The sequence below is a fragment of the Chiloscyllium punctatum genome, chromosome 25 (assembly GCF_047496795.1).
Source record: "Chiloscyllium punctatum isolate Juve2018m chromosome 25, sChiPun1.3, whole genome shotgun sequence".
Taxonomy (NCBI): Eukaryota; Metazoa; Chordata; class Chondrichthyes; order Orectolobiformes; family Hemiscylliidae; genus Chiloscyllium; species Chiloscyllium punctatum.
Window position 1 is genome coordinate 18,880,791 of NC_092763.1, and position 72,089 is coordinate 18,952,879.

At 40.6% G+C, this 72,089-nt stretch overlaps 1 protein-coding gene and 1 long non-coding RNA gene across 8 annotated transcripts; one reads left to right on the forward strand and one right to left on the reverse strand.

The window, feature by feature from the left end:
• Positions 1–2,598: 2,598 nt before the first annotated feature.
• Positions 2,599–30,659, reverse strand: LOC140495726 (uncharacterized). 5 transcript variants are annotated; one of them, XR_011964083.1, is made up of 8 exons: positions 30,576–30,659; positions 29,301–29,384; positions 24,135–24,226; positions 19,777–19,836; positions 17,491–17,699; positions 9,259–9,430; positions 3,261–3,341; positions 2,599–2,740 (listed from the first exon to the last, which is right to left on the reverse strand). It is a non-coding gene; the product is annotated as an uncharacterized lncRNA (long non-coding RNA). The 5 variants fall into 5 exon arrangements; XR_011964086.1 differs by lacking the exon at positions 29,301–29,384 and having other exon boundaries at positions 30,576–30,644; XR_011964082.1 differs by lacking the exon at positions 30,576–30,659 and having other exon boundaries at positions 29,301–29,732.
• Positions 30,660–31,041: 382 nt separating this feature from the next.
• LOC140495725 (POU domain, class 3, transcription factor 4-like) lies at positions 31,042–50,383 on the forward strand. Of its 3 annotated transcripts, none has more exons than XM_072594755.1 (4): positions 31,042–33,965; positions 37,839–38,160; positions 40,875–41,035; positions 49,707–50,383. In XM_072594755.1, the coding sequence occupies exon 1, from the start codon at positions 31,045–31,047 to the stop codon at positions 32,266–32,268; it is 1,224 nt and encodes a 407-aa protein (XP_072450856.1). In that variant the 5' UTR covers positions 31,042–31,044; the 3' UTR covers positions 32,269–33,965; positions 37,839–38,160; positions 40,875–41,035; positions 49,707–50,383. The 3 variants fall into 3 exon arrangements, with proteins under 3 accessions (XP_072450856.1, XP_072450857.1, XP_072450858.1); XM_072594756.1 differs by lacking the exon at positions 49,707–50,383 and adding an exon at positions 43,385–43,694; XM_072594757.1 differs by lacking the exon at positions 49,707–50,383 and having other exon boundaries at positions 31,042–32,749; positions 40,875–41,431.
• Positions 50,384–72,089: the final 21,706 nt, after the last annotated feature.

Consider the following 72,089-nt stretch of genomic DNA (forward strand, 5'->3'; position numbering starts at 1 on the left):
CTGAATCTTACATTTTTGCCGAAGTGTAGATTGCATTGAGATTTTCAGAGGGCTTTTATGCTCTGAGGCCTAGCAAAATTTCTCACCTTACCTTACAATGCTCAGCTCATTAACTTCCTACCGGCCCCCTATAGCATCCCTCTTGTCTGATTCTTTCCCCATGTTATCAGGCACTATTATCAAAATAACTTGCCACTCAGCAGGTAGCCATCAAATGTCATTTGTGCCATCTTCAAAAGGCTGCTGTGCACACTGATATGCAAATCTGGCATCGACATTCACCATCAACATAATGGCATAGCATCCACGAAGCCACGTTGCCCATGGCACACAGCAAGGTGCCTGATGCTCTGTCGTACATACGACCCGTCTGTCACCCTAGCCACAGTTAACCACGAGGCCACACAGTTTACCTGTCCCGAGCTGCATCCTTATCTAAACACCTACTCTAGGCCTCCAGGTCCCCAATGCCTACTGGAGACCTATTGTCATTGTCCGATGGGGGAACATGACATACTGGCAAGCAATTGGACAAATCCAAATGTGAGCTTTTATTTACAGACAGCAAAAGGGAACACAAATGAAATGAGTAGAGGTTGTAGTTCAGCCCCACAATGCAAACCAAATGACCAACAAATATCTTACATTTCATGATGATCTGCTCCATCCAGTTCTCATCAATTGAAAACAGATGTTAAAAGGTCCTCACCAGTTTATAGTGCTCTGTCACACACAAGGAGACCTACCGCCTTCTCAATATGTTCCATGGAAGAGCATTCCCATTCTCCCAGTTCCTCAGCATTGAGAGCATCAATCCATTGCCTACTTCAATTGTGTGCAGCACAGCATGCAACGGTGATGAAACACACTTTGTCCAGATGATACTGAGGGGCCTGTCCCAGATGGGTCCAATCAGTGAAGACCACACATCTGCAGCTGTTCCATCATCTGCTCCACCACAGGCCTGGTCACAACCTGCTCACCAACTTGGGGTGAAGGTGCCATGTTGGCCTAGTGACCATAACACTACATTGAAATAGGAGGGCCTGATGCACTCTAACCCCTTTCCATCTCAGACCCAAGCTCATCTAAATTTTCAATAGAATACACCATTACACTTATTTGACCAATGATGAAGTGATGTTCTTATTATCGCACAGCACTCTTGGAGGTTTCACAACTGATGAGTTGTTTTCAGCCAGCATTTGCCTCTTTTTCAGTCATTGTTGTAACTTTCGCATCATTAGATTTACATGCTGCAAATCATCTTTGACCACCATTCAATGCTAAGTCACATTCATTCTGAACGTAGCCACCCTCCCACTCCAGAGCCTCCATGAACCTTTTACCTCGTATTACCCTGACAGCCAATTTCGACCCATTCCTGTGAGAAGCAGACCTATCATATTTGACTTTGTCTATAACTGTCCTTCTTGTCCCCTAAACCCCCAAACTACATAATGATGCCTACTCTGCTAGTCTATACCACCCATAGAGGTGGTCACTGCCTCCAACATCCCCATCGTAGTCTATCATACCCTCTGATGCTTTTCTGCTTAACCCTCCATACACTTTGGGATTGTCCCCATCACTGTCCTTGCCCCCACCTCTAAACATGCCTCTACTTTTCCAATCCCTAACCTCAACACTACCACCCCTTTTGCAGTGATGTCCCACACCTTCCTCGTCCCACCATACCACTCCACTGTACCCCCCCCCCCCAAAGCAAATCTTCTCAAAAATCAATACACAGCTCCCTAAGACCGTAGGGATTCAGACATTTGACTGACTTTGACAAACAGCCACTCAATATGACTGACCAAACAACTGACTGCTCTGTTTGCAGCTCCTCAATGGATGATATGCCATTCTTCTGACTGCTTCTGGCGGCCTTACAGCATTGACCATTGCCCAAATTGTAAGAAAGCACTCACCATCCAGAATAAAACAGTTCACCTGATTGATACCACATGCACAAACAACCATTCCCTCACCACCGACGCTCAATAGCAGCAGTGCATACCATCTACAATATGCACTGCAGCAATTCACCAAGGGTCCTTAGGCAGCACTGACCAAACCGACTATTACATCTCACCTAGAAGGACAAAGGCAGCAGATCCCTGGGAACACCAGCACCTACAAATTCTTCACTACGCCACTGACTTGGAAATATATCATTGTTCCTTCAGCGTCAGGTGGGTGAAAGTTCTGGGATTTCCTCCCTAACAATATTGTGGGTTTACCTACAACACATGGACTGCAGCAGTTCAATAAGACAGCTCAGCACCACTTTTTCAAGAGCAACTAGGGATTGGCAGTAAATTTCTGCCCAATTAGTAATATCCACATCCCATGAGTGAATAGGTAGAAAGAACCTCCAGATTGTGACTGACCTGTGTAAGTAACTGGACTATATGCTGACTGTGACAAAGTGAGGACTGCAGATGCTGGAGACCAGAGTTGAAAAGTGTGGTGCTGGAAAAGCGCAGCAGGCCAGGCAGCATCCGAGGAGCAGGAGAATTGACGCTTCGGGCATAAGCCCATAACTACTGGTACCAGGACCTACTGAGTAAAAGACTTTTCTTTGTGCTGATAGAAACTTTAAAAATGGTTTTCTTTATTTTAATGAATGTCAATAAATATAAGCGCTTGAATTTTTTAGCACAAGTAAGAAAATAAATTCTGAAACTTCTCAAAGTTTTCATCTCTCATTCATGAAAAAGTTGAAAAAGAATTTCTGAAAAAGAAAACAAGAAGGTAAAAGTTAAAATTCTTCATGAGAATAATAATAGCTTTTCATTGTAAAATTGTTACATCTATGATCCTTTTGACATTCCTACAAGTAAATCATGTGAGCAACAGAAACAGCAACAGTACAATACAATAACACCTCCAAGCAAATTTAAAATCACAAATACATCATTTGGGTGATTAAACAAGATTTGATGGAAGAAAAAACTCATGCAATGATAATTACTTTAGGATTACAAATGAAACCAAGAGAAAGAACAAATGATCACATTTCTCTATTCCATAGATCTGATAGAAAGTCATGCTGTGAGATGATAGAATGTAATAGACGGTACCCAAGACAATATTGTAAGAACATTTGACAAGAATATTATGTTGTAAGAATTATATAATAGAGACAGCAATATTTAATAGAAGGATATATGTTGACAATTTTATCAATTATGTTTTTACATTGTGAGAATGTTGTGATTTTAGCCATTTTTAACCAGAACTAATTTTATTACATTGTGATCCATTTCTTTCTGATGAGTTCCAATCCAAAGAAGATCATGCACTGGAAAGTCCTATCCAGATTGTGATAGAAGCTGAAATCCAAAAACAGCATGTGAGCAATGGGAACGTAAAGCGAATGAAGCTCAAGAAGTTCATCAAACTTTATCAACTTTCTGAGGTACAAAAACACCAAAGCATCACATAACAGATCAACATGGAACGTCTTTAAATCCTTTGATGCTAGAACTCACTGTTCCAGATGCAGAATTAATAATCCATACAGACTGAAATAATGTCTAGCCAAAACACACCAGTGCAACTTTCGTAAGTAAGTGGGAGATTTCCAGAGAATATATGTCATTCAACAACAAGTTGAAGCAGTGCTTATTTACTTCAGGAGGTCAACGCCTTACAACAAATATCTTTGGAAGCAAACCTGGAATACCAAAGTATATCTTTATTAGAAAACACGTTATGTGAGGATATGCACCCGCAAAAGATGTGTCAAGTTTCCCTTGGAATAATAATGACTCATTTGATACAAATATGACACAGATTAATAGTCATCCAACACATTTTAAACTTGACATTGGCGCAAATAGAGTCATAGAGTAAAATCCAAGGTTGAGGCAAGTGAACTTGCAACTTCCTGCACGTGGTGCATGGAACAGCCCGCAAAATTAAAGAGGAATTAACAGTGTATTTGAGGTATAATACACAAAAGACATTCATCATCTGTTGAGCAAGAAAGTATATTTCACTCTAAACCTCCTCTGCTGAATTCAATGTGTTACAGAGAAGAGTAATTAAAGTTATAGAGTCATGGAGACGTACAGCACGGAAACAGAACCTTCAGTCCAATTCGACCATGCCAAACAGATATCCCAGCCTAATCCAGTCCCATTTGCCAGCACTTGGCCCATATCCCTCCAAGCCCTTCCAATTTGCAAACCCATCCAGATGCCTTTTAAATATTGTAATTGCACCAGCTTCCACCACTTCCTCTGGCAGCTCATTCCATGCACGCACCACCCTCTGTGTGAAAAAGTTGGTCCTTAGGTCGCTTTTTTATCTTTCCCCTCTCACCCTAAACCTATGCCCTCTAGTTCTGGACTCTCCTACCCCATGCCCCTCATGATCTAATTAACCTCTATAAGTTCACCCCTCAGCCTTCAACGCTGCAGGGAAAACAGCTCCAGCCTATTCAGCCTCTCCCCATAACTCAAATCCTCCAACCCTGGCAACCCTGAATCCCTTCAAGTTTCACAATATCCTTCTGACAGGAAGGAGACCAGAATTGCATGCAATATTCCAAAAGTGGTCAGTACAGCCGCAACATCCGATACTCAATGCTCTGACCAATAAAGGAAAGCATACCAAATGCCTTTTTCACTATCCTATCTACCTGCAACTCTACTTCCAAAGAGCTATGAATCTCTCCTCCAAGGTCTCTTTGTTCAGTAACACTCCCTAGGACCTTACCATTAAGTGTATAAGTCGTGCTCTGATTTGCTTTCCCAAAATGCAGCACTTTGCATTTATCTAAATTAAACTCTATCTGCCAGTCCTCAGCCTATTGGCTCATCTGATCAAGATCCCATTGTAATCTGAGGTAACCTTCTTTGTTGTCCACTACCCTTCCAATTTTGGTGTCATCTGGAAACTTACTAACTATACCTGTTATCTTCATATCTAAATCATTTATATAAATGACAAAAAGTAGAAGACCTAGCACCAATCCTTGTGGCACTCTGTGGATCACAAGCCTCCAGTCTGAAAAACAACCCTCTACCACCACCCTCTGTCTCCAACCTTAGAGCCAGTTCTGTATCCAAATGGCTAGTTCTCTCTGTCTTCCATGAGATCTAACCTTGCTAACCAGTCTCTCATGGGGAACCTTGTCGAATGCCTTACTGAAATCATTGGACATGTCAATCCTCTTTGTTACTTTTTCAAAAAGCTCAATCAAGTTTGTGAGTCATGATTTCCCATGCACAAAGCCATGTTGACTCTCCCTAATGAGTCTTTGCCTTTCCAAATTTGTGTAAATCTGTACCTCAGGATCCCTTCCAACAACTTGCCCACCACTGATGTTAGGCTCATTGGTCTATAATTCCCTGGCTTGTCCTTACCACCCTTCTTAAATAATGATACAACCTTAACCAACCTCCAGACTTCTGGCATTTCACCTGTGACTATTGATGATATAAATATCTCATTAAGAGGCCCAACAATCACTTCCCTTGCTTCCCACTGTGTTCTGGGGTACACCTGATCAGGTCCTGGGGATTTATCTAACTTTATGCGTTTGAAGATATCCAGCACTTCCTCCTCTGTAATATGGACATTTTTCAAGATGTCACCATTTATTTCCTTATATTTTATATCTTTCATACCCTTCTCCACAGTAAACACTGATGCAAAATACTTGTTTAGTATCTCCCCCATCTCCTGCAGCTCCACACAAAGGCTGCCTCGCTGATGTTTGAGGGGCCCTATTCGCTCCCTAGTTACCCTTTTGTCCTTAATGTATTTGTAAAAACCCTTTGGATTATCCTTAAGCCTACTTGCCAAAGCTATCTCATGTGCCCTTTTTGTCATCCTGATTTCCCTCTTAAGTATACTCCTACTGCCTTTATACTCTTCTAAGGATTCATTCGATCTTTCCTGTCTATACCTGACAAATGCTTCCTTCTTTTTCTTAACCAAGCCCTCAATTTTTCTTGTCATACAGCATTCCCCATGGCTACCAGCCTTTCCTTTCACCCAGACAGGAACATACTGCCTCTGGAATCTTGTTATCTCATTTCTGAAGGCTTCCCATTTTCCAGCCGTCCCTTTATCTGCAAACATCTGCCCCCAATCAGCTTTTGAAAGTTTTAGCCTAATACCATCAAAATTGGTCTCCTCCAATTTTGAACTTCAGCTGTTAGATCTGGTCTATCCTTTTCCATCGCTATTTTAAATCTAATAGAATTGTGGTCGCTGGCCCCAAAGTGCTCCCCCACTGACACCTCAGTCACCTGCCCTGCCATATTTCCCAAGAGTAGGTCAAGTTTTGCATCTTCTCTAGTAGGTACATCCACAAACTGACTCAGAAAATTATCTTGTACACACTTAACAGATTCCTCTCCATCTAAATCCTTAACACTATGGCAGTCCTGGTCTTGGTTTGGAAAGCTAAAATCCCCTACCATAACTACCCTATTATTCTTACAGATAACTGAATTCTCCTTACCAATTTGTTTCTCAATTTCTGCTGACTATTCGTCCCATTACATCTATCGGGATCTACAATCCCAATAAGGTGATACTCCCTTTCTTATTTCTCAATTCCACCCAAATAACTTCCCTGGATGTAATTCTGGGAGTATCCTTCCTAAGTACAGCTTAATGCTATCTCTTATCAAAAACGCCATTCCCCCTCCTAACGAAATCGATAGCTTAGAACCCGATGTGCCCCTCATTGTATTAGAGCCGGTCTTGATACCAGAAACTTGGCTTTGATGCCACATTCCCCTGAAAGTCCATCACCCCTACAATTCCAAAATAGCATACTTGTTTGAAATGGGGATAGCCATAGAATACTCCTGTACTACCCGTCTACCTCTCTTACCTTTCTTGGAAGTAACCCATCTACCTGACTGTATCTGTGGTTTTTCTCCCTTCCTATAACTGCCATCCATCACACCCCCTAGCTCTTGTAAATTCCTCATTGCCTCTTACTGTCGCTCCAACTGATCCATTTGATCTGACAGGATTTGCAACCAACAGCATTTATTGCAGATATAATCCTCAGAAACCCGTAAACTCTCTCAAAACTCCCACATCCAACAAGAAGAACATATCACTCTACTAAAGGCCATTTTGCTCCTTCCAATCCACAGACCCAGAAAATAGCACCATCTTATTGCTCTACAAGACACTGCTCCAGGCGAACTTAATACTTATGACTTATATTTTTAAAATTTAATCAGGAGACAGATCACAATAAAAAGAACCCACTCTGCTCACTATTGTAGATTTACAGCAAGGCTATACTTAAAACTATTCATTTATCTGTTTCTGTGCTGTGACCTCTCCCAATCAGGTTCCTCCAAGATCAGTTGTGAATTTCACCGTTTGCTAATTTTATTAAAGACACTCTGATGTCCAGCGATACATGAAATCAACCAGCAAAGGCAGTAACTGTGCAGGTTCACTGCTGTGTCACTTAGCATTGTAGATTTCTTTCTTTCTCTCCCTTACAGACTATGTGCTCGCTGCCTTTGTCTGCCTTTCTCCCTTTTAAAAGTGCCGTTGCTTTGACATGTTTTTTCTGCTAAGTTCCAAACAATTGCAACAGCATATGAAACGATAATTGCTGCTCCTGAAATTCACGGAAACCACCTCCAACACTTAAAATACCTCAAAATGGAGCATCAGTTACCGTTACAAATTTTTGCCGTCCTCCATCTTGAATTACCCTTCAAGAAAGAATATCTAAAATTGATCACTGAGTTGGTTAAATCTTTCATGGAATATACCTTTGCATTAAGAAAAAAACACCAAACCATTGTGTGGGAACAAATTATTGCAGAGGCTGGAATCTGTACTGAAAACATCAAACACCAGCTTGCTCTCTTTTCATGGATGCAGTCTGATCCATTGGGATCTGCAGCATTTGCTGTTTTCAGTACTAAACCATTGTGCCTGCACACACTTAGGAAGATTCATCATCCTTAAATGGAGCAAGTGAGGAACAAATTACAGGGGATGGCCAACACTGACATCATCTCACAGCTGACAAAACCAAGATTAATGACCAGGTATGGTCACCCTACCAAAACTGAATGGTTCTATCATTTACACGACTTAATAAAATAGTGGCTAGAAAAATCCACCCATGACTGTAGATGACAGCTGATGAAAATTCTCCTAAAGTATGACCTTCACTAAGCTTGATACCAACAGTGGTTTCTGGCAGATTCCTTTAGTTAAACTATCAAATCTGCATTCCACGTTCATCACTTAGTTTGGGAGATACTTTTCAACAGATTACATTTTGTAATTACCTCAGCTCCAAATATCTTCCAATATTCCAATCTAGAATTGTCTACAAGGTTTGGAAGGTGTTATATGCCATGTGGCTGATATATTGGTCCTTGCAGAAGTGTATTGACAAAGATAACATAAAGTCCTCATATCATAGAACATAGAATATAGAACGTTATAGCACAGTATAGGCCCTTTGGCCCTCAATATTTCATCGACCTGTGAAATGAATCTGATGCCCATCTAACCTACACCGTTCCATTTTTACCCATATCTATGTCCAATGCCCATTTAAATACCCTTAATATCCATCAATACCAACTATTAATGGATGCAAGCAGGCTATTCCACGCCCTTACTACTCTCTGAAGAAAGAAACCACCCCGATATCTGTCCTAAATCTATCACTCCTCAATTTAAAGCTATGTCCCCTCATGTTAGCCTTCACCATCTGAGGAAAAAGGCTCTCACCCTCCACTCTATCTAACCCCCTGATTATCTTATACGTCTCAATTAAGTCATCTCTTAACCTTCTCTCCAAACAAAACAGCCTCAGTTCCCTCAGCCTTTCCTCGTAAGACCTTCCTTCCATACCAGGCAACATCCTAGTAAATCCCCTCTGAACCCTTTCCAAAGCTTCCACATCCTTTCTATAATATGGTGACCAGAACTGTACACAATACTCCAGGTGCAGCCTTACCAGTGTTTGTACAACTGGAGCATGACCTCGTGGTTCTGAAACTCAATCCCCCTACCAATAAACACCACACCATATGCCTCCTTAACAACCTTATCAAACTGGGTGGCAATTTTCAGGGATTTATGCACCTGGACGCCAAATATCCTTTATAAAAAAGCAGTAAAAGAGTTTCCTATTGCAAAGTGTATGATTTGAAGATATTTCTGGAATAGTAAACCAGTTTGAAACATTTTTACGTCATTTAGCAACCATCACTGAAGATTGGAAATGCTTACTCAAACAAGTCTGAAGAGTGGTTTTAGGACATTCATTCAGAAGAGGTTTTTCAGAAGATCAGAGACATTCTAACCTTCACAGATGTTTCTGCCAACTACAATATCCATCAATCCCAACTATTAATGGATGCCTTACCCACAGGTCACTGGATCAGTTGTCTTCCAAGAGCACCTGGAAGGATACAGGAAACCAATATGTTACGTATCTGGAGCATTATCTGATATGGCAATTCAAACGCAACCATTGAACTAGAATCTCCACTTTATATTGGCCTTTGTAAAGAAAAGTGGGTGATTTACATACAATACCACGTTTGTTTTAGACTTTCAGGTTTTATACTAACAGGTGTTGGTTTGCTTTTGAAAAGGGTTTAACAAATTAACTCAGTTTGACCTTCCAGAATCATGATTTAAAGCCAGCATGTGACAGAGAGAAGATGACAGCAAAGTTGGCTAGAGTGTTAATACAAGTTAATATGTAATGAGGGTATTTACAATAGGAGGGATAAGGCATTAAGCCATTAAATTTAGCAAAAGCTTGGATGAGGACGTTTTAAAATTTATTCACTTTTGGATTCAGTTTGAAAGAGAGTTAACTGAAGTCAAAAGCAAGTATAATCTCCTCTAAAAAAGATTATTCAGAGAAATTAAGGGAATAAATTACCTCAGTGAAAGAGTAAATTTTGTGAAATTTTGTTTGATTCAAGCTCTGCAGATTATTAAAAGACTAACACAGCATAGGCTTTCAGTTGTGTGAGTATTCCAGGGGAAAAGAATTCGCAGTACACAGGAAGGAACCCAAGAAGTACCATTTAAGTAAGACTTACAGATTGGACAGGGAAGGAAAGTTAAATATAAAGTGATGGATGGTGTTTGGAGAGTAGATAGAATTTTGTATTGCCGTGTGTTTTGAGACTTGGCAAGTCGTGTTTCATGTAGGTAGCTTGGTTTGTTTTATTTTACTTTTATTTCTTTTGTGTATTAATCATATGTCTTATTAATTAAACTGAATGTGCAGCTTTCTGCACTTACGTTTTAGTGAAAGACCATGTTAATTTTTTGAAAAAAATCAAGATATGATCTATCAAGCCAGATTTCATTCTGTGATCTAATTTATCCAGTACTAACACCAGCTGGAGTTGTAACACCTGAGAGAGATTTTCAGATTACTTACTTGGTCTCATGGATCTTATGTGGACTGGTCATACACCATTGACCCCATTGTTAGATCAAGCAGAATTGGCAAAGATGGGTCCATGGATACAATGATTTTCTCTTCATTTCATGTGATTTGTTTTTGAGACCAAATATGTGTTTGGTGAATTGCAGATATTAGCAGATGGCTTCTCCAATGAATGTTCACAATTTTACACCAGTGGATAAATAATTAGCTGACAACCTCAATACGTATTCTTAAGCAAAAAAAGAAGTACAGCCAGTGGCACAAACAAAGCCTGACTTCGTCAAAAAGGAACAGAAAAATGATCGCAAGTGTCTCACTATATGTCTACACTATATAGACAGCTGGCTGGAAAGGAAACCTAATGACAAAACCAAAATATGCAGGAGCAGAAAGCAGGCCATTCAGCCCATTGAGTCTGCTGTACCATTCATTGAGATCATGGCTGATCTGATAAGCCTCATAGAATCACAGTGGAAGCAGATCATTCAGCCTATCAAGTCCATGCTGATCAACTGAAGAGCATCCCACCTAGATCCACCCCAGCCCTGTAACCCTACATTTCCAATAGCTAATCCACCTAGCTTGCACAGCTTTGGACTGTGGAAGGAATCCAGAGCGCCCAGAGGAAACCCAAGCTGACATGGGGAAAATGTACAAACTCCACACAAGCAGTCGCACAAGGCTGGAATTGAACCCAGGTGCTTAGCGCTGTGAGGCAGCAGTGCTGGTCACTGAGTCAGCCCCACCATATCACTCCTCAACTCCATTTTCCTACCCTTTCTTCATAACTCTTGATTTCCTTACTAATTAAAATTCTATCTCAACTGCAAATATATTTAACTACCCACCTCAACAGAGAACTGTGGCAAAGAATTCCATGGATTCACTACCATCTGCAGGAATAAATCCATCTACATCTCTGTCTATACCTGCAACCCTTTATTCAGTGATTATGACCTTTTGTTTAGATTTTTTCACAAGGCAAACAGCTTTTATGCATCTAACCTGTCAAATCCCCTCGGAATCGTTCATGTTTCTATGAAGTCACCACTCATTCTTCTATATTCCACAGGGTACCAGCCCAATCTACTCAATCTCTGTTCATAAGACAGTCCCATCATATCTGGTATCAGCTTACTGGACCTTTTCTAGACTGCCTCCAATGCCAGTATGTCTTTCCTTAGAAAAGGCACTCAAAATTGTTCACAGAGTTCCAGTTCTGGTCTGATTATTGCCTTCTATAGATTTTGCAAAACCTCTCTACTTTTAAACTCAATTCCCTTTGAAATTGAGGCCAACAACAACTATTCTTTCCTTATTATCCTTTAAATTTGGATACTAGCCTTTTGTGATTCTTGCTCAAAGACTCTAAATGTTTCTGTTCAGTATTTTTCTGCAATGTTTGTCCATTTAACTAATATTCAGTTCCTCTATTCTTCTTGCCAAAGCACATCGCTTCACATTTTCCCACATCCTGTTCCATTTCTCAAATTTTTGTCCACTCACTCCCCCTGTCTATATGCCTTTGCAGACTCTTTGTGTCATCTTTCCCACTTGCCTTCCCACCTATTTTGTGCCATCTGCAAACTTGGTACATTCATCCAAGTCATTAATATATATTATAAACAATGGTGGCCCCAAAACTGATTCCTGTGACATAGCACGAGTTACACATGCCATCCTAAAAATGACCTATCATCCCATCTCTCCACCTTCTACTAAATATCCATGTTAATATATACTATCTTCAACTTAATTAAGAAAACCTATGTCAGACACAGACAACAATTCACTATTATTGATGACTTCTGGTTTTTGATGACAGACTTAGTATCCCTCCAACACTATGATCGATATCCTTGACAAGGTACATTAAGGATACTGAGACATCACCAAATGCAGGGCTAGATCTCAAGTTTCAGTACAGTGGCTGGAATCACTTACCAAATAGAAAGCAGATCTTATGACGGATTATTAGATATGTGTTATATATTGTTATGTAAGAAAATATTGGTTGGTTCCTCCTGCCTTTCCCATGAATAGGAACTGATCTGTCTGTCTTTGAAGGCCATGGTATCTAATAACGGTCAACAATTTCTCTCAACGGATCAAAAGAAATTAAAGAAAGTACACTCTACTACGGTGGATGCAGTCATCAATTCCTACATGAAATGTTTTCCATTCATACAATCCCGAATGTGGTTATGTCAGAACATGAACCATAATTTGCCAATGAAGCATTCGAAAATTTAGCGACTATTTCAGGATTCCAACACATCGCTCATCCACCAAGATTTCCTTGGTCAAATGGCAAAGCTGAACATAGAGTCCAAACATAAAAAATCTCTAATACAAGAATATTGACTTCTTGTTAGCTCTGCCCAATTCCACAGCATTACAATGTGGTTCCTACCGTTAGTACTATTAATGGGGAGAAAAGTAAAATTGTAACTCACTATGGTTCGAAAGTGATAAGCATCGCTCAATGAGCTCCAAAGTTTAAACAAAAACGCTGATAAAAGAATGACCAGAAATTTCATCAACAACAAATGGTTGACAGTAATGCATGGTTTCACCCCAATACCAAGTCTGGAACAAGGTCAAACAGTGTGGATCAAGGATCTCAACAGGAATAGTATTGTCATCCAACCCATATCAAATCAGCAACAGTTATACCTCACTGATACATCCAAAAGAATGATGCACTGCAATCACAACTGCAGCCATAAGGTGCATGGGTAAGCTACATTGCCTCATTTCAAGACAGCCATCCCTCACTTGGGAGGAAGTCCCACTCTCAGAAGCTGCTGGCAAGTCTCCAGCAGAACTAAAAATCACACAACACCAGTTAATAGTCCAACAGGTTTATTTGGAAGTACAAGCTTTTGGAGCGCTGCTCCTTTGTCAGGTAGCTAGTGAGGAAGCATCATGTGACACAGGAGTTATAGTAAAGAATTAAAGTGTCATACAACTGATGCAATATATTGAAGAAACCTAGATTGCTGTTAAGTCCTTAGCTCTTAGATTAGGGGGGAAAAAACTAGATAAAAACAAGGACTGCAGATGCTGGAAACCAGATTCTAGATTAGAGTGGTGCTGGAAAAGCACAGCAGTTCAGTCAGCATCCGAGGAGCAGGATGCTCCTTGGATGCTGCCTGAACTGCTGTGCTTTTCCAGGATTAGTGGTGCTGGAAGAGCACAGCAGTTCAGGCAGCATCCAAGGAGCAGCGAAATCTACGTTTCGGGCAAAGCTTTTGCCCGAAACATCGATTTCGCTGCTCCTTGGATGGCTGCCTGAACTGCTGTGCTCTTCCAGCACCACTAATCCAGAATCTGGCTTCCAGCATCTGTAGTCATTGTTTTTAACTTGCTGTGCTTTTCCAGCACCACTCTAACTTAGAATAGGGATGCAGGTTTTGATTGATCAGTAAGTAAATCCTAAACGTTCTTTCAAGTCACAGTCTCGAGATAGCTTAAGGTTTTATTTTAAAAAGATGACACCTCAGCTCTGACAATGCATTAAAGGTATGAGGTTCGAGTCTGTTTGTATCCCAACCTTGAGTCAGACTGGTTCTATTTCCAAAGTAGGAAATTATAAAATGTTGACATGGACTGACTGCCTACAAACTGAATGGTTTTTCAAATAAAATAGAACGTATATATAATTGTAAATCTGCAAATGCAAATTCACCCCGTAGACCTATATATGTATGTGAGTGTGTATGCACGATTGTGTGTGTATGTGTGTTTGTGTGTGCATGTTTGTGTGTGTCTGTCTAGGATTTACATATGAATCAATTAAAACCTGCACCCCCATTCTAAGTGATTGAGGACTTAACAACAACTGAGATTTGTTCAATGCATTGCATCAGTTGTATGACACTTTGATTCTTTACAAGAAATTCTGTGTCATATGATGCTTCCTCACTAGCTACCTGATGAAGGACTTTGTGCTTCCAAATAAATCTATTGGCCTATAACCTGATGCTGTGTGATCTTTAACTTTGTCGACCCCATTCCAACACCAGTACCTCCACATTGAACAGAACTGACAGCACCATAGCTCAGTTGTAGGTGCTTCCAGTATTGCAGGCTGAGCCAAGATGTATCATGATCAAAAGTAAATCCAGTGACTGGATCAGGGAGCATGTGGAAAGCTTAAGGAAGAGGGTGAAAGGAATCGGGGTGTGCATTTTGCAGAGCAGGAGGCTGATAAGGATGTGGGAGCTACACATTTCAGGCATGCATAGAAGGTATGGTCTAAGCACAGGACACCTCCTTCCCATAATTGTATGTACTTTATTTTTAAAAATCATAAATCCCACTTTAGCCTGCCTGCCCATGCCAACTGGAATTTTGCATTGGCAGTATATTATCAGGATCAGTTGAACTTTTAACAGGTTCAATTGACCCTTAATTATGCATTTACAAATGGTTGGTGAGCAGCCAATGATGCCTGTCCATCACCTGTATTATGGGGTAAATTCAAGTTTGGGCAGGAATATAGGCCCTCAGCTTATATACTGCATGCCTTCTACTGAAGACACATAATGAGACATGTAATATCCAACCCTGATCTACTAAAGAGGAATAACCCATTAGTGCTGCGGTGGGATGAACCTAGTGAATTATGTCAAGAGCCTGAACAGCTAGAACAAAATCCAGTGTGAGTTCAAATGTTGAATCATGTGTCCTCTGAAGATGGAAACATGTATCATCCAAGTCTAACACATATTTGATCAGATGGATAGTCAAGCCTCCAGATTGATTGAATTTATTAAGTTAGAGACTTGAGGGAAGATAGCTTGTGGTGAACATGCTTTGCTTATTTGAAACAATTCTAGAAATAATTTTAACAGTTGTGCAAGGAATTCTATAGCAAAAAAAGTTTGAGAGGAGAAGCTATATACCCGATTGTACTTGAAAGGATTAATTAATTTCATAAGGCAAACCCAGCCCATTAGGATATAAAGGGCTGACCCTGGGAGAAGCTAATCAACGTGCATGTTTATTTCACATTATCAGAATACCTCATTAGCATAATGTGTACTTACTCTTGAGTTGAACCTGATAACTTCACAGCAATAATCATGTATCCCAGATGAAATGTAACTAACTATTAAATACCATGTGATAAGCAAGATTGAGCCTATTTCTGCTGAAGACTTCATGTGGGCTTCCTTCCCCATGTGGTATCATTAGTCAAGAATAATACCAGCAAGAAGGACTAATAGCAAGTAATTTACTCAAAGCTGCTCAAGAATTAAAAGCACAATTACCCCATTAGCAATGTTAGAATTGTTCATTACTACCAATCAACCTCTCTGGCACTGAAAATTAGTTATTATGCAAGTGAAGTCTAATTCATTCAGGTTTTAACTACAATTTTTATTTTAATGTTAAATGCTTTTATTTCTCTTTCTGTCTCTTTTTACCATTTCCCTTCATTCAATCTTTTCTTTATTCCTGTCTATGCCCCTGATTTGGTATTGAATCTACCCACACTAATGCACACATCCTCCTCAGTCCTTTCACTGTTAATTTCACAATCTTTTAGTCTGATTGGCAAAGGAGATACATAATCATTTTCCCTGTGCACTCAAGTCACAGCTGCCTCATTATCGACTTACACCACACAACTTGTAACGCAAAGCTTTATAACAATATAAATGTGTGTGTGTGTGGGTCTGATGTTATTCGATGCTCTGCTACATCAAGATCAGGCCATTGCTTTTGTTAGGTTTGATAGTTAACCCATTTTGTACTTAATTTGATTTGTTATCCATTTTTCCCTTGCAACAATTACAAATAAGCTGTTAGATGGCAAGCAATAACTTATGAATTCATATTGCCATAAATATATTCAACTATATAAAGTTTCAACAGGACAAGCAGAGTGATTATGAATAACGCAATTCTAAAAGAAAAATGAAATTATTTTACTGCTGTTTTAATTATCATGATATGATATGATTCCTATTTTGTGTACTTATAGAAATTAAACACACATCATCATTATGTTAATTTAACATCTTTATTCATAGTACTGTATCAGAAGATTTGGACTTCAATCTGTTTCTTGGATACAATTCCCAATCACTGTTCTGCATATAAACAATCTGCAAAGTTACCTTGACTGGAATTCAAAAAGCTGGCTATTTCAGTGATCCCTCTAATCATTCCTCTTTCAAACATTGCATGATCCAGACATTTAAAAAAAAGCTTCTGAACCCAGTAGTAGCTAATGAGATCAAGTGTATTCCCTTCAGATAATATAATTCCTGAACCATGCAAAGGTTAAGTTTGTTAAAGCAAAAGCTAAGGAAAACATTTATAATTGATGATGTGAAACATCAAAAATCATGAAAAGAAGAGGAAGCTGATATAGTACTTGGTGTTCTTAATTGTAACAAGCTAGAATGCCAACAATAAAAGTGAAAAAGATAATTTCAAGAGTTATAGTATAATCAAAATATTCAGCAGAGTTTTAGAGCAATTATGATGTTCAAAATAATCAAAAGCATTTAATAATACTTAGATTCCTTACGATGACAAAATCAAAATGCCTTTGTATGCTTCTTTATTCAATTGCAACAGAGAAAAAATGAGCTCATTCAAGTTAAAATGCAACAAGTGTGCTTAAAAACCTATGCTAATTGTGTTCATAAATACAACAAAAAGTATTTTATAGATCTATCAACAATATCAGATACAACAGTATACAACATTTCAACAAAACATGTGTCTATACAGAGAAATGCTAGTAAACATAATTAAAGCCTGATAAATGCTCTTCACCATCTTGAGCACTATACTTGATCTCATAAGAAATGTTATTGAAAATTTTGATCAACTATAACTTGTGTTTTCTTTCTATTTGGGTTGAAAATTAACTTGCATTTGAAGACCCTAAAGCCACAGTGCACCATATGGATCAAGAAAATCTTGAACTTTAATCATTGCACTGGGTGGGCTTGGTTGGTCTCAGCTAAACGACAACATATTAAGGAAAAGAGAAAAGCAAAAATAATTCACTAAGGTTTTCAAACCTGATGTTTTCCAGTAACGATCCCCAACTTCCTGGATTAGTATGCTGATTGTAGGTGGGTAGATACAAATCTGTGATGAGCTCCAAGATAAGATTACATACCAACACTCATGCTATGGCCTCACACATGAAAAATGCCCACTTAGATGAAATACTGCAGTTATCACTGTCAATGAAGCTGCATTGTAGTTTGGCGAATTGGCCTCGGGACTAGAGACAATAAAAAGAGAGAAAAATTAAGGTTATGTTTTAAATTTGTGAAATTAACTTTGAGTGCAAGCATCTTTAAAGATTACTTTAAAAACAATTAGAGAATAATTTGCGAATCATGTCAAGTCTACACTGCAGTATAAATGATGTAGAAAATGTCTTCACTCCATAGTGATTTTTTTCTCTTTATTTTATATTTTAAAACTGACACATTTAAAATAGAATCAAATTAACTACCTCTGGTATTAGCTTGGTACAAAGTGCAATCTATTCAAATATGTCAGTTAGTCTGGTGAGCCATTTTCTTAATGTATTGAAACAATCTACTGCAATAATTATAAAGTTATCATATAATTGCTTATATTGTGCTTTTTATCTAAGAGGGATTGAAATTGCTAATTAAATATATTTTTATGATAAGAATCAACAGATTTTAATGTAGCCCTGAAGTCCAAGACATTGTTCGACAATTCTATCTATTTTGCAGCATTGTCTTGAGGCAGTATTGGAGTAATTGTGTTATAGTAATGACAGGACACTAGCTTTGTACAGCATTATTAATATACATTAACATCAAGCTAAATATAAATGTTAAAAAGAGGTACCTCCCAAGCAGCAAGAGAGAAAAAAAAGTTGAACAAAAAGATTGAAGCCAATAAAACAGTTAACTAAATGTAGATAGTGCTAAAACATTGTATCAGGTTTGTCAGTTTCAGTTGATTTTAAATCCACCTGAATTGTCATCAACTTGCCAAGCACGTTAGTTCTTTGTGATTTATCATAGATTTCCCTTCTAAATATTAAACATATTTCACCTTGCAAGTGTGCAAGTCTTTGTTGTTTTTCACATATGTGTGAATACATCTAATTACAATTTGTGAAGTTTGTGACACATATAATTGGTAATTTAGTGTTCAGAATGTGAATACAATAAGACAAAACCAAGAGATTCCAATATTTTTTGAGATAGATGTTCCAGCTGTGGTAAAAGGCATTGACTTTATTGTAAAAATCCTGGAGAAATTATTCAATAAAGGGTAAAGTTACTTAAACAACTCACTGACAGTGAAAAGATGGCATAAAGTCTTTCACAATCAATTTGGAATATTGGTAGTAAGTCAGTGCATGTTTTTCATCTGAATATTCAAATTAGTGCAGTAAACCAGGATTTGTTACAGTAATTTGATCATGTAAACAATGACTATTTTGACATTCTAACTTAAAGATGAAAATTATTAACTCCTCACACAAATGGCTATGTTATAGATAGATAGATAGATAGATAATGCATCGCACATCACAGCAGTTTTGAAAGATACACCTAAGTCCATGACATAATTCTCATGAGCTCTGTTCCCATGAGTATTATGCGTATTGGTTGTTTCCAGTCCCTGATGTCTAGCTAGTTTACATGTAAGGTGCTCCCGTTAGCTGATTCAGAATGAAGGTAAACTAGAACAAGCCTAGATTTCCAAGTGGCAAAAACAACAGGCGTTTTTGATATTGAAATAAATTGTAGAAGGGGCCGTCATTCTAACTCATCAATGATTAATTTGCTCCAGCTGGCTGTGTGACATCTTGTTTCGTGACGTTTTTTGGAAAAGAACACAGAATGCCTTTGTTTAACTCTGATATAGAATAAAGAATGTTATTGACTCTCTATGTATTAATAGAACACGATATGGTTGTGATATAACAAGTCATCAGACACCAAAAAGAAGCAACAGGAGCATCTGACCTAGCCCTTAATCCAATCAGGGTTTCTCACAGGGCTATTTATTGTAAAGCATTTAACGTACTTGCCGAGTATTCATGCGGTTTTACTGAGTAATTGCCAGATTTAAAACATCCATAATGACATCAGATAAATTTATTTTGTTAAAGAAGTAATGTTTTTCCATACACTTATGGCACTGTAACAACATGGAGAGCTACCCATTCGCAAACCCCACCTAATCGAAATTAACAAAAAGTTTGAGTTCAAACAGTTCCTGGTTCCATCTAAACGTAATATTTAAATTAATCGACATTCAAAGAGTTTAAGTTGAGAACTTGAAACAGAATACTTTTAACATACATGATCAAATAAAAGTCACTGAAATTCGATCTGAAGATGTAATCCCTGTGTTCAGCGAACCTGAAATTGGTAAAAACAAATGATTCTTCAGAATTCCTAATGTAATAGTTTGCTATTCGTCATAATATTCAAACTGTTGTTCAAATAAATCTCAAAATGTACTGATGTACCATTCCATTATTTGTTTTTAATGAAATGCAGGCACTCAATCTAATGTCGCCTCATGTAGGTTTGCAACATTTACAGGTACCTACGTAAATTTCATCTTGAAATTCCAATCCACTACCAGTAAAGTGACACAGAAGCTTTCATAAAAAGAGTTAAATAAGATGTTATTGTAAAGATTCCATTATTGTAAAGATGTTAATTACTGTTGTAGACATGTTTCATTACGAAACATTTAAGAGAAATTATGTTTAACGCCGAGCAATATTTAATTGATTTCTCCGAATTGGTTAAACCAATAAATAGACCAAAAATAAGAAATACCATTCTTAGAAAATCAAAGCACCTGCACATGCTGGAAATCAGAAACCAAACGGAAATTGCTGGAAAAATGCAGCAGGTCTGGCAGCATCTGTGGAGAGAAATCACAGTTTACATTTCGGGTCCGGTTCTGTTCTAAGGACCCAAAACGTTAACGCAGCTTTCTCTCCTCAGACCTGCTGAGTTTTTTCAGCAAGTTTTGCTTTGTTTCTAACACCACTCTTACTTTGAATAGCAAAAACCAAGCAGATGTTTCTCTAAAACGAACGCCATTAGCTGAAGGGGCGAACGTTATTCCTTCCAGGGCAATCTGAATTGGCCGGGTAAATGCTTTCAGCGCAGCCTGTATTCTGTCTGTCTGCCTGGATCGGGCTTAAAGAAAAGGTGTGGTGGCGGGAGGAGTGGGATGGTTGAGTTCACAAAAAAAACTCCCTGCTTGTGTAAAAGCGCGTTCATTTTCCCACTCTCCCTGGTTAGTTGCGTTATGTATCACTGTGCCTATCCGTGTGTTAACAGAATGGGGAGATAGCCGGGTCTCACTGCAGCAGCAGCGGTCTTGGCAGTTGCTCTAGGAACTGTGAGCGCTCACATCCTGGCGTCTGGTCCCAGCTCATGGGCTGGAACGCTCGCGTTCACTCACTGCGGTGAACGAAAAAAACACTGGCCTCTTCTGGCCACTCTGAGGACAGATATTCGGGTTAAGCAAGGGATGAGCGCTGGTTGCCCATTCCCGCTGATTCAGGTTGCAGTTTGTCTCACGCTCCTTTGCAGCATTGCCTGGTTTTGACTGACCGTGTTATTACAGTGAGGGATTGCAAGTACTAACACTTGTATAAAAAAAAAGAAATTATTCTCTGATTCCCTTGGATTGGGGTGGGGGGAGGAATTGTCCTGTGCGTAACGACGTGGTTAGCGCGATTCCTGTCCTCTCGTTTCGAATGTGCTGGTTTTGACAGCGATTGTGTGCTCTTCCTGGGCGCTCACCTGGTCGAGGACTAATCCAAAACCATAATACAGACTGCCGAGACTGTCAGAGATAGAGAGGGGGCAAAATCCCTCCCACTCGTATTGTTGGAGATTCAAGCAGCCGGACCTGGTTAAATTTGTCTTCCATCTCCTGCATTGTAAAAACAAAATGGGGAGTGAAGATATTTGGATAACTAGGTTATCCAAAGGGAACCACCAAAGCTGGGGAGGGAGGCTGATTCTTTCGAAACTAAACAGGCCAGTGTCCTAATAGTAGGAGCTCGTTAAGAAGCGGGGCACTGCTAAGTGCTGATACTGTTCCTGGGGTGTTCGCGCTACTCAGTCGATCATTACGTGCGACTGACATAGCCTTAAACAATTTAGACTCTCATTATAGCGTTCAGTGTGCTTCGTCTGAATTAATGTGACCCAGAGCTTGTTGGGTAGTGTTGGAGTTAGAAGATGGGGCAGAGGGACCTGGTCACCCAAGGACGGTGCTTCCCCCAGATTCCATGAAGTTTATTTCATTCAGACATGTTTTATTTTTAATGTGAAATATGGAGTTTCGCGTGTCATTTCTTAATGTAATATAACCCAGTCTATTAATTCAACCGAAACAACAAGATTAAGACTTATAGCGGTAGCGTATTGATATTAGAATGGCCAGCTATCAACAACATCTCCATTGTTCCACAAAACGCCAGCGAGCACGTAGCTGAAATCTTTGAATGGCTCCCATTAATGCACAGAGTGTTCTTCTTTGACTTTGTTTGAGGGCTGGTTGACAGGGCACAATGCGAGCTGCATCTGGCATTATTCGAGTATATGTGTATACTCAATGCCGTTGCACGCTTTATTGTATACAATTTCACAATTATTAACTTTGCGGTTTGTACGTGCCTTATAAATCACATCGGTATCAGTGCGGGGACACAGCAGGTCAGAGGGAATCAGATGGGCATCCAACGGGATTGACCTTGTCCTGGTGGGAAAGCCGAGTTCTCATCCCAGACTGCAAATAAATCCAGACAACACTAACAGCTATACATGACAAACTCTCTGCAGACGGAGCGTGCGTTTAACAGTGAAAACTTTCGAATTCAATCTGAAATGGAAGGCACGAAATCTCCTGGTTGGATATTTAAGATGCACAGACTTTTGATTAATCTAACTTTTATCATTTCTAATTAGATGGAAGGCACAAGCGTTTCATAAAGTAGGCAAAGCTGACTGAAACGATCATTATTTTTGTTTTCATTACTGTCCAATAACAAATTATGATATGAGCTCAGTAAATGTATCCGTAAGCTGGGGGCAGACTGCTTCTCAGTTATACACCCCCGATCATTCTGTAACACGCCTGGCTTTCTGAATGGCGATTTCCCTCTCTCACCCTGCCGTGTTAGCATTGGAAGCAGCCTCCTTCCTTGTGTTTATCTTGTACAGACATTGCGGCGAACAGCTGCAGCAAATCTGTAATGTGGGAGATGCTTAGGTTTAGTTAGCAAGCGAAGTAACATTAGCGCCGTGCCTAGATATCGGGGTAGAAAAGAAATTCTGGGATTACCCAACGAAAATTCATCCAGTGTGGAAGGGTAGATTATCTCTGTGATGGGCCTTACTGATTGCTGTCCTAATGGGCCAATACAAGTAATACTAACCCGTCACCCCGCTTCACGACTGCTAATTAACACTCCGTGCAATTCCTGTACTTGGTACATGTCTCTGATTTGAACGTCAAGTCCTGTCGGTTAACGAGGGATGTTACATAGATACTGTTCAAACACATCGAATATCCTGCTCAGCACACACACGCCACATTAATCACATCACACGGCTAACGTATAGGGTCACTAGACTCTACTCTTTCGCCACTGATGCTGCCAGACCTGCTGAGTTTCTCCAACAATGTATATATAGACACAGAGAGAGAGAGGTCATGGCGAACATGTAATTGTATATATTGCCCGCAATTCCCAGTTTCCCATGATTGTTTAAAGAAAGTTGTTCGGTTTTACTGAAGGGACAGATTTTTCTGCGCCCCCCCCCCTCCAACCACCCCCCCCCCCACCCCCAGTCTGAACAGCACAGAGATTCATCACGCCAGTTCCAGCTCCCTCACATTCATCTCTTGAAACAGTGAAATGTCAGTCTCACACAGGAGTGCTTTACATCATAACCTCGATATTTTTTTTTGTTGTCCCTAACACCTCGCCTCTCTAAAACGACTTGAAAGGAAAGTCCTCATTTGGCGATAATAACGATCAGATTTTAACCCATGGCATGAATTCTCTCCAGGTGTTTAAAAGGCAATTTCCTGGAAAGGAGAAGGGTTTTGAAATAACAAAAGTACGCCAAATGTTTGGATGTAAGAGCGCGGCAGTAAGAAAGAATCCTCCGAGATAATTGAGAGAGAAAAATAGATTCCTGACTGCAGATCAGATAAAGCCCCAGAAATCCTCGAGCATCTCACACGCAGATGTTATTGGGTACATGAGTGTCACCTTAAGGTCTACATTGACTGTCCTTCAATGGTGCCCTAATAACTCTACACATCGGGGGCTCCATCTGGTTTCTAGGGGGTAAGGAGGCGTGGAGGGAGGGAGGTGGTGAACAAAGATCCCTTTCAAATTAAATGAGGTTCAACATTAGAACGTAAGTACAAAATGTCGCCCTTTTTTTAAAAAAAAAGAATCTTACTTTAACGAGCAATCCACGACAGCTGAATCCAAACCCAAAACATAACGGGAAGGAAGTGGAGGAACAGCTCGGGGACAAAACTGCCTTCTTTTCTCCACGAATTCTCGACAATTTCTGAACCAAGCTGCAAACAGCATCTTTTAAAGATCGCACTTGTCCAGTCAAGAAGGCAAATAAGTAACTGGTGTCTCGGGAGCAGCACATACCTGTAAGTTTTACGGGCTGTAGTTTGAGCTCTGTAAGTGAAGATCAATCAAAACCAGCTCAGTGTCTTCCTTGGCTTTGATAACGTTGTGCTCTGTGGTTAAAAAAAAATTATTGAATCAAACAAATAAAATACGACTTGGATTTATTTCAGTTCAGAGTTGGGAGGAATGAAAATCTATTCACATCTCATCAAGGACGAACAGGAGCTCATTTCTAGATAGTACCACGATTGGTTATGAACTGTTTTTGAGGGGAAACATTAAGGTAGCTAGTATTCCCATTCTGTTCTACCTTGTTGTCTGAAACGATGGGAAACAGCCAGAATTGATCGATTTGACACTTTTATTTGAAGTAATCAGAAACTCGCCCGCATTTGTCAGCATCGGTGCCATTGCTCTGTCCGAAGCTCCGCAAAAAACCGAATCACAGGGGGGAGACCAAATCCCAGTTCAGAAAGTTGGAAACAGGGACGGTGACCATTCGAGAGAGCACCCTGCGCTAAAGTGGGGGCAAATATTCACCATTAAATGGTTACAAGTGGATAAAGCCACAGGCAAAGCATCCCGCCTTGGGACGCCTTAACTTCCTGGTTTGAAAATCAATAATAACTGCCTCAATAAACCAGGGTGATGGGTGACTGAAAGTGGTCGGAGGTGAGATTGCTACTAAACGTTTTGCTGCTCAACTCGTTTCCAACACCTGTACCAATGAGTTCAGTTACACCCAAGAATTGCTTTAGAACTATCCTCTTGTGGGTCGTGAAGCGTTTGCAATTCGATTTTTTCCCCCCAATTTCCTGCTTTGTGCGCAGAGGTTCCCATAATTGACCCTGAGTGCGGGTTGCTCATGAATGGCCGCAAGTCACAAGATAGGGAAAATGCAAAGAGTCTTTTTTTTAAGAAATACGTTGAACAACTAAGTGTGTCCGGAGCGTGGTTCTACAACGTAGAGGTTGATTGTTAGTTATGATTCATTCATTAATAGTTATCCAATAACACCGAATCAACGTTTAATTGCTTTCTCATCAATCTCTATGCCTTAAAAGTTGTTTTGTGTTGAAGTTTTATTGTTGGGCCGTCCGAGACATGCCAGTACAGGACTATTTTTTTAAAATCGTAGTTGGCTTATTTGCTTAAGCAAACGTTTCAACATTTTTTGTGTGGGGGGGGGGCGGGGAGTGTTTGGAGGTAGTCTTGTCTCTCTCACTCATGAACAGATCAGAGCACCGCTGGTACCAGGGCTGGCATCGCGTCAACGTTACAATCTGTATTTGTAAACAAGCTCGAAGGGGTGACCCTCCCCTTTTCTAATCGCGCTGAGATTCATGGACGGCTCATCCAGTCAGTATCCGTTTAACATTCGTTTCAGCCCCGCTCCCAGATTCCCTGGGATCCGTTAGGTCCGGCCACCGATCGGGTGGGGGTGGGGGGAAGGGGGGTGGTGGGGAGTGGGCGAGAGTGGGAGGGGGGTCATCTGCTGATTGTTGGAGCAGTTTCCCCGGACTGGGCTCTCCATATTTTTTTTCCCACTGCAAAAAGAGCCCAGCCACAAATCTTCCTCCCGTCAAAGCATGCACTGCACCGTCATCGCTTGTTTCAAATTAATAGCACGGGAGATTTAACAAACCGGTCTTTTATATATATATAAAATAGACCTTAACATTTATCTATTGCCCTGTTAAATAACCTGCGTATAATGTTTGTCTCTTCCCTTAGCGACACTACACAAACCGGTTACTTGAATTAAAATGAAATGACGGTGACAGGGTCTCTCCGAATTAGGCCAGAGAATTCCTGAGGAGATTTTCCAATGAAATGCTGGATAATTTCACACAGATTCTTTCCGTCCATACATCGTTTTCGATCAAAATCTGCAGCCAGGTAGCCCTGCACTGCACTGGATTTTGTTCCACTATTCAATGGGTCTATCTGGCTCCGTGCATCAATTTTTCGCAATCTTTCTGGTCTGCGACACAGTGTTTAATCCTGTGGGGTTTTATTTTTGCTTCCAGAGTTCTTGTCATCGAGATGGACCGTCAGCACTAATTCATTCCGGACATATCGCAGGAAGGCTACTGGTACTTTGCAATGTATACATAACATGCAACTCTCACTCACTCACTCGTATACACACACACACACTCCTTACGAAGGATAAAGATCTAAAATTAGAGAACTGAGCGTCAAAGAGATAAGACGGACAAGCTGCAAATCTTTGACAAGCGCCCGATTAAAGCTCACAAAATATGGAACAAACTTAATTGAAACAGACAGCCGTTTGGTAACATATTACAATGACAACTCATATTGACTGAATTTCAGAAAATGTGAGAAGGCAAACACGGTACGGCAAGTGTAGCCAAATAAGCATTTCTTTTCTAGAAACGATTCTAAACGCACAAAAAAAGAGACTATTTCTTTAACTAAACAAAGAACTGCCAATGGTTGCGGTCTGAAACAAAAACAGAAACCGCTGGAGAAACTTCAGTGCTGAAGAAGGATGACTGGAGTCGAAATGTTAACTCTGCATTCTCACCACAGAGGCTGCCAGACCCGCTGAGTTTCTCCGGCGATTTTTGCTGTTGTTCCTGTATCTTTAATATTTAATTACACATATTCGCGGTCAATTTACCACGCACTGGGAAATCCCAAATAATCTCAGCGAGTGTTCGGTGTTTAGACACACACACACACACACTGCATATTTATCTGAACTGTGTCACGTCCTTTTCTCTAACCTGTTCCAAAGCCTTGACAAAAGATGGAGCAGTGACATTATACAAATATCAAATCACCAGCACTTGCTAGAACATTTCACTTGCTTCGTGAATACCGCGCCGTTCATAAAGAAAATTTCAAAATTAAATGGAGCGTAGTTCTTCCAGACAAATTGCTGCAGGATTGTCAGCTCAAAACCAAACCTCCTGTGTTTTTAGTTTTATACATTGAAAGGGCTTAGTCATTGCGAATCGAGGTGGATAACTTCCACCTTCCTGCGATGAATTGACAGGGAAAGTTTGACAATTTGAAGAATTGCGATTGGATTTATTAGTTTTTGAAAAAAATAAACAATGCCATAATCTGATTTCTTAAGCTATATCAGTAGTGCGTTGATAACGAGGGGAGAGTGTTTATAGATGTATTGGTTGCTGAGGATGTGGACGCAAGACTGGACTGAATCCACAGAGAGAGAGAGAGAGAGAGAGAGATGGAATAAAAGTTTGACCGAATGAAGTGAAATTGCACCTTGCTAATATAAACCTGACGACGCTAACCTCCCAGCCTAATATCTTTCTGAGTGAGCTCCGTCTTCCATGCTCCTGCTACCTCTATAACGTCCTGGAAAATCATGAAAACGCCGGGACTGGGCTTAATTGACAACAAACGAGAGAAGGAATGGGACGTTTCACGTCTCCGATTTAACTACTTTCAATGGATGGACGCCCGATTTAGCTAGTGACCATCATTGCAATTTCCCACCTCCACCCAACCTCTCACACCTCCACCCCCCCGCCCCCCATCCCATCCCCTTCACTTTCTCTGAAGCATTCGACATTTAAAGCGAAACCAAATTCGCGCGGACGAAGGAGGAGAAAGCGCCTCTCGGGGGTGGATTTCAACACGATCTGGCGCGGCACAATGCAGTTTTTGTAACAGACGTTGCTCACACAGGGCAGGTGAAGCTCCAGTCTAAAAGGTCGTGGCACTGATTGACAGTCTGGAGTCCGGGGTTTTATGCCTTTTTTTTTCTCTCTCTCCCCCCCCCCCCCTCCTCCCTCCAGTCCCCCCAACTCCTTTAGAAATCCAACTACCAACAGTTTGTAAACCTGGGCCGAAAGTGTGCCCTTTGCTATCGATGGAATCCTTTAACACTACATATATTTTAAGAAATGATTCGACATTATATATATATATATATTCATGTTGCAGTTAGCAGTCTGTTACAGCACCCTGGTGCTCGCTCTGTCCCTCTCTCGTGTCCGGCCAGTTCTACTTGTTTGAATTGGTCTCTTTTTTTTATTCTGCTCCTTGGATATATGGTATAATGTGACCACTGTTCTCTCTTTTATTTCTCTCTCTATGGTAACCGAGATCATCGGCGCAAAAATGTGTCTATGAATAAGGAAATCAGGATAAAAGGGCGGCTGAGAGCCGCATCTGTTACACTTGGAAAGTTAGCGCCTCTTAGTCTAACATGAAAGAGCTCAGGAGGCAAGTTCCTCCATCGGGCCTTTTAGAAGGGGGGGGGGGGGGGGAGAGAAATAGCCTCAGCACTAAATAACGTGACAAATCGAACTAAAATAACCAGCCGTAAATCGACCTTCAGTAACTGATGTGATCTCCTCACCTCTGAGCGCGGCGTACTACTATAAATTAAAATCACGCCGTTCAAAGGTCAGATTTTTGACTGCTTTATCAAACTCAAAATACTCGCCACGATGCTTTACTGTCAAGTCCTGTCTCCCTCTTCCTCCTGCTTCTGTCAACCTGAGATATGATGCGTTTTGATAGCTCACCGAGTGCTTCAGTTGTTTTCGAAAAGTTACATGGTCAGATAGATTCGGGGTGGGGTGGGGGGGTCGCAGTGTTTGTTCGCCCTGTCCCCTTGACCTTGAGAATGCCGGGAGGAATCCGTTCACAGCAGCTTCCCCCAAAACACACACACACACACGGGGGCAAGAATACAGACCCCAACCCACCCTCCAAACGATGGAGGAGGGGATCGGGTCGGTGGCGGGGGGGGGGGGGGGGGGACGCCTTTAACATCACAAACTTCACTGAGACAACACACAGGGTTCAGGGAGAGAGCCCGGTGGTAATCCTGTGGAGAGTGGGTGGACAGTTCAAACAGGGAGGTGTACAGGAGAGAGACATTGCTGTCGGGTCTTTTTAAAAAAAAAACGATGCTGTTTCATTAAGCCGCTCCGGCCCTGCCAAATCTCACTGGCCAACACTGCAATTTAATTTGCTCCTGCTCCCAGAACTTCTCCGGACCGAGGCTGCTTTAAAGCGAAACGGGTTGCAGAATAATAAAAATAAAACGATTGAAATAACATCTCCGCGGCGGCGGCTTGAGAACGGACTGCAGAACTGAAACCGTGCGAAAGGGTTTCAAAACGGAATCGGATCGAAACGCGGTTAACAATGGAAATGGCAGATACTCACTTATCGCCGCTTGGAAATGTTAGACCTGCTGAATTCAGGGAAAGTGTCGCGGGCAATCCTACCAGTGCTTCCTTTATTTTCCCTCTAAATATATGAAAATGTATGCAAATTTAAATCAATCTTAACCTCGTATCTCTCGTTGCATTTAATGGAATTTCAAACCAATAGCTGGACTGTGGAGCTGTTATTCCGATGTCAAATGTAATTATTCCGCGGGCCCCTGTCTCAAAGTGCCTATAAAATGCCCTCATCAATTCTTATCAGGCTTCCGAGGAACGAGCTAACGAGGTAGCTGGCACTGGGAGACTCGTTTCTCGCTGGCCTTGCCTCTGTTTGTGAAAAGAGCCCCCTTCCTTTGAAAAGAGCGACTGATATAAATAATTTCTGTCATTAAAGGGAGTTACATATTCGCCGGAGTCCAGGGTCCAATGTTGGTCGCCTGACTTTTTGGCGCACACAGATACGCAAAGGATTATCATTTTTGTTTAAAATAAAATTGACAATTATTTGATAGCTGGCGGTGCCCTGTTCATATTAGGAATCTCACCGAGTGAGATTACCAGGGAACCTCCACAATGATTTTGAAAAGAATAAGTTGCGTGGCTGCTGGAATGGTTAACTTAACGGGAGCGAATCAGGGTCGCACGCCATTTGCCCGAATATGATCTAAAGGCCACTCTACTGGGAAATATAAACGGAGGTGATTAACTCCGAATACTGTACTGTGCAGGTCAGGTCTCCGCTGTTGGCTGCGGGGATCAATTTGGGAGGCGCGGTTTCTCAAAAGTGGTTTTGCTGAACGGGATAACAGCTCTTTGCCAAGGAAGTCTGTATCTTGTTTTATTGTTTCGTTGTGAAAGGTCAGGATGGGGACGGGGAAAGGAGAGGTCGGACGGAGCTGTGGGGGGGGGGGGGGGGGAGCGTGCTGGGGGAAGAGCAGGGGAGTCCTCTCGGGTCGATGCAAAGTTCTGAGCGAACTCGCCAGATGAAGGGGCAGGCGCCCCTCACTCCATCAGAAGGGGTGGCAGACAGCAAGACAATGTGAACCTGTCAGTTGTCCTGCAGGGGGATGACGGGGTGGGTGGCTGGGGGAATCCAATGGGATTTGTTGACTTTCTCATTGGATGGACACATTGGATGGGAGTCTGGAAGGAGAAGGGGGTGTAGGCGGGGGGGGGGGGCGTGGGGGGGGGGGGAGGGAAACACCACCAACCCCCCAACCCCTCCCCTGACAAAAAAAAACACACAACAATTTGGAATGGGAGATCCACTCACCGGAGAGGCGCGATTGGCCGTGAACGTGAGTTGTCACTCATACTTGAAATTTTGGCATCTTGTTTGTGTGTGTGTGTGTGTGTGTGTGTGTGTGTCGGCGTGGTTCGCTATTGGTGCAGGGGGCTGCTTGTCATTTGATCATCCTGAACTCAACCACACGCCCCTCCACACCCCTAATCCCCCGCCCCCCCAAAAAAATCCCAAAACAACTCAGTAGTTGCCCTTTTCCCTCCCCTCCTGTCCTCTGTGTGTGTGAGAGAGAGAGAGAGAGAGAGAAAGAGAAAGTGTCTGCGCTTTTGTTGTCAGAGGCTGTTGCTGCTGTTGGGAGGCAGGCTCTTATTACCGAAGGTGGGCGGGTGGGGGGGGGGGGGGGAAGGGAGGGAAGGGGGGGAGGGAAAGGGGGGGGAGGAGGAGGAGGGGAGGGAGGGGAGGTGGGGTGGGGGGGGGGGGGAAGCAGAGAGAGAGACCCATGGCCACCGCAGCCTCCAATCTGTACCTGGCGAGCAGCGCTAGCAGCACTAGTAGCAGGAGCGGGATGCTAACATCGCACTCCATCGTCCACAGCGAGTCGCCCTCCGGGATGCAAGCGGCGGCGGCTGCGGCGGCGGCAGCGGCAGCGGCAGCGGCAGCCGCCACCTTCCGGAGCCACCCTTCCAAGCTGCTGGCCGGGGACTACCTGCCGGCGCTGGCAGCGGGCAACGGGCACCCCCTGTCGCACCAGTGGGTGACGGCTCTGCCCGAGGGCAGCGGCCCGTGGACGGCGGCGGCCATCCCCGCCGCCCCGCTGCCTCAGCAGGACTCCAAACCGGGCAGGGATGAGTTAGCGTCCCACCACCACCACCCCCACCACCAGCAGCAGCAGCCGCACCATCACCATCACCCCCACCACCCCCACCACCAGCAGCACCAGCAGCAGCACCAGCAGCAGCAGCAGAGTCAGCACCACTCGCCGCACTGGAGCGGCGGAGGCAGCGGCGGAGGCGGGGCACCGCCGCATCTCTACCCGCAGACCGCCGCCTTTCAGGTCAACGGCTTGCTGGAGCACATGAGCCCGCCGCAGGGCCCGGGGCAAGGCCCGGGGCTGCACCCGGGGCTGAGGGAGGGCTCCGAGGCCGAGCTGAGCCAAGGCGCCCGCGGCTGCCTGGAGCCGCACTCGGACGAGGAGACGCCGACCTCGGACGAGCTGGAGCAGTTCGCCAAGCAGTTCAAGCAGCGGCGGATCAAGCTGGGCTTCACCCAGGCGGACGTGGGCCTGGCGCTGGGCACCCTGTACGGCAACGTGTTCTCGCAGACCACCATCTGCAGGTTCGAGGCGCTGCAGCTCAGCTTCAAGAACATGTGCAAGCTCAAGCCCCTGCTCAACAAGTGGCTGGAGGAGGCCGACTCGAGCACCGGCAGCCCCACCAGCATCGACAAAATCGCCGCCCAGGGCAGGAAGCGCAAGAAGCGGACCTCCATCGAGGTGAGCGTCAAGGGAGCCCTGGAGACCCACTTCCTCAAGTGCCCCAAGCCGGCCGCCCAGGAGATCTCCAGCCTGGCCGACAGCCTCCAGCTGGAGAAGGAGGTGGTCAGGGTCTGGTTCTGCAACCGGCGGCAGAAGGAGAAGAGGATGACACCGCCCGGACTCCATCAGCAAGACGAGATATTCGTCCACAGTATGGACTCAGAGACCCCGAGCCACCGCGACCTTTAACCGCCTTCCCTGCTCCGCTCAGCGCTGGCTGGGGGACTCACTTGAACCGAGAATGGGAGAAGGGAGATCTCTCACACCACCCAGCCCACCCCCAATACACAACTTTTATATCCCCTCTTCAACCCCCACCCCAACTTAAATTATATATTGGACCGCCGCAACCAGGGTGAAGGTAGGACGTTTGACCAAACAAAAGAACCCCCACCCCCGAAAAAAAAGTTGTACATCTTAAACAACGGAAGTCTGCAAGCGGGCCATGCCTCTCTCCAACTGATGTCGTCTTTGGACCATTCCCCACCGCCCCGTGCTGAAAGAAATAGAGAAAGCGTCGAGGGGTCTTTCCACAATTGTGGTTCATTGTTTTTGTTTTCCTGTTCTGCCCACCCCTCTCCCCCCACCCCCTCCCCCGGAAAAATAAAGGATTGCAGACCGACTGTGTGCCTAACACCTATCAGCGCCTTGGTTCTCTCGGCTATATCAGGTGAATCTGTTGCTATCGCTGGCGTGTTTGCCCCTTTCCCCCTCTCTCTCTCTCTCTACCTCCCTCCCCACAACTTTTCATTTCCATTACTGGTTATAAAACAGCGGGAACCTGATATAAAAACGTGCAGTATTGTATTATCTGTTGGAGTGGACTTGTGGAAAATGCAACATAACAACACACGGTTAGGCCCCAGAATAGAGTTTGGCGACAGAACCGATTTAAACAAAAACACACACAAATCGAAACATTCGGGAGCTTATTTCCAAATGGCCCTAAAACGGCTCACGAGCCTTAGAATTGCCCTGGATTTGATTTCGGGGGAATTTCCGTGGTACTTCCGAATTCACCACAAACAAGAGACACATCACGTTTACCACTGCCGTGAAAACCGCTGGTAAAGAGGTAGAACTCCGGCAAATAGCGTTTTATTTTGTTCACACGCGTACCTGACTCTAAACAGACCCAGACATTTTGTCAGTTCAAACGCGCATTTCAGAGGAGTTTCAGAGTGAGTTTTCAAATGCTGTTTGTTACGAGTGGGGACTGGGGAGGTGGGAGGTCATAAAACTAAACTTTTTAAATTTAAGAAAAAGACGGATCAGCTGCTGGTCTGAAATATAAGATATTTTCTTTAAATGTTTCTTTTTTCAACGATTATATTTGGATTACTTATGGAGGCTGCGAACAGTAATTTATTTTCCTCAAATTTTGTATTATGTTTTTAAAAGACAGAATCACGGTTAAGAAAACAAGTAAAAAATGTTTGTTGGTTAATAAATTATATATTTGATGTCAGATTTGACTGTGACACGATTTGAGTTTGTGATTTGGTGACAAGACTTTCATTTTGGTGTACAAAGGAATCAAATCTGTTCAAATAAATTTGTTATTAAAATGATACTGTGTTTGCAGTTGTGTCTAGTCGCCCTCCACCCCCAACTAGCATCTTGGAGTAGGTCTGATAGGATCATGCACTTGGGGAAAATGATCGGGATCTCTTGTTTTGTTGTTGTTGGTTTAGACAGCTCTTGGAACAAAATCAGGATGTTAAATATCAGAAAACAGCATCGCGAGAGTGTGGGCTCAAGACACGGGCCATCCACCCGTGACAACCCCCAATGTCCCAAATGAGAATTTGTGGTAAAATTAATCTCCGTTCCGTTTAAAAAAAAACAAAGATATCCGTCCAAATTCAATTGCGTATAAATTGGAGGTGAGATACTGAGCGTTAACTGTAGCATTAAGTCTAATGTTCCAACTAATTCCTTTCTAATCAAATGGGGATACTTCTGCTGATTTACACGTGTGTATGTCTTTTGCTTTCTCTCTTGTTTAATGCTTATATATTTAGCATTGTGATTTGATTTTGCAGGTTGTGTTGTATTTTCCATGTGTCTTTTTCGCCTTTGTGTGTTTTTTTTTATTTGACGGCTTATTTGCATTTTGGCCTCTGACAAGAAATTGGCCTCCAATAATAAATTGAACAGTTTAGCCGAGTTCCACGCCGACCCTGCAACAGCCCCAAACGAATCTGTAAAAATGTTCTTTTTTTTTGCAGAAATCTATTTCGTTGAAGGGCTTGAGCTGGGGGAGCGGGGATGAGGAGATGTTGAATCTAATCCCCTAGAAAGCTTTGCATCCGCCCCCCCCCCCTCCCCCGTTTACATCATCCCTGATTTCTCTTTGGCCGTTCGACTCTGCCGTGACTAAATCCATACATCTGTTCTTAAACGTTTTGGGTCAAGCCGTGGGTGAAATTGTGCAGAAAATATCGGCTGTCTTGTGAATATTTACTTGTTTTCTCATTGAAAATCCAAAAGAAGAACGTAGGGGGAAATAACTAATCAGAGAAATGGTTAACAAGAGGGCGACCTATCCCTTTCCACCAACGGGTGTAGCGCTGTTGTCGACCAAGCTCAATACACAATGGAATTTAATTCTTAGATGCGGCTTTCGGGTTGAATTCAAACTTTATTCGCTGTCTTTCATTGACAGATCTCCAGAACAGCCTAAAGGACTAGGCTTTTTTTTATTTTCCCGAAGTAATTAGATTACCTCGAATTCAGAAGGGATGAATATACTGTAATCATTAATACCATTATTATAAAGATCGCCTCTTGGGCAATGCAGGAACCGCACTCGTCAATATGTAGCAATGGCGAAATTAAAACAATAGATTTTTTAAAAAAACTAACGGGATGCCCCGGGATTTCAAACAAAACGCCCAGTTCAGAATCCGAATCCAGATTGATCGGTACGAAACATAAATTTCAAACGTAGGCTCGTGTTCGGAGATGGGCGAGAGTGCCCATTGTGCAAAGTGTCGGTGGAAAGAACAATAATTACTGTATTTTTGTTCACCTTCTCTTTGGAAACATGGCTTTGTGTGATTCACCTGAATTTACACCCATTTCAAAATACGAATTATCCCATTAGACAGAGAGAGAGAGAGAGACAAGCGCTCAATGCACGGCCGAGTTAACAAATTACAAGTAATTCCTGCCTTGCCCACCCTTATTGTAGGTTTCTGTATTAAACAAAATAATGACATATATTCGGGGTTGCAAGGGACTAAAAGTTTTGCACGTGTAAGGTGTGGGTACTCAGGTTGTAGTTGGGCACACTGGGAGTTGGCACATCAATTTGTCTATAGGCAGCTTTCTGTTTTAAAACACCCTGAGACCAGGATGGTGTATGTAGACAACACATTGCCTTCAATGCACTGATGTATGCAAATCGTTATCAGTCCCAGTTGCGTTGCTTATATAATCAGTATTGATGCCATCAATCCCCAATTTATGCCAATCTGGATTTACACAAGCATTTTGATTCATCCCGAGTTTTTTTTAAATTACCAGTTGTTTAATTCACGGATATGCAAAATAAGGGAGGGGGTAACTGCTGTTCAATTATTGTTTGTGGGTAGGTAGTATTTAAGTATCGAAAGAAGTGGGTGTCTTACTGGTGAAATCTAATCTAAAAAAACATTTGTGTTTAGTTGTATGCTCATCTGTCTGGTCCCTATGATATTGGTATCCCTCCTGTGTCAGACTGGCCAGTTTCTGGTTTGTGTTTTACTGTAAATCCAAACGCCTGGGCTAGTTTATCCAGCACGGACTGAAATATTGGCAGGGATTACCCGAATAATTCACATATGAGGGATTTTACCACCTCTTTTGCACAATAGGCACAGGCAACAGAATGAACATAAAAACGCGTGCAGACCTGAAAGAAATTTTGAAAAGACCAACATATTTCAATAAGGCAAAATCATCAGTTGGACTGCGATTTGTTTTGCTAGCAGATTGCTTACTGAATGATTTGTGAATTTGACAAGTCTGATTGGAGAAGAAATATGTTACAGCGTTAGCAGGGCTCTCCCTCCCCAGCACCCCTTCCGTGTTCATTGGTCCCTTTTAATTGTTTTCTTTTAAGAACGGGTTTTGTCCGTTCGATTACTCGTTAAGCTAAAAATTCACGAAATGTATTGCTCGAGCGCCTAGACTACCTCAATCTCCCCCACTTTTTTTCTGCCCTGCCCAACCTTTTATCCCAAAATATGGCTAAGTAGGTTACTGTATTGTTAATTGCAAAACGCCTTTACTTTTGCTACTTTCCACATTATTAGAGCTACATAATCAGTACAACCGTCTCTGTCTCGATTGTATGAAGATGGGGGGTGGGAGAAGATTAAAGGATCTGAGTTAATGTTTGAACTTCGGCTTCCAGAGGTTAACATAGCGAAATTCCTATTTAGTCATTGTGGGATTTCAACTTGATGCTGGAAAGTGTGGCTCGAAGCCCCCCGAGCTGACATTTGGATGGAGAAAAGTCAAAGACGTTTGGAATATGGAAAGTTGTTATTAAGCAGTAGATGCAGAGAAGTCCTAACGGATTTGAAAAGGAGTTTCAGTCTTTATAAACATGTGTGTGTGTGTGTGTGTGTGTGTGTGTACATGAAAGGGGCAAATTACAATAGTTTTGCTCCAAAGAAATGCACTGCAGTGCCAAGTTTTTTTGTAGCTGTTGGAAAAATCCAGCCTGAAGCTTTCCACTTTATGCGCCACCAGGGGATGGAACTTCTCCCGAGTATAGTGTATTCTGGGTATGACGACATCACTGAGGACTGCTTGTGCTCTGTAAAGTTGCTCCACAATTTTCCACAGGACTCTGGCTCCTAAATAAAGCAGACCTTTGCTGGGAGGCCGACATTCTGCTGAAAGTCGAGGAGCCCAGGTACACAGAAATGTATTCCAGAACGGAGCCACCAAAGGCTCCCCCTGCTGGGGAGATTGCAAGGTGATCAAACGTTGTCATTCACCACGAGTTTGGAACTCTTTGGGACTTAAACTCCTCCAGCCCATTATTTGATCCCGGGGAACATAAGTAGGAAATATGAATTTTTTTTTAAACTCACGTCACTTTATGCCGATAAAATTGTTGAGAGGTAGAATTTCAACGACTTTTTCCATAAGTGAAAATTATTAAATTAATTAAGGAGTGTGACTATTATACTAAACGCTGGTTCTGGAAGGTTCCTTTAGCAAGAACTTTACACTTCAATACAAACTCTTTCAGGTAACGGGGAACTCCTGCTCTAACTTTAAAGGTTTTAAAACACTTCGTTTTTTTTCAGAATTGAACTTGATCTATTAGATTCTCTGCAGAGAAAGAAAGAGAAAATTGATTTGCCTTTAAAATAGTACCTTTTACAATCTCGAGATATTTCAAAGTGGAGTATCAATTAATTGTAGGTATTTTTGTAATGTAGAAACTATGTATCGGATGACAGAATGGTTTCTAGAAAGGTTCCAGGTAATAGTCTTCTCAAATTTTGTGGATTAAAAACATACCTGTATTTGGATTTATATCTAATATGGTCAAGTTGTGTTTATCCAATTTAGTGCCTTTTAACAAGCAGTTTTGTTCAAACATAGTCGGTGCATGTGTTGGTTATAATGAGTGTCGCATTTTCGAAAAAAATGAATACCAAACAGATACAGACTTTACAAATATAATTCATGCAGTATTGCACATCTCATTTCGACTAATTTCTCCACTTTTTTTGATATGGACATTATGAAAGTGTTTCATTGATTTTGCGGAAGTTGGGTGGTTGAACACAACTGGCTAACGGCGCCAATCAGTGACGGGAGTTGGACCTGGATCTATTCTGATCTACACAGACAAATTGAACACTCCATTTGGTTTACTCAAGCTTCGAGCAACGTTTGATTTCCATCCGGATACTGCTCCACTTTGCTGGAGGAAATGCTGTAAACATTCTAAACGCTGGGAAACCATCCACATGAAATGCTCGCTCTGTTTCTGTCTCCACGGATGCTGCCTCACTTGCTAAGTGTTTGATGACACTCTAACAGAGAACGAGGAAAGTCCCCTGAAGAAAGGTACCAACAGATTAACAAGGTTTCCCCCCTCATTAGATGCTGTGAATTTCAAACACTTTATGTTTTACTTTCACACTTCCAATATCCTGAATATTTTCCTTTGTCTTCAGTTTTCTAGGTCCCTTTAATGTTATTAGTGATAGTTATGGGTGAGGTTCTTGTTATAACTGTAATCATAAAAATACATTGGAAGCATATATTATTTGCATTTTCAAGAACAGGGGGTTGAACCGTCAGGTGACTGGTTAAGGAAAGGCAGGTGAAAAGCTAATATCCCTAAAACTGGTGCAAAATCAGGTTTTGGCCGGTTGATCCCAGAACTGAATTAAAAGACAATGTGCTGTCGCTCATTGACTGGGTATGTCACTATGACCTGGTGCCGTGTGTGATCACCTAGTCAGGCCTCTTCATTTAGAAGTAGCTCTCATTTAAAGATGCAAAAATTGATTGAGTTTCTCTAAAGGCAAAAGAAAACAGATGTTAAAAGCATCACTATTTAATTTTGTTCCAGTTTCCTTCACCATAATCATCGATAACACTGAAAGAATTAACAAGATTACTAAAGCTGACTGTGCCAACTTCTGTTTCATCTGGCAATTACTTTCTTGTAGAATTTTGCAAATTTTGGAACTAGAGTGGCGTTCACACCAGTTACTATACAATCATATTTTCCATTAGCTGCTTTTGATTTGATTTGAATTCGCAAAATATTCGTGTCAGATCTCCAGAGACTGGCTGCTTTTGCACACATGAGGGCAGTGAAGAAAAGTGCCAGGGCCTGGATTTTTGTAAACGTAGTCTGTGCAAATAGAATTCTCAGTCCCCTCATCATGGAAAGAATTGAATTAGCAAAAAATTGCTAACAAACCTCTCAAGAGTCTTTGCATGTATAACATTTTCATATGCAAATATCCATGTAACATTTCAGGAAAATAAAATCACTGGTGTTGTTGTGGGATGCACATTCTACAACCTGCATCATCTCCCTATTATAAATTCAAGAGTTTTAAACCATTTCATCATTAATTTTCTTTAATATTGAACTAGACTATGAGATTCTCTGTGGAGAGAAAAAAAAAGACTAAATTAACTTGCCTTTAAATAGTACCATTTACAATCTTGGGATATCCCAAAATGGTGTATCAATTAATTGCAGGCATTATTTTAATGTCGAAACTGTTTTATATCAGATGGTAGAATGGTTTCCATAAAGGTTCCATATAATACTCTTACCAAAATTTGTGGACTGAAACATAACTGTAAATCTTTGGATACATATCTAATGTGGTCACAGATGTTATTGCTGAATTGGCTTCTGTTCTGAAAGCTAAATATATGTTGGATTGAAGAGCAAGTTGTAAAATTATGGAAACATTTGGCATCATATGCAAATATAACTTTAGAATATATCAATGGACCGAGCAGTTAATTGTTGAGTTTAAGAATATTCATTATTTTCACAAAACTGATATAAATGTATAACACTGACAATGAAGTTTTAAGTAATTGTTGGCAGTAACCTCATGCTGTAATAAGATGTTCTCGGCTAGTGTACAACTAAAAGAACAAAGTATTTCCTGTGCAGTTCACTTGTTATTGCTCTGGAATGGTACACTTGATAGCAAGAAAACATATTTATCAAAAGCATATTGTTCATGAAAAGTTTAAAAATATAGAACAAATGAAACGACTTAAATTGCCAAAATGTTCACTTTTAGAACCACAGATGTCCCAGGATAAGAAATCTAATAGAATTCCAACATTTTGTTTACATGAAAGCACAACAAATGTATAAAAGTTAAATGCTCGTATTTTTCAGTGCCAATTTTTCCAAATATATGAAAGTGAGGAGAGGAGTATCTTAAAAATAAATTATCCTTTCAGAGCTTAAAGTAAGAATGACAGTGTTTCAGTATATAGTTCACATAACAAGCATCAAATACATTTTTCTTTCAATTGATGTGAGCTGAATCCTCCTATGTTGAAAGACTTTGAGCAACTGGATGGAATTAAACATTGCCCTTTCTGAACATTGCATTAAGCCTCAAAATGCCAACCCCCAACAATTATTCATTCAAATTTGTTATTCAGGTATACAAAGAATGCATTTAGGAAATGTTTATCTGATAACAAATTCTTATTCCATAAACTAATAAGATTGAGCATGTTTTTCTTATATTAAGTCCCTGATTATGCAAAATATATAATGAAAGATCCTACATGAGAAGTCAAATCTTTCAAACTTTTGACAAAAGTTTGGTTGAAGTATCACAAATCTGTAGGGCAGTTAGTTGTATTAATTGCAAAAATGCCAAATTATTGTACAGTTAGGGACATAAGGACTGAAAAATTGAAGGATCGAAATCAGTTGATTTGTATTTTTGATTTGGTATGTAACAATATATACAAGATTGAATGCAATGGCAATTTTGTTTTATATTTATAAACATCACGGTCATTTTGCTTTATAAACCTACTCTAATTTACTCCGACACAATAAAAAGCACAATTATGCTTTCCATAACAAATGTACATAAAGGCTACATTAGTGTTTATTTAGATGATTATTTTACAAAAAGCACATTAAAAATTATAATTGGGGTTAATTCAATGACCTTTTACTATAGTGAGCCATTCATGTTTGTTCATTTTCTTTTACTATTTAATGCCTTTTATACCAGAATTGCACTGCTGGCTGTTGGTTTTTTTTTCAGATGGAGTGATTGAAAACTGTCTACTAAAACATCAAGGAAAGTAAATGGCCTACGTACAGCTTAGAGAAACAGAAGCAAACGCAGAGTTGGGGAAAAAAATACAGACAGCAGAAGTGGCCTTTCAACGTATCCTGCAATATAATTAGAGCCCATCCTCATTAGTGAGTATACATGAAGGGAATTTCATAGAAAGAAGAGAGTGGCCTGGTCACACTAAAAATGAAAATATAATGTTGAATTATGTCTGACCAGAAGGTTTCTTTTTGTCCCCTATTCATGTTTTTATCCCAGTGAAATGTGCATTTTCATCATGATTCTTAATCTCTGGATTTGCGTCACATTCTTTGTTCTAATTTTCCTCCCAAAGAGGCAGTAAACAATGCCTGTTTTTTTTTGTTTCTACGGGTGTAAGCAGAATCCTCCTATATTTCAAGACGTTGATCAACTGGGTTAACTTAAACCATATACCAGTATCTAATAAACAAAAGATTAAACAGGAAATTGTATTTCATGAATTTCAGCACAGTGTTTGCCTCACTCAAATGAAATAACTTGCATTTTTACACTGGATTCATTCCATGCAAAGAAAGATATTTTGCACAAAAAGGATTATGATTTTAAAACCAACATCACTGTGTGTCATGGCTTCATTAGAAAATCCCTTTGAAATTCCATACATAAAAGAAATGGACTTGAAAGAGGATTGGTAACATGTTCAAAATAATTTAAATTGATCAATAGATTTTTATTCAGTGAGGGTATCAAGGAATATGGAGCTCAGACATGTTCAGATCACTGATTATTGAAGTGATTGCCACAACAGGCTCAATGAATAGCCATTCCCTGTCTCAGTGTTCTTCACGTGTGTGTGTGTGTGTGTGTGTGTGTGTGTGTGTGTGTGTGTGTGTGTGTGTGTGTGTGTGTGTTCATGATTTTATCTGCCTGAAGGGCTGAATCTTGTTCACAAATCTTGTATTACTCAACACAGTAACTTTGTCATATTACCTGGACAATATTATTTATTGTAAGTGAAGAAACTTGCAAACAATTACAAAATGTAGCATGAGTCTAAGGTTTGTCTAAGTGCAGCTCTAATATGATTGTTAACAAGCTAACAGTTTCTAATGATGACTTATAGAAAGGTTGCCCTTAAACAAGTTCGCACTTTTCTCAACAAACAGACACAAAGTAAGGCACTGATCGCAAAAGGCTAGTTATTCAAGAATAGGCAAAAAACCTTTCAAGATTACAGATATTATAAGTAATGCTGACACAACTAAAGCAGATGCAGAAGAGCTTTTTAAAAATGAAGGCTTTTATCAAAAGCACCTTCATCATAGTGGACCTTATTAACAGCATTTCCCTAACAAGGTTGAAAATGAACATCCAAAAATATCTATTAAGCACATTTTTTTCTTCAGCAGAAAAAGCTCTCATACATCTATATATCATGCCTATTAGGCCATAAAGGTCCTTGCCATCAGTGCCAAGTAATTTATTTAACTGAGTCTAGTAGTTCAATAATAATTATACCCAACCAGTAATCAAGAGAAATGAACCTGCATTCACGTGTACATCTTATCATAGCAGCTTAGGTATTTGAAATCACTTTTTTAAACAAATTGGAACAAAAATAATTGGTATCTGTAAATCTGACCATGAAGTTGTCAGACTATTGTAAAAAGAAAATCAACTTGGTGACCAATTATTTTCATGGTAGCAAACCTACTTGTCTTTCCCTAGTTTGGACATATATGTCTCTAGTCCCATACAAGTTGGTTGACTCTTAACTCTCCTCTGAATTGGGAACTGACATAACAGCCAATTGTATCAAACTGTTATTGCAAACCTTCAGTGTTGTGCCCATTACAACTTCATAGCCATCCAAGGACAAGAAATAAATACCAACATTATCAGCAGTGCCCTCATTCTGAGAAAATGATTCCTTTTTTCAAAAAAGTACCTCTTAAATTAATTTTCAGTTAATAACTAAAATATAGGAGTAAGATAATTTGCAACCCATAAATAAAAATCACATTTATAACTCACAAGTTTCAAAGATGTACATTGCTGTAATATCATTAACACAATTCTCAAGCTATTCATTAGAAAAGAATTTGAGGCTATGTCAATCTGATGTTTTTGAATTTGTGAATGCCTCATATATAAGAGCCAAAGGAAACACAATTGTTTTATGTTATAAGATTTGATTATCATAATGGGAAACAATTGAATGATTACATAAAGCACACTAAAGACCTTGAGAAATTAGACTATTGAAATCATTCTGCTGTTTTTTCCTTATGTGGAGGTTCCATGAACAAAAGAATTATCACAAGCTACTCACTTGCCAAGACTTGTATTAAACCTTAAATATTCCTCATTAAATTCTAACACAGATTCACCCTTTCTATTTACATTCCATTGCTACAAAAGGTAATATTTAGGAATAAATTTGTAATATTCGACATTGTATGCATTTTATTAATGTATTGCCATTCTTTTAAAAGCATTGATGAAAAGGCATTTCAAATTGGTGACCAAAATTACTAAAAATCAGCGTTAGTATGATTCTGAATGAAGATGTGGAAGGTCAGGCTGGTCTCATCATTGCTCCAACAAGCTTTTATGTGGCCAAAGAAATGAGAAAAAAAAAGCAGGATTATGCACAAATGATGGCATTTGTTCTGTACTTCTTGCTTCAGCTTCCTGTTTCACTCTGAATATTATTCAGCGCCAACAATTCCTGAATATAATTTGTACAAATTCTGCCTAAGAGTTGGTATCATTCCCAATTCATGGTGACATTTCTGGAGACAATTAAAAACCTTGCAAAGCACAAAAGCGTTTTACGCAGCTCTTGTAGCCATGTTGTTATGTTGTTTATTCAAAATGAGTCATACGTATAAAGAATTTAGCCAGCTATATCAATCCTTGGCTATTAAAAATGTTTGTACAGTAATAACATGATAATTACACATATTTACTACACAACTATTAGAATATCATTTCAGCCCTTCTTTTTTGCATAGTAATTTACCACTACCATTGTAAATTAAGCAATCGGATGAAATAAAGCATATAATAGAATAAATGTAGAATAAATGAAATAGCTTAACAGTGGGAAATAGCCCACTTGGTCTTTGTGAAAAAAAGCATGGTTTAGCTTGCAGTCAATTTGAATGCAGGAAAATTAAAAACAATGTAATGCCAATGTAAACCTCAAGGACAGAGGTCTGTGTTTTGGTGAAATAATCCAATAAAAATATATAGTGAATAAATAGACAGATAAATAAATAAATCAGTACCAGACTTTAGAAGTAAGCAACATAAAGCCGTGGTTAAATACATTCCAACATTTGCAAAATGTCAAAGTTTCAAAACATGTGTAAAGAACCTTACAAGGTTGGTACACACACACAGATGATCAAATAACGGTCAATGTCGAATGGACAAGGACTCAGGCAAAGTCAAAAACAATTACTATTATCTGCAGAAATAAGAGTGACTATAATTTACAGCCTTATCACTGGAAATGTAGAGGGCATCACCGATTCTAAAGTTATTATTAATTATTAATAATAAACAAACATATATTCATTTGAATTTAGGGACATACCTTTTGTATCTGCTGCTATTGCATTCAACTTAAATAATTAATCCCCCATAATGTGCACAAGCATAATATGCATGTCAATAATAATTTCACAACCAATATGGTCTGATATTGCCCATCTGTATTTAGTCCAGTTAAATGGATATATCGTAAATAGCAGGCTTTATAGAAATGCTCTCAGATAATTGAGAGCTTAAAATCTTATGTTCATACTTTGCAAACTGCAGCCTGGCTTCCTTTGTATCTCTGTCGATGACTTTTTGAAGAAAATATCACAGAGGCATATAGGGAGGAAGTAAATGAAAACAAGGAAGAATCAGCAGAAGATGATGTGATATCCTATAGCACTTGATTTCCAACAAATACACAGCATAATGTCATCATTAAGAGGGAAGACAGGAGGAGGTTGCACTACTTTCTGACTGTACACTTTGAACTGTCTTAAAATTTTCTAGGCACTAAATGTGATTTGTTGCCATAAGATACAAGGGAGGCAGTAGTGTGCTAGTAATGTCACTGGATGAGGCCTGGGGTACCATTCAGGGACATAAATTTGAATTCCACCATAGCAGATGATGAAATTTGAATTCAATAAAATATGGAATTCAAAGTTGGTTAATTGGTGACTGTGGATTAATTGTCATAGAAAACAATCTGGCTCATTAGTGATCTTCAAGCAATAAACTCTGCCATCTTTACCTGGTCTGGTCTATGTGTGACTCCAAACCCAATGTGGCTGACTCTAAAGGGCTAGAGGCAAGTAGGATTAGGCCACAAATGCCAACTTGCAGGCGATAACAATATCCCATGCATGAATTTTAAAAAATACTAATAGCTACATCGTGAGATTACAACTTTGGCTCAGCCTGTATAAATCGGGTATTACATTTAGCTATTTCTAGAGATGAAAGGTTTGTCTTATGAGGAAAGACTGAGCGAGAGTTTAGAAGGAGATCTAATTGAGATACCTAAAATGCAAAAGCGGATTGACAATGTAGATGTAGGGCAAATGTTTTTCCTTGTGGGGGCAATCTAGAATGAGAGGAGATAGTTTTAGGCCTGTGGGTGGCAGATTTAAAACAGAGATGAGGAGGAATTACTTCAGTGAAAGCGTTGCGAATATGTGGAATTCACTATCCCTGAGTGCAGTGGATACTGGGATATTGATTAAATCTAAACATGAGGTAACCAGATATTTAATGACCAACAGGTTGAAGGATTATTGGGAGCAGGCAGGAAACCAGAGTTGAGGCTAAGAAGAAATTAACTTTGATTGTATTAAAATGACGGAGCAGGATCAAGGGATTGAATGGCCTATTTCTGTCCCTAACTTTTAATGTTTTTATTTCATTAACCTACTGATTGCATTAATACTAACCCATTCTCAACCTGTAGCCTTTCAGGAGTCAAACCTAAGGCAATCAATCTGCTGGTACTGAAATTATTAGAGAAGCCTTAAAAGCCCCTGAATTTGGTGTAATTATTCTGTGACATCTCCTCTCGAGGTTGGTCATGAAATAGCAATTAATTTAATTTCATAATCATAAACAATAATGAAGTTAATAACTTCTGTTAATTTTGGTCCAATTTATAGCACGGGGTTGGTGTTTATATTCCATATAACCAGCATCCCACACTACTTCATATAATGCTAACGGAATATCCTTCTATTCCTTTCTCCCTCATGTGCTTAGTTTCCAGTGAAAAGGAATCTAAAATATTCACATTAATCACTTTATGTAGTCACAAATTCAATATTCTAGCCATTTTCTGGGAAGACAGGATTATTCTGAATTATTTATTGGATTTATTAGTGACTATGCTCTTAAATGACCATTGGTGTTAGACTCCACACAAGTGGGCACATCTTCTCTCTATCTACATTCTGAAAGACTGTCATAATTTTGGAAATCTCTGTTAGCCCATGGTTAATCTGACCCAGACCTCAACTCCTTTTTTGTGCCAGCCATCAACTTATAAATAATTTTGCAATATCAATATACATCTTCTTGAAAAACTTTCAGTGATCTTGCCTCCACAACTCTCTGGGGTAGAGAACGCCAGGTATTAATTAGCCTCTGGAAGAAGAAATTGCTTTTCATTTCAGTTTTAAAGGAGTGGAAACATCTTCACAACATCTAACCTGTTAAGTCCCCTCAGAATCTTATATATTTCAATAATATCACCCCTCATACTTCTCAACTCAAATGAATAAATGACTAGCCTGTTTAACTATTCTTGATATGTCAACCCATTATTCCCAGGCAGCAGCCTGTTGAATCTCTTATGAACTGCCTTCAATGTCATTGTATCCTTTCTTAAATTCCATACACAGTACTCCAAGTGTGGCCTCATCAACATCGGGTACAGTTGTGACAAGTTATTCCCATTTTTGAACTTCTATCCCTTAGCAATTCAAACCAAAATTCCATTTGCCTTCTTAATTAAATAAAACCATCCCTCTTATTAAACCTTGCTCATCTGTTATGTTAGGGATGTTTACAGTGTGCTCCATTCTGAAGAGTGAGGCAAAATACTGGTTTAAGTTATTTGTCATGACCCGGTTTCTGATTATTAATTTCCCAGTTTGACCTCTAATGGTCCTATACTCACTTTAGCTACACTTGCTTTTTCTATTTATACTTTTTCCGTTCCACTTTACTTTCATAATTATTTTTTTTCTCTCTTTATTAGCTTTCTAGTCATTCACTACTGGTTCCTAAAAAGAATTCCCGATCCTCTGCCTTGTCACTAGGTTTTTTCCTTTGTCTTAGTTTTTGAGTGGATACTGTCCATGACAGTCTTTGTTAACCCACACTCACACACATTGACATACACACACTCTCTCACAGACACTCATATCCCCTGCATACACACACACACACGCACATACACACACACATAATGATTTGGAGATGCTGGTGTTGGGCTGGGGTGTACAAAGTTAAAAATCACACAACACCAGGTTATAGTCCAACAGGTTTAATTGGAAGCACACTAGCTTTCGGAGCGACGCTCCTTCATCAGGTGATAGTGGAGTGCTCGATCGTAACACAGAATTTATAGCAAAAATTTGCAGTGTGATGTAACTGAAATTATACATTGAAAAATTGATTGTCTGTTAGAATACAGTGGTAGTTTCACTACAGTGATAGTACATCACACTGCAAATTTTTGCTATAAATTCTGTGTTACGATCGAGCCCTCCACTATCACCTGAGAAAGGAGTGTCACTCCGAAAGCTAGTGAGCTTCCAATTAAACCTGTTGGACTATAACCTGGTATTATGTGATTTTTAACTTTGTACACACAGAATAAGTTTGTGGGGTGAATTTGTTCTTGTAGAATCCATGTAAGATTCAGTAAATCCCTTTTTTAGATTAGAATCAGTCTAAACATTGGGGCACAGACAGCCTCACACAGGGCACCTCACACCTTCAATGTATTATCTCGGCTGACATGGCACCTATTGTTAAAGTTCACTTGAGAATGTAACTTTAACAAAGTTCTGAAATTTGCATATGAAAGAACTGAAACCAACATACCCATTCTAAAAGATGAGAGACTTAACAAACAATCCAGGTCTTTTTCATCATTGTAAGCTTTTGCTATAAATTCTGTACCCTACAATCTTATACCTGTGCCCTACAATGTTATACTCCACAACCACCTGATAAAGGAGCAGTGCTCCGAAAGCTTCCAAGTAAACCTGTTGGACCATAGCCTGGTGTTGTGTGATTTTTAGCTTCATTAACTACCAATGGTTCATCCTTCTTATCAAGCCCATTATTTGGCCAGTATAAATTTTTGCTGAGTGTTATGAAATATCTTCTTAAATACACCGATCTTCTGCTTAGCCTATTTTCTCAGCCTGCTCTCCAACATTTTCTTTGTAAGTCTGTAACTATCCTTGTTTTAGTTGAGGACATTGGTTGGAAATATGAGTTGCAGTATCTCCAACTGAATTTGAAATTCTGCCATGTTCTTATTGCTACTCCCTAGAGGAACCTTTTCAACAATATCATTTGTTACCCTACCTCATTACACATTATCAGGTATAAAATGGCCTACTCCCAGGCTGTTGTGCAATGCACCAACCTAAGAAACAAACTTGATCCACTCTACAAATTTGTCTTCCATGTTATCCTTGCTGATCTGATTAGTCCAGTCAAATTAATGACAAATTGTACTGCATTTCTCACCAGTATCTGTTAATTTCCAATTTATATTTTGTCCTACATTGAGGCAACTTTTTAGCAGTCTATAGATGACTTCCATCCATGACTTCTTTCCCTTGCAATTCCTTACGTCATGATCTATTGCTCACTTTTCACTCTTCAACATGGCACTAATCCCATCCTTTCTTAACAAGACTACCTCACCTTTTCCTTTTTTGGATCTTCTTCAGGAATATTAAATACCCTTGAGGATTGAGTTCATAGGTTTGGTCATCCTGTAACCACATATCGGTAATAGCTATCAAATCATCTTCGTTTATCTCTATTTGTGCTGGGAACCCACCTATGTTGTTCCAAATGATGCCTGCATTCAGATAAAAAGCTTTCACTTTTTGCTATTATTACTTATTCTGATTTTAATTTCTTCTGTATTCTTCTGCATATATTTTCTATTCCTTCCTGTCACCGTTAGATTATCATTCACCTCTTTGCTATCCTGCACCTTTGCTCTCGTGTATCTTTTTGATTTTTCAAACAACCCTTCAATTGAACTCTCGCTCCAACTAATTAGTTGAAAGAGTTATCCATAACCCGTGCTATATGATTCACCAGGACACTGGTCCCAGCATGGTTCAAATGAATCCTGTCCCAGTGGAACAACTCTCACCTTCTTCGACACTGATGCCACTCTACTATAAATTCTCACACACCAATCTTTTCTTATCTTATATGCTCTATGCCAATTTGTACATGACGCAGGTAATAACTTTGAGGTTTTTTTTGTGGTTCTGTTTTTTAGTTTAGTTCTGAACTGCTCATAATCTCTTCGGAGAACTTCTTTCCTACTTCTGTCTATGTCATTGGCACATGGACCACGAGAACTGGATCATTTCCCTCCCACTCTATGTTCCTCATCAGCCAAGAAGAGTTGTCCATAAACTTGACACCAAGTAGACAACATAACCTTTGAAGCTCTGTTTTTGTTACTGCAGAGAATGATATTTATTCCCCTAAACTTTTTACATTTCCTCTTTCCAGTTCCAGTTCAATGGCACTCTGCATCACAGCGCTGTGGACAGTTCGATTCTTCTCTCTGCTGTTGGTGCCGTCCTCCACAATCAAGAATCTCATACCTATTGAAAAGGGCACTGGCTGATGCTGCTCCAAAGTGAAGTTCTGAATCCCCATACCTGCCTCACACAATGTCCATCTGCTGACCATGAACCAAGTTTGATGCAATTAATCTAAGGGGGTGTGACTACCTCCTAAAAGACAGTCACCTGTCCTGACATATCTCAGCATCTGCAGCTCATACTCCAGCCCATCAACTTGGAGCGAAAGTTTCTCGAGCAGCCAAGAATGCTGCAGATGTGATCATTATGGATCTAGCAGCGTTCACCAGTGCTCACACACTACAGCTGGAAGCCATCATCTACCCAGCCACCACAATTGTATTTAATTAATTAACCTGGAATTTAAATATTTATTTTTTAACTGTAATAACATACCATGATTTAAACTACTTGGCCAATCAAATGAGACATGGTAATAATACTCACCTATCACCTACCTATTTTCCTCTGATACTCCAGTTTGGTTCTGACAGGCAGAAACAGGTTGAAGGGGCTGTCCATCTTTGGTTTGGTCTCCTGCCACCACTGCACTTCTCACAGCAGGTCTGTACTTCACTTAATAAAGCTGCTGTCCTCACTCTCTCACATTATTTGAGAAGTTCTTGATCCTGGTCCATCTCCTGCAGTTTATGAAGCTGCTGTATCCATCCCCACACTGTTTCAGAAGCATACGGTTCTCCTCTGTCTTGCTCCTTTAGGTGATGATGACTGTCTCTGGGTCGTCCTTTCTCTCTGTCTCGCATTAGACTTACACTCTCAGTGCTGATGTGGAGTTGCTGGTGTTGGACTGGGGTGTACAAAGTTAAAAATCACACAACACCAGGTTATAGTCCAACAGGTTTAATTGGAAGCACACTAGTTTTCGGAATGCCGCTCTTGATGAACCATCTGAAAGGCTAGTGTGCTTCCAATTAAACCTGTTGGACTATAACCTGGTGTTGTGATTTTTAACTCTCAGTGCTGTTTGCAAACATTGCTTTTTTTAGAATCCCTACAGTGTGGAAACAGGCCATTTGGCCCAATAAGACCACACCGACCCTCCGAAGAGTAACCCACCCAGACACGTTCCCCTACCCTATATTTACCCCTGACTAATGCACCTAACCTACACATCCCTGAATACTATGGGCAATTTAGCACGGCCAATTCACCGAACTTGCACATCTTTGAACTGTAGGAGGAAACCGGAGTACCCGGAGGAAACCCAAGTCAAGGGCCGAATGTGCAAACGCCACACAGATTTCACCTGAGGCTGGAATTGAACCTAGGTCCCTGGTGCTGTGAAGCAGCAATGCTAGCCACTGAGCCACCGTGCTACCCCTTTTACTTATTCACATCTCATTTCCTCAATGCCATAATTTAAAAACAAATAATGCCTATCAATATTTGGTGGCAATTCTGTTGATTTCTTGTGAAGAATGAAAATATCCTTTAATTGTGGGTTCAAAATCAATCACCATTCCTTTCGACTTGAAAATCCTACAACCCTTTTAAGAGTTTGATTTATATTGAGTTCAGTCCAATTAACCAATTAGCACCTTGTTAACTCAGTGCCACAACAAAGCTATTAGCTATTTACGTTCTGTGACAAATCATATCATTACATGCAATGTCCCACATTTCCAGTTTCCACACATCTGGGCTGCACCTTTATCCTCTGAATCTTCAATTTCGTACAGCATGGGCAAGACTTTGATTTGCTACACAGTACACAAACATAGTTGGGGAGCACGCAACTTCCATTCAGATCATGCATTTCATTTCCTTTAAATCAATAAAATAGTACACTATAGTCAGTGCAGGTAGTTTTAAAATATTGCTCATTGCTTAAAAATTGTACATCCGTCATATTAACTTGTAAGGAATCTCAATACTTCTGTGAATCCTTTCTACCACAACTCATTAATGGTGATTCTATGACTAAGCAGCTGTCTGATAGAGTCAAGAGTGTGGTGCTAGAAAAGCACAGCAAGTCAGGCAGCATTGGAGGAGCAGGAATACAGGTGTTTCAGGCAAAAGCCTGTCATCAGCATTCGTCGGTTTTCCTGCTCCTCAAATGCTGCCTGACCTGCTGGGCTTCTCCAGCACCACACTCTTGACTCTAACCTCCAGCATCTGCAATACTAACTTTCGCCTAATTATCTGATAGAGAGGAGATGCTTAAAACTAATTTGAATGTGTCTTACATATAGACATTTCATGCAAAACATCTTAGTGAGTTGCAGTGCGAGGAAGATTGAACTCTCAAGAAATTCAGTAAGGGCTGAATTTTATCAGAAAAACAGCAAAGTGACAATTTTGGAGAGTTCTGTGGAGGGTTTCTGTTCACGAGCCCAAGATGGTTTTCTCATGCTATTCTCTGCAGTTCACCTCATTAGCTGTGCACCACACCCATATGCTCCAGCCGTGCTATCTTTGGCTCAGCAGTGGCAGAAGTACTCTCAACTGCCAGGACCTCCTGGGACTCCTGGGCTCCAGCTCCATTTTGAAAGCCCAGCCATTCGCCAACTGGAGAAATATTAACCAGGATCTGCCAATCACAGCGTGTGCAAAGGGTTGGTTAGCTCAGTTGGCTGGCTGGTTTGCTTTGCAAAGTGGTGCCAACTGCATGGTTTCAATTTTCTCACCAGCTGAGGTTACTATGAAGGCCTCTCCATCTCAATCTCTCTCCTCATCCGAAGCATGGTGATCCTTATGTTAATCTGTGAGCGTTCTCTCTGGTGAGAGTGTGGTCTTATGGTCCCTTTAGCTCTATGGTGACTTTCCCATAACTGGGAGGGAAACAAAAAAAAGTACTCCTTCTGAGGGCATATCTGTGGCACTAATGACACCTCAATGCAAATATAAGTTCACATTCAAAAATGTGCTGCTGTTTTACATTGTCACCTGTCCGATCGACTGTCATTGTAACAAGACAATGACAAGCTACAAGAATCAAGCCACTCATCCCTAGTGTAACTTCAACTTAAAACCCTGCATAAGGAAGTGCTACTTCTTCCCTAATGCTCAGTCAAAATATAACTTTTTCTTCTTGGTCAAAGTGGGAGCATTATGTACTGGAAAGTCTTTAAGTGGTTGAAAACATTTGCTTTTATTCAGCAACAGGCAAAAACAAAACAAAGGACAAAGAAAAGCTGCATTTGTGTCTGTGAGCAGTCAAGGATCATGTGCTTTATGAGTAACAATAAATGTACAGTCAATGAGTGATCACTGCACACAGCTCACATCTATTGGAACCCAGTGACAATGATAGATTATCTGGCTTGTTTCACTTGATGCTGCTGCAGAAGGTGATGTTCCTCCTTCTCAATGTTCTCACTTTCCATCTCAGCTGCTCTCTCCCAGCTCTTCAGCATCAACCACATTCCCTCTTTGCCTGCTTCAGTTATGCAGAAACACAGGATGTGTGGTTATGTTTTAGCTACACTGTAAGGTCTCCCTAATAATCAGAACCTTAATTTCAGGAGGTCTATCATCTTTTCCGTGATGGCCATTGGTAGAAAATAAGCTGGCCTCACTCAGAGGACCGCCTACTGAAACATCAACTGTAGTCACAGAGAATAGCCCTTGTCTCACAGTTACCACCCTATATAAGGCATCCACCCTTTGAATCAAAGCAGGAACATGACAGTTCTCAAGGATCTAGGCATCAAAGGTGTGATACCAATGATTTTTTTTAGTTTCCCTACAGTATGGAAACAGGCCCTTCAGCCCAAAGAGTAACCCACCCAGACCCATTTCCCTCTGACTAATGCGCCTAGCACTATGGGCAATTTAGCATGGCCAATTCACAGACCTGCACATCTTTGGACTGTGGGAGGAAACCAGAGCACCCGGAGGAAACTCACGCAGACACGGGGAGAATGTGCAAACTCCACACAGACAGTCACCCGAGGCTGGAATCGAACCTGGGATCCTGGTGCTGTGAGGCAGCAGTGCTAAGTACTGAGCCACCGTGCCACCCTCAACATTGATGTAATGGAATGCTTTTCTGTTGGTGAAGTCAATGCCTTGGGACCCTGCAACCACACGGGCTTAATGTGGATTTCACCAGTTTCCTCATTTCCCCTGCCCCCACCTTATCCCAGTTCCAAGCCTCCAACTCAGCATCGCCCTCTTTAGCAGTCCATCGTTTTTCCCATCTATCCTCCCACCCTCCTTTCTGACCTATCACCTTCTCCCCCACCTTCATCTACCTATTGCACTCCTAGCTACGTTCCCCTCAACTCCACCCCCCTCCCATTTATCTCTCAGCAACCCCCGTCCACGGCCTGCAAGCCTCATACCTGATGAAGGCCTTATGCCTGAAGTGTTGATTCTCCTGCTGCTCTGATGCTGCCTGACCTGCTGTGCTTTTCCAGTGCTACATTCTCAACTCTGATCTCCAGCATCTGCAATCCTCACTTCCTCCCTGTTGGTCAACTGCATTAAGCTATGGGTTTACAAAGCCACATATGACAGCATTCTTCTGTAGTGTCCTTTTAGTATGTAGTGTTCTGCACCTGGGTGAATCCAATTATGCTGGTAAAGCTACTGCCAGGGGCTGCAGCACTGACATGATCATGGGGAAACTGCCTGAAGTGGTGTGATCTGGCAGAAATTACATCAGCAACAGCCTTTTTACATCTGTGCTTTGACGATTGAGGGATCCCACCCAGGTCCCATAGGATTCTTGGAAGCAGCAGCTTGCATTAAAGTTTACCACAGGTCTCACCTTAACTGCATCTTGAATAGATAGCCAGCACTCCTTCATATTGTAAACCTTGCTCCAGGTAGTTGGCAAAGTTTAGAGACAGTGTCCTGGTACACCTACAGTCTGTCATGGCATTGTATCTGATTCATCTGGAGGAAATGACATCAAAGACTCTAAGCCTCCTGTATTTCCTGTGCATTCTGACGGGACCTCCAGCTGCGACCTCTTCAGCCACCAGGTCCTGGGTTTATTGGTGCATCTGCTCCTGTTCCAGGTCTCTGCCCTCTGTAACACTGTGGCCACAGCAACAATGATGCTGTGAAATTGGTGACAGTTTCAAGGATCCTGTTTTGAGGGAATAAATGTGCCAGGGCAGTCAGTATTCAGAGCGCACACAAATTATAGCCTAGCATAGTCCGAGACAATGGGACAAGGCGGATTCCAATCAACAGGCAGTAGAATTCCTCTGCTTGGACCATTGAAATCGGGGTGTTCTTCTGACATATGTGTCACAAGCCATGATGTGCACATACAGTGGGAGATTGTAAGTGCTGAATAATTCCTTTTACCACATTGCCCCTGCCCCATTCTCCACACCAACAAGTAAAGGTAGCATTTCATATAAGTGCATGTTGCCATATATTTCAAAGGTGAGAGGAAATCCACTCTATGTCCATGGGCAGCCTGTGAGTCTTTGGGTTGTCTTTGTGAATTGTGACCCACCTGTCATTATTTTTCCTTTGCAGAGATGATCATGATCAATCTACAATGACAAATGACACAGCTAAGATTCCTTGTGACCAGTCTTTGTACACCACAGACATTTCACATATACCAAGATTACAAATGTCTTCAACCTCCATTGTGGCAGTGCCTGATTAATGCAATTGCCCCCTGAAGGGCTTTATATCACTCACAGTTATACTCCACATGCTCAGACAGGGAAAAAAAACACTTATGCTGCCCATTCTTGGTGTGCTCACAGCCATTTTCCAGCTTCAATGCACATTTATGAATCATATAAGTAAGGAAGGCATCATAGTTCACACTTGGGACAGAAAGTCACAGGATCAGTCCTCTGCCAGAATCGCTAAAGAAGATAGATTATATGACTGTATATGTCCTTCAGTTTGTTGACCAATGGTGCGTGCAAGTTGGCCGTGACATTTCTGACAATACAGCAACAACTACATGTTGAAACAATACCTATAATTCAAAAGTTCTTATTTGACCCTGAAGCAATCTGAAATGGCCTGAGCTTGTGAAAGACACTATATAAATGTAAGGTTAGAATGGTTGTCCATGGTCAATCTTAAGAATAAGTCTTGAACTTTCTCCAGTGATTGAGAGACCAGGGTACAAAATTATCTCTACATTTGGAACTAGTTGATACTTAATGAAAATACAATTGCTACCTTCCAATCTATGCATCTGTAATGGTATTTTATGTGCTGTAAATGATGTATGGTAACATTGGCATTATTCTTTTTGATAGATGCAGTTTAGCAGAATTAAGCTATTATGCCCCATTATGTTTAATTCAGCAGAAAATTTTGGGGTAAAGAATACTTTTGACTTAACCACTATTATTGGAAATAGAGGGAAAGTCACGAGTAAACTATTGTAATTACCCTCATTACAATTCTTAGATCAGCTATAAAACTAGATAGCAAACCATTCCTTTCAATTCGAGATTGATGCCCAATTTAGTGCTTTTACCACAAATATCGAATGCAGACAAATGTTGATGTGAACAATCTTTATATCTTCTATAGTTAGAACTGGGGGCAATTTGAGCTAGCCCTCTGTCCTATTGTGTACACTATTGTCTTAATAACTTTAAAGAAAATTGTTTCTTAGTTTTATCCAAACTTCTTCTTATTAAACATTTGACTGCTTTCAGAATGTGTGAACTTGGAAAATTATGTATGTGCCTTTGCTTAAAAGAGATTGATAGAGATCTCCACTGAATTTTAAAATGCATTGAACTGTCTATATTTGGTTTGAAGCCATATGAGAACTGGAGATCATTTTTCACCTTGCTGATAGTAGCCTGACATGGAGCAAGCTCTACAGAAGCTGAACAAGGCAATGTGAGATATGGTTCAATAGCTTCTCAGTGCAAAAGAACACTAGCAACAGTTCACCTGTTTCTTTATCTTTGAGTGAATCTAAATTGTGTTTTTAATGCATATTCAGGCATGAGTGCATTTTTGTGCTGTCACAAATGCAAGTTGTGTAAAGATAAATTTCACTGTGTGTTAAATAATCTTGGCTATTGCATTGGCTTATGGTGCCAATCAGTGCTTTTTGAAAAAAAAAGGCATCGACCCAGGTATCCAGTGCAATTTTTATAGTACTGATCATTTATCATATTAAATACGAGGGAAAGAAGCTTTAGAACTGTGTGTCCTCTCCATACAGAACAGGAACAATGCAAACAGAATGAAAGAACATTGCAAATTGAACAGAAAGTTGCCAGTGCTGATCAGCATGGGGAAGAACTGAAGACTGTACTTGGATGTAAATATTTCACTTGTTCTATTGGTTTAAAAAGTTGAATTAAAGATATTTCAACAAAATTTACCACTAGTTTGAGATGATCATCAAGTTTTACTGAGTTAGTAGATATATTTCTTCAATGTCACTGTTAAAGACTTGTTTAACAGACATTATAACTTAAAGACACAGCTTTTAGTATTGCTGGTCCTCACTGTAAAACTCCAAGAATGCACTAACCAACATACAGTTTAGTAAAATATTTATGTCTGTGTATATGTCTTACTCCTAACAAATCAGGAGTGCAGGTTTAAGCCTCTGTGTCAGGGATGTTTTCTTAAACAGGTCACTGTTTGAGTTTATTGCATGTCTAATGTAATATAAATATAGTCCCTTCCTATATGTAATCAATCACGCTACATACCATTGTCACTTTTAAGAATGTAGTTGCATTTCTTTCTATTGGTAATAGAACTTCTCCCACAACTTTCTCATATTGTTGAAGACAGGTCCTTGCATGTCAAAACTTCACATTGCAGATCTTGATATGATGGCCAGTACTTCAAAAATATTAGCATTTGTCTGGCCAACAACCCCTGTCATTTTGGATTTAATAGTAACATGGATGTCTAAGTGATAGGATCATCAGGCATAGATAGAGTGGGTAGCCAGAGACTTTTTTCCCAGGGCAGAAATGGTTATCATGAGGGGGCATAATCTTAAGGTGATCGGAGGAAGGTTTAGGGGAGATGTCAGAGGTAGCTTCTTTACACAGAGAGTGGTGGGTGCATGGAATACACTGCCAGCAGTGGTAGTAAAGTCCGATACATTAGGGACATTTAACTGACTTTTGGATAAGCACATGGATGGTAGTAAAATGAAAGATACGTAGGTTAGTTTGATCTTAGAGTAGGATAAAAGGTCAGCACAACATCAAGGGCCAAAGGGCCCGTACTGTGCTGCACTGTTCTATGTCCTATTAATATTTAGAATGAATAATGGACAGAACTTTCCCTCTCTGCGATGTCATGAACAACTGTGAGGAAGATGTGAAAATGCAGAAAGAACAAAAAATATCTGAATTGCTACATCAAGAAAATCTTTTCCCATTTTCCACTCCAGCCTTTAATAGCAACTTCAGATTCTTGTCAAAAAGTAGTAACTATTATTTCCAGGCACCTACACCTCATCAAATTCCCAACTCACCTTACTTGTGCTCCACTTCCAATTGCCCTCTTCTTGCCCAAAAAAACGAGAACGCACAGCATGTAAATCAGAGCAAGTACATCCCGGTCTTCAGCCAACCGTTTCGTGACAACATCATCCCTGTGTGCTCCACCATTACTAGCCTGCTCAACACTCCAACTACACAAGTCAGCAATTAGCAACCACCAACCTTACTGTGCCTGCTGTCAGACCAACTCTCACACATCGCAACTTCTCAACATGTTACTCTGGACCACAGAAATATCTATGACTTACATGCTTCTGCCAAGTCACTTTGCATATTATACATCAGCACAGCATGCAGCTTATTTATGGCTGTTAGCTTGCTCTCTGATTGTACATGGTTTTTAATGCTCATTAAAGGCTGCTAAGCCTCTGTGGCTCTTATTGCTTTCTAAAGCAGAGGAAGGAAGTATATCCTGGTGGGGAGCGCTGAATTGACAAGAGAATAGGAATCTCACTATATACTGAATTTTGTCAAAATCACAGCATGTTTGCGGCATGTGCCAGCAGTTTACATGACAAACACACTACAAATGCCAGAAGCATGTGGTAACGTGTGGAAGTCATAGAGGAGCAGTCCTTAGTGGAGTCAAAGGGGAAGAACTATCGGGTGAAGGGGACAGTGAGTCAAAGCACTCATCGGTTTCTAGTCCAGGGGTTTAGCCACAGTCAGGCCAGGCCCCCATTTTTGAAGTGGGGAGTTCATTTTCCTTTCTTCGAAACATGGAATCATAGAGATGTACAGCACAGAAACAGACCCTTTGGTCTAATGTCCACGCTGACCAGATATCCCAACCTAATCTAGTCACATTTGCCAACACTTGGCCCATATCCCTCTAAACCCTTCCTATTCATATACCCATCCAGATGCCTTTTAAATGATGTAATTGTACCAGCCTCCACCACTTCCTCTGGCAGCTCATTCCATGCACACACCATCCTCTGCGTGAAACATTTGCCTCTTAGGTCCCCTTTATATCATTACCTTCTCACCCCAAACCTATGGCCTCTAGTTTTGGACTCCCCTACTCCATAGAAAAGACTTTGTCTATTTATCCTATCCATGCGCCTCATGATTTTATAAACCAATATAACTTACTCCTCAGCCTCTGGCGCTCCAGGGAAATCACCCCAGCCTATTCAGTCTCTCCTTTTAGTTTAAACCCTCTAACCCTGGCAACATCTTTTGAAATCTTTTCTGAACCCTTTCAAGTTTCACAACATCCTTCCAAAAGGATGGAGACCAGAACTGCACGCAATGTTCCAACAGTAGCCTAACCAATGTCCTGTACAGCCACAACATGACCTCCCAACTCCTGTACTCAATACTCTGACCAATGGGGGAAAGCATACCAAACGCCTTCTTCACTATCCTATCTACTTGTGATTCTATTGTCAAGGAAAAATTAACCTGCACTCCAAGGTCTCTTTGTTCAGCAACACTCCCTAGGGCCTTACCATTAAGTGTATAAGCCTTGCTCTTGCTTCTCCAAAATGCAGCGCCTGCATTTATCTAAATTAAACTCCTCAGCCCATTGGCCCATCTGATCAAGATCCTGTTGTGCTCTGGGTAACCTTCTTCGCTGTCCACTACACCTCCAATTTTGACGTCATTTGCAAACTTACTAACTATACCTCTTATGCTCACATCCAAATCATTTATATAAATGACAAAAAACAGTGGACCCGTCATCAATCCTTTTGGCACTCCACTAGTCACAGACCTCAGTCTGAAAAAAAACCTCCACCAGCACCCTCTGCCTTCTACTTTTGAGCCAGTTCTGTAACCAAATGGCTAGATCTCCCTGTATTCCATGAGACCTAACCTTGCTAACCAGTCTCTCATGGGGAACCTTGTTGAACACCTTAATGGAGTCCATATAGATCATGTATACCACTTTGCCTTCTTCTGGGCCATGTTGTTAATGATAATGGTCAGAGTCAGGGCTAAGTTCTAGTTTCCAGTAGACCTTAAATACAACCTTGAATAAAGTGAGATTGTGAAGACAATGGCAGATATGTCTGCCTCTCCAGCCACCGATCCCTAAGAAAGGAAACCAAGTGCCTAGTTGTGTGGGGAACTGCGAACCATTTGACCAAACATTAACTACAAATCCCACCAAATCTTCCCAACTATTTTAAACAGCTCAACTTGATAGCCATTGGTTACACTAGTCTTATTTACGTTGAAGTTCTATTCCAGCTGAGGTATAACCAGTGCTTTGAGAAATGGTCCCCTTGCTTTTATATTCTATGTACTTTACATTTACACTATGTAGCCAAACAAACCAAATATTTTGCTTAGCAGTTCTATCAGATTATTCTGCCACCTTTAAAGGTTTGTGTACTTAGTGTCATTTCAGTTTTCCAACTAAAATGTATCAATTCACTCTTACCTGCATTCAGATAACTCCTGTCATGTACCTGCCCATTTAGGAGTATGGGAAAAGGACTAAGCTGTTTAGTCTCTCAAGCTTGTTCTACCACTCAGTGGGTTCATGCCTGATCTGTGATCTAACTCTATACAACCCTCTCTGGCCGTGGTCTGGATATTACATGCCCCTGCTGAAATTGTATGAGGTGAAGGGACACATAAAATAGGGAAGTTCACCCCCCTAATGCACCTACATTATGTAATTTTTAAAAAATATTCATTTTGTGGAATGTGGGCATTGTTAGCTGGCCAGCATTAATTGCCCATCTCTAGTTGTCCATGAGAAGGTGACTGTGAGCTGTCTTTTTAACCGCTGCAGTCCACCTGCTGTGAGTTGACCCACAATGCCATTAGGGAGTGAATTCCAGGATTTTGACCCAGCGAAAGTGAGGGAACATCGATATACGTCTAAGTTAGGATGGTGAGTGGCTTGGAGGGGAACTTGCAGGTGATGGTGTTCCCATGTATCTGCTGCCCCTGTCCGTCTAGATGGAAGTGGTCATGGGTTTGGAAGGTGCTGTCTGAGGATCTTTGGCGAATTTCTGCAGTGCATCTTGTATATAGCACACATTGCTGCTACTCCGCGTCAGTGTTGGAGGGTGTGCTTGCTCGTGGGTGTAGATGTCAATCAAATCTGCTGCTTTGTCCTAAATGTTGTGAAGCTTCCTGAGTGTTGTTGGAACTGTACCCACCCAGGTAAGTGGCAAGTATTCCATCACACTCCTGACTTGTGCCTTATAGATGATGGACAAGAGTTGCGGAGTCAGGAGTTGAGTTACTCTGTAGTATTTCTGTCCTCTGATCTACTCTTGTAGCCATTGTATTAAAGTAATTAAGGGTCAATTGAGTTTGTTAGGATCTCAAATTTTCCTTTGCAACTCCGTGTTGACCGAGGATGGCTGCCCACGTGAAATAGTTGTGTCCAATTCGGGCACCCATAAGAAATTATTGCCTTTATAAATTGATTGGCAGTTGGTTTGCAATGCAGAGTGATGCCAGCAATATGGATTCAATTCCTGTACTGGCTGAGGTCACTATGAGGTCACCTTTTCAACCCCACAACAACAAGAAATGGTTGACTGAGAGTAGTGAGGATCTTGTAACTGCTCCTGATTTGCAGACTTTCTTGTAGATTTTTTTATAGTTAATAGAAAACAGAAACAAGTGATTTTTTTTGATTTTGAATTATTTTTTGGAACTTTTATTTTGGAACAGCACGCAATGAGAAAAAGTGAGAAGAAGGTGAGATTTTCTTTTCAAACAGAGTTTGTGTGGGAGAGATCTCCACATGTTTATCAATCTGGAGAGTGACTTTTCTTTCTGTTTCAAAATTTTTACACTTCAAATAATATACACAAAAAGAAATATGCGAGGAAGGAGAGATTGTTTTACATCCAGCGCTTGTAGTGAGGCCTACATTCGGATGGTTCTGGAGGGAGTTTTTTTCATATCCAGAGATTGACAGCTGACAGCTGGAGGATTGTTTGGGGAGGAGGTGTTTCCTCAATTGTTTCAGCTAAGTGCTTGTACTTTATTTAAAATTTTAAACACTTTTGCATGATTAAGATCAAAATCTGTGGGTAAGGCAGGGTAGTTTATTTTTACATATAAGGTGCTATTGAAAGCTACTTTTTAGGCTTAGTGTCATTGAGGGCATTCAAGAGATAAACAGTGCGATGACTAGTAGATTTAGAGAAATGATTACACAACAGGATCAGTCTGATAAATGGGTGACTGTCTGGAAAGGTAAAAGGTAGTTCAGGAGTCCCTTGCGGCTATTCCTCTCCCAAACAAATATTCTGTTTTGGGTACTGTTAAAAGGGATAGTCTCTCAGGGGAGAATACATGAGGCAGCCAGATTGTGAGCATTGAGAATGAACCTGATGTTAAATAGGGTTTGTTAAGATTTGAAAGAATAATTGTTATAAAAGATCAGCCTGTCAGAGTCATGGACTGGAGATTCTGCAGCAATGAGCTTGAATCTAGGATAGTATGTTGCTTTCCTGGCGCCAGGGTTGAGGAATCTCAAACGCTTGAAGCATTTTGTCAAAGGGGAGAGTGAGAAGCTGGAAGTTGTTGTACACATAAGGGTAGGAATGGCATAGTTAGGGAAAGGGTTAAGGCTTTGCAGAGTGAATATATGAGGTTAGGTGGAAAATTAAAAAACAGAACATATAAAGTAGTAATCTCTGGTTTATTCCTGGTCCCAATTTCTAATGAAGGAAGGAGTAAAAGGATAGGGCAGATAAATACTGGCTGTAGAGGTGGTGCAATGTGCAGGACTTCAGATTCTTGGATCACTGGGATTACTCTGGGGTTGACAAGATCTGTTTAAAAGGGATGGGTTTCACCTGAACTCAAAAGGGACCAATATCGGGGTGGGGAGATTTGTTAGTTTTATCTTGGGAGCCGATAAACTATTAGATTGGAGTGTGGTTTTTCCTAAGTAGCAGTGAAAGTAGAAAGACAGATGAGGATTGTTTTGATTCAGAAAAGAGCAAGTTAACTAGACAAGAACAAGTCCGAAAATGAGGTAACTCTGAAGGATTAAACTGCATTTATTCCAATGCGAGGGCTCTTACAAGTAAGGCTGATAAACTCAGCACATGTGTCAGAACATGGGACTGGTACATCATAGCTATTATAGAATTTTGGCAGATGGAAGCACAGGTCTGGCCTCTCAATGTTCCCAGTTTTAGATGCTATAGGAAGGATCAAAAGGGAGGCATTTTTGATTAAGGAAAACATTCCTACTGTAATTAGAGATAATCTGAGGGATCGTCCAGTGAAAACATATGGGCTGAAATTAGAAACAAGAAAGAGATGGTCACCTTGATGGTGTTGTACTATAGGCCCCCCAATAGTCAAAGAGAAACTGAGGAGCAAATATGTGGAGAGATGCCAGATATATGTAAGAATGATAGGATTGTAATATTAGGGGGTTTTAATTTTCCAAACATTCACTGGGACTGCCACAGTGTTAAAGATTTGGATGGTGAGGAATCTGTTAAATGTGTCAAATTTTTTTTTCTTTATCAATATGTAAATGTTCTGACTAGAGAAGGAGCAAAACTTGATCTTCTCTTGGGGAATAAGGCAAGGCAACTGACTGAAGTATTAGTAGAGAAACACTTTGAGTCTAGTGATCATAATTCTATTAGTTTTAAAACAGTTATGGAAAATGATTAGTCTTCCATACAAGTAAAGTTCTTAATTAGAGTAAGACAAATTGTAATGGTATGAGACAAGAACTTTCAAAATTTGTTTGGGGTAGTCTGCTTGCAGGTAAAGGGACGACTGACAAAGGGGAGGCTTTCAAACATGCAGTAATGAGAGGCATTATGTTCCTGTTAGAGTGAAATGTAATGCTGGTAAGGTTAGGGAACGATGAATGAATAAAGATAGCAAGGTTCTAGTCAAGAATAAAAAAGAATCATTTTTTAGATTTAGACAAGTGGGATCAAATGAATCTCTTGAAGAGTATAAATAGTGTAGAGGCATTCGTAAGAGAGACATTAGGAAGGCAAACTCAGGATAGCCTTGACAGATAAGGTTAAGGATAATCCAAAAAGATTCTACAAGTACATTAAGAACAAAAGAGTAACTAGAGAGAGAGCAGGATCCCTTAAAGATCAATTGGTTGGCTTTGTATTGAACCTCAGGAGCTGGGAGAGATATTAAATGAATATTTTATGTCCATTTTTATTGTGGAAGAAAAAGACGGAGGCAAGTGAACTCAGAAATAAATATTGATGTTTTGAAAAAGTTCACAATATGGAAGACGAAGTGCTAGACGTCTGAGAAAACATAAAGGTGGATGAATCCTGAGATTGGGTTGGGATACCTGGTCGGCATGGACGAATTGGACCGAAGGGTCTGTTTCCATGCTGTACATCTCTATGACTCTATAAGTGTATTCTAGGACATTGTCGGAAGTTAGGGAGGAAATTGCAGGGCCATTAGCAGAAATATTTTTATCATCTATAACACAGATTAGGTGCCCAGAGGACTGGAAGGTGGCTAATGTTGTGCTTTTATTAAAGAAAGGCTATAAGGAGAAACTTGGGATCTGTAGACCTGTGCGTCTGACATCAATGGTGGGTAAGTTTTTGGAGATGTTTCCAAAAGATAGGTTTTATTTGCATTTGGAGAGGCAATAAATTATTAGGGATAGTCAGCATGGTTTTGAGCAAGGGAAATCATGTCTCACAAACTTAATTGGGTTTTTTGATGAAGTAACCAAAAAGATTGATGATGGCAGAATGGTAGACATTGATAACTTGGAATTTAGTAAAGCCTTTGATGAGGTTCCACGTGGTAGATTAATTAGTAAGGTTAGACCCCATGGAATTCAGGGTGAGCTTGCTAATCGAATACAAACTTGGCTTTACAATAGGAGACAGAAGGTGGTGGTGGAGAGCTGTTTTTCAGACTGGAGGTCTGTGACAAGTGGTGTTCCACAGGGATCAGTACTTTACTGGGTTCACTTTTGTTTGTCATTTATCTCAATGATTTGATTGAGAATATAAGAGTCATAGTAAGTTTGCAGATGACTCCAAAATTGGTGGCATAGTGCACAGTGAAGAAGGTTATCTAAGATTACAAAGGGATCAAGGGGCTGAGGAGGTATTGCATTTTGGTAAAACAAACAAGGACAGGACTTATACAATTAGTGGTAAGGCCCTGGATAGTGCTGTAGAATAGACAGATCTAGGGATTCAGGTACATAATTCTTTGGAATTTGCATCACAGCTAGGTGGGATGGTTAAGAAGGCATTTAACATGGTTGCCTTCATTGGTCAGACCTTTGAGTATAGCATGTTCTGGTATAATGCAACAATTGTGTTCCTCCACAACCTTGCGCTAAAGAAAATCACACTAGAGAAAACTGCCATAGAAAATCACACTGTAGAAAATCACTGAATCCATTCAGTAGAAAGTTTGCACTATCCAAACAGTGTCCACAATTCTTCAACTGCATTATAGTTAATTCGGGTTGACAAAACATGTGCATTACCTGAATGATCTGCATAGGAGTTGGAATATCTTGTGAGACTGTACAGGACATTGGTGAAGCCTCTTCTGGAGTACTGTGTCCAGTTCTGGTTGCCCTGTTAGAGGAAGGATATTTTTAAGCTGGGAAGGGTTCAGAAAAGATTTACCAAGATGTTGCTAGGAATGGAGAGTTTGAATTATAAAACTAGGCTGGATAGGATGGGACTTCTTTCACTGGAGCATATAAGGTTGAGAGGTGGCCTTACAGAAGTTTATAAAATCATGAGGGGACTTCAAGGTGAATGCCCTAAGGTGGCGATGTTCAAACTAGGGAGTATATTTTTAAGGTGAGAAGAGAAAGTTTTGGGAAGGACATGAGGGGCAACTTTTTTTGCAGAGGGTGGTTAGTGTGTGGAATAAACCTCCAGAGGAATTGGTGGATGAAAATACAGCTACAATGTTTAAAAGACATTTGGATAAGTCCGTGAATAGGACATGTTTGAATGGATATGGAAAATCAGGCAGGTTTTAGTTTATTTTGGAAACATGTTTGGTGTGGATTATTTGGACTGAAGGTCTGTTTCCATGCAGTATGACTCTTTGACTCACCCCAGCCTGAGGCGTGGTGACCCTGAATTTAAATCACCACTAATCATCTCTCTCTAATGAGAGAGCAGTCTGTGATCCTCTGGGACTATTAAGACGTTAGCTTCACTCTGCAATAAAACCACAAGTGGTTTTCTCCATGAAGAGGATGTTACCATCAAGCTAAAAAGTCACTTTGCCTATGACACAAATGTATAATGCGATAGGGTGAGTCCTCATGCTGGTGTGATGCCAGATATGTGTATCAGGCATCCCAATAGCTCATAGACCATTTCAAACAACAAATCCCACTGACCATTCACAGTGGGACGCAGGCCAATTGTGGTTTTGAGCTGCAGGACAGGTATGGTGTGAAGACAACAATCACTCCCTCAAAGTCAGAAAAGTGAAAGAGCTGGTCATTGACTTCAGGAAGTGGAGTGGAGGGCACTGCATCAATGGTGCTGAGGTGGAGATGGTCAAGAGTGTCAAGTTCTGGCGATTGCCAACAATTTGTCCTGGTCCAGGAAAAAGTGAGGACTGCAGATGCTGGAGATCAGAGCTTAAAAATGTGTTGCTAGAGGTCAGGCAGCATCAAAGGAAGCATCAAACATCAAGCATCAAACCTTTCATTTAAGGGATGTCCATATAAAATATTGTAACTGGAAGAATTAAATTATAAAATTACTGCTAAACCAGATATAAAGCATGGAGGCTGGTCTGTCCAATGATCAGATCTCAAGAGCTCCTGCCATTTGAATGGCACTGTTTCCAATGATTACCATTTGGGCTGGCAGTTATCCAAGGCCTATTCTAGCAGGACATAGATAGGATCATTGAAAATGGGCCTGCCTGTGTTTGCAAAGCACAAAATATCACAGACATGAGTAAGACATAGACTCCTCCCTCCCCTTCCTAGACCTCTCCATTTCTATCTCGGACAACCGACTCAACACGGACGTTTACTATAAACCGACTGACTCCCACAGCTACCTACATTATGCCTCCTCCCACCCTGCCCCTGTAAAAACGCCATCCCATATCCCCAATTCCTTCGCCTTCGCCTCATCTGCTCCCAGGAGGACAAATTCCAATACTGAACAACCCAGTTGGCCTCCTTCTTCAAAGACCGAAATTTCTCCTCAGACTTGGTTGACGATGCTCTCCACCGCATCTCCTCCACTTCCCGCTCCATTGCCCTTGAACCTCGCCCCTCCAATCACCATCAGAACAGAACCCCACTGGTCCTCACCTACCACCCCACCAACCTCCACATACATTGTATCATCCTTCGTCATTTCCGCCACCTCCAAACAGACCCCACCACCAAGGATATATTTCCCGAAACATTGATCCTCCAGCTCCTTTGATGCTACCTGACCTGCTGCGCTCTTCCAGCAACACATTTTTAAAATCTGTCCTGGTCCATTCATGTTGACACTACAATCAACAAAGCACAGCAACACCCCTACTTTTATTATCCATAGGGATGATAAAACCCCATTTATTGATCTACCAAGGAAATGTAGCATGCACATTCAGGAGAAACGTTGAGTTGCAACCTAAATGTATGCGCATGTCCAATGTGCCTCAACCTTTCATTTAAGGGATGTCCGTATAAAATATCACGATTGAAAGACTTAAATTATAAAAGGAGACTAAGGAAATTCAGCATGTCCATAAAGACTCTCACTAATTTTTATAGATGCATAGAAAGCATCCTATCTGGATGTATCACCATGTGGTATGGCAGCTGCTCTTCTCAAAACCAAAAGAAATTACAGAGAGCCCAGTCCATCACACAAACTAGCCTACCATCTTTTGAATTCATCTGCGCTTCCCGTTGCATCAAGGCAGCAGCCAATATAATCAAAGACCCCTCCCCCATTTATATTCTCTTCTACCCTCTTCCATCGGGTAGAAGATATAAAAGTTTGAATACATGTACGAGCAGATTCAAGAACAGCTTCTTCCCACTGTCATCAGACTTTTGAATGCACCTCTTTAATGTTAGTGTTGATCTCTCTCTCTCTCTCTCTCTGCACCTTCTCGGCAGCTGTAACATTATATCTCACACTGTGTTCTGTTACTCTGATGCACTTGTACAGTACCATCTAGCTGTAAAGCACATAAGACAGCACTTTTCACTGTACCTCAGTACAAATAATCCAGGCTGTGCTAAGAATTACACCAAGAAACCAAATTTTTCGATCACTGGTCAGGTTCTCAGTGTGATGTGCTGAAAGCTACATGTAGAGGACCCTGGCTGATGGAAGCAAAATAAAATTCATGTATAAATGGCATTGTTTTCATGAAAAAAGAGGGGTCATCGAAACACTCAATCTCTACTGCATTCCCATGATAACATCATTACTAGAGCATACCTTTTTGGTTTGAGAACTAAAATTGACAGTAAACCGATTTGCTACATTTCCACGCCAATGGCGGCCCAACCAACCAGCTCTTGGTAAACATTGTCAATTTTAACAGCATGAAAAATGATTCTGAAAGTGGAGTAAATGGCCTCAAAGAGGATTTTGTGCTGTGAAACATTACTCTTTATTGTCACACTATTGCCATCAAAAAATGTTATGGTCATGCTCTATCTATGTCTTACCCATGACTGTGATACTTTGTGCTTTGCAAACACAGGCAGACCCATTTTCAATGATCCTATCTATGTCCTGCTAGAATAGGTCTTGGATAACTGCCAGCACAAATGGTAATCATTGGAAACAGCGCCATTCAAATGGCAGGAGCTCTTGAGATCTGATCATTCGACAGACCAGCCTCCATGCTTCATATCTGGTTTAGCAGTAATTTTATAATTTAATTCTTCCAGTTGCAATATTTTATATGGACATCCCTTAAATGAAAGGTTTGATGCTTGATGCTTCCTTTGATGCTGCCTGACCTGCTGCGCTTTTCCAGCAACACATTTTTAAGCTCTGATCTCCAGCATCTGCAGTCCTCACTTTTTCCTGGACCAGGACAAGTTGTTGGCAATCGCCAGAACTTGACACTCTTGACCATCTCCACCTCATCCCTTAAAGGAAAAGTTGAGGCAAATTGGATATACGTATACACTTAGGTTTCCACCAAACGTTTCTCCTGAACATGCATGCTACACTTCCTTGGTGGATCAATAAGTGGGGTTTTATCATCCTTATGTTATCAATAGTGCATCACCCTTAAAATTGTACCATCTGATTGGGTACAGTCCTTTTGAGATCTTTGATTGATTCAGTTATGTCACAAGGGGTCTGTTCCACCACAGTGGGTGTGGTTTGAATCTTATGAATTGTAATTATACTGGGATCTGTGCAAATAGGCAGTCCTGTCACTGCTGAGGTGGTGATATCTATCAGGTAGAAGATTATGGAAAGCCAAGATGAGTTTGCTAATTAGGACTGCAGTACAATTTTGCCGATGCACAGAGTTGGAATCCATTACAAAGCTGATGAAAGCTCACACTGTTGTGAAATGTTAACTTTTCTTCTCCACAGAGGCTACCTAACTTGCAGAAACAAATGCTGGCCTTGTTAGTGGCACCCGAACCACAAGATATAACTAAGAAGTAAAATTCTGAGGGGGACAGGTACATGCTGCTGACCCCACTCTCTCGACTACTTTTGCATGACCTTAAAGGTGAGGAGAATCCAAGACCCACAGGTAGTTTCAAAGCATAGTAGATGACCAGTAAATGGCATTTCTCTGTGTTCATCCTTCGCTGCAGTTCATACTGAATTGCAGTTCAAAGATAGTGATATAATTCTCACCTTCTTTATCAGACTTGGCCCAGCTAATGTTTCATGAAGAAAAAGAGGTTGGTCTCTGATTGGACATCTTCTCTGGACCTACAACCTCTCACCTCCAGTCCAACCACCTCTTCTGATGGGAAATACTGTTTATTGCAACCTCACCCAGAGACTGGTGAGAATCTGGAATACATTGCCAGGGAGGGTCATTGAGGCTAGAAATCTGACAACTTCTAAAAAGTTCTTGGATGAGCACTTGAACGATCATACCATTCAGGGCTTTAAGCCAAGTGCTGGAAAGAAGGGTTAAGTGTAGATTTACATTTCGGGGCAAACTCAATAAGTCAAAGAGTCTCTGCTGTGCTGTATGATTCTATGTTTCTTGTGGAGAGTCCATCTTGCACTGTAAAACAGTCCATTGTAGCCTGCAAGATGACTAGTGCAGGCTATTTTGATTATTTCGAGAGAGACTTTCACCCTCAACTCAGCTCCATTTATATGATTTCCTTTTGGACTCTTCCAAGTTTTATAGGTTAGTGGCAGGAGAATGCATTTGGCCTGCGCAACAGTTGAATGTTTTTTTTTGTTGGTTGAGAGAAATGAGAGACAGATCATTTCAAATAATGATCACACAGGTCAATGATGAGCACTAAATGTAAATTTGGAAAAAAAAGTATACAAAACTTAGAATCAAATCAGTCAAACAAGCAGGTGAAAGAAAATAAATTGACACCAAGTTACTCATTTAATATATCTTACACGTATACTTCAAAGCAAATGCTAATAGAATTTGATACTTTTAATGCACCTAATTTTCCAAATACCAAATTGCTACAAGTGTACAAATTATATAATTTGCTCAGCCTGTCTAAGTGCAAAGTTATGTTTTCTTTATTGGAATCTATTGAGTATGTATGGCAGAGTATTTTTATGTCAGGGTGGAATTCAGACTTAAGAGAAAGATTGGTCATTTATAAAAGAAAGAAATATTAATTTGTGGCATTAGTTCCTGAAAATCCATTCTCTATTAACAACTCATAGGGTATAGGGTTACAAACAGATTGAAGTGAGGGAGAGAGTTTACATTAAGAGAACAAGTCAAGTTCGATCAAACGTGGAGCTGGAAAAGCACAGCAGGTTAGACAGCATTGGAGGAGCAGGAAAGTCATCATTTCAGGTCAGAGCCCTTCATCAACACTAACTGTTCATCAACAACTGCTCTTTGAACTCTACATCTTATCAACTCTTACTTCAAGCATCTGCAGTCCTTACTATTTCCAACAAGTCAAGTTCCATTCTTTCTGTATAATTGGAGATCTGACTCCATTTATAGTGAAAATTGTAAATCCATAACCTTGCCTGCAAGGAGAAGTGTGGACCTTATCAAATACGTTACACAATGCTCTTGCTCTAATCCTTTTGGGTTGCTGGCAATGTTAACTGCAGGGGTGACTTAGTGATTAGCACTGCTGTCTCACAATCCCAGGGAGCTGGGTTTAATTCCTTCCTCAGGTGACTATCTGTGTGGAGTTGCAAATTCTCCCTATGTCTGCACAGGTTCCCTCCGGGTGCTCCAGTTTCCTCCCTCAATCCAAAGATGTACAGATCAGGTGAATTGGCCATGCTAAATTGCCCATAGTGTTCAGGGATATGTAGGTAAGGTGCATTAGTCAGGGGTAAACGTAGGGGGATGGGTTACTCTTTGGAGGGTTGGTGTGGACTTGTTGGGCCAAATGGCCTGTTTTCACACTGCATGATACAGTTGTGAATATTAGATTAATAACAAGTTCTTTCATATTTCACCAGAGTTTTATACATTTTATATTTTTTAAACTATGATTACTTGTTTAATTGAGTAGATTGAGTAAATTGAAAGGTGGACATATTAGTCTTGACTGTTTCAAACAGAAGACATGATTAACCACATTTTCCTACATTTTACTGTAGAAATTTAAGGGGATGCGATAGCCCAGTGGTATTAACACTAAACTGTTAATCCAGGGACAGAGGTAATGTTCCGTTATTATGGGTTTAACTCTTACCACGGCAGATAGTGGAATGTGAATTCAATAAGAATCTGGAATAATAGACTAA

Bases quoted from the DNA above. Each gene is read 5' to 3' on its own strand.
- LOC140495725 (XM_072594755.1), top strand. From the start codon at position 31,045: ATGGCCACCGCAGCCTCCAATCTGTACCTGGCGAGCAGCGCTAGCAGC.